The sequence below is a fragment of the Helianthus annuus genome, chromosome 8, assembly GCF_002127325.2.
Source record: "Helianthus annuus cultivar XRQ/B chromosome 8, HanXRQr2.0-SUNRISE, whole genome shotgun sequence".
Lineage (NCBI taxonomy): Eukaryota > Viridiplantae > Streptophyta > Magnoliopsida > Asterales > Asteraceae > Helianthus > Helianthus annuus.
In genome coordinates, this window is record NC_035440.2 from 2,298,277 (window position 1) to 2,369,555 (window position 71,279).

The 71,279-nt window shown below is 36.7% G+C and overlaps 6 protein-coding genes, 1 long non-coding RNA gene and 1 pseudogene across 7 annotated transcripts; 3 read left to right on the plus strand and 5 right to left on the minus strand.

Annotated features, from left to right (window-relative positions):
- The first annotated feature begins 14,191 nt into the window (after positions 1-14,191).
- Positions 14,192-15,495, plus strand: LOC110871595 (annotated as a pseudogene).
- Positions 15,496-17,427: 1,932 nt separating this feature from the next.
- On the plus strand, positions 17,428-18,011 carry LOC110871596 (putative calcium-binding protein CML23). The gene has a single exon (XM_022120298.2). The coding sequence runs from the start codon at positions 17,537-17,539 to the stop codon at positions 17,954-17,956; it is 420 nt and encodes a 139-aa protein (XP_021975990.1). The 5' UTR covers positions 17,428-17,536; the 3' UTR covers positions 17,957-18,011.
- A 5,957-nt stretch (positions 18,012-23,968) lies between these two features.
- On the minus strand, positions 23,969-24,828 carry LOC110870712. The gene is made up of 2 exons (XM_022119885.2): positions 24,588-24,828; positions 23,969-24,484 (listed from the first exon to the last, which is right to left on the minus strand). Exons 1-2 carry the CDS (start codon positions 24,754-24,756, stop codon positions 24,264-24,266), a joined length of 390 nt encoding a protein of 129 aa, XP_021975577.1. The 5' UTR covers positions 24,757-24,828; the 3' UTR covers positions 23,969-24,263.
- Positions 24,829-30,580: 5,752 nt separating this feature from the next.
- On the minus strand, positions 30,581-36,171 carry LOC110871597 (wall-associated receptor kinase-like 22). Its single transcript, XM_035976772.1, has 4 exons — positions 36,080-36,171; positions 33,386-33,441; positions 32,097-32,679; positions 30,581-31,271 (listed from the first exon to the last, which is right to left on the minus strand). Exons 1-4 carry the CDS (start codon positions 36,169-36,171, stop codon positions 30,725-30,727), a joined length of 1,278 nt encoding a protein of 425 aa, XP_035832665.1. The 3' UTR covers positions 30,581-30,724.
- Positions 36,172-37,689: 1,518 nt separating this feature from the next.
- Positions 37,690-44,655, minus strand: LOC110871598 (nuclear pore complex protein NUP54-like). The gene is made up of 9 exons (XM_022120300.2): positions 44,062-44,655; positions 43,780-43,833; positions 43,524-43,583; positions 43,291-43,401; positions 41,595-41,660; positions 41,415-41,501; positions 39,479-39,580; positions 39,254-39,400; positions 37,690-37,978 (listed from the first exon to the last, which is right to left on the minus strand). Exons 1-9 carry the CDS (start codon positions 44,473-44,475, stop codon positions 37,868-37,870), a joined length of 1,152 nt encoding a protein of 383 aa, XP_021975992.1. The 5' UTR covers positions 44,476-44,655; the 3' UTR covers positions 37,690-37,867.
- A 2,578-nt stretch (positions 44,656-47,233) lies between these two features.
- On the minus strand, positions 47,234-51,005 carry LOC110871599 (nuclear pore complex protein NUP54-like). The gene is made up of 5 exons (XM_022120301.2): positions 50,481-51,005; positions 50,197-50,250; positions 49,941-50,000; positions 49,707-49,817; positions 47,234-47,785 (listed from the first exon to the last, which is right to left on the minus strand). Exons 1-5 carry the CDS (start codon positions 50,892-50,894, stop codon positions 47,777-47,779), a joined length of 648 nt encoding a protein of 215 aa, XP_021975993.1. The 5' UTR covers positions 50,895-51,005; the 3' UTR covers positions 47,234-47,776.
- A 5,551-nt stretch (positions 51,006-56,556) lies between these two features.
- On the plus strand, positions 56,557-57,741 carry LOC110871600. The gene is made up of 2 exons (XR_002553839.2): positions 56,557-56,697; positions 56,961-57,741. It is a non-coding gene; the product is annotated as an uncharacterized LOC110871600 (long non-coding RNA).
- A 4,387-nt stretch (positions 57,742-62,128) lies between these two features.
- Positions 62,129-69,535, minus strand: LOC110871601 (F-box/kelch-repeat protein At1g67480). The gene is made up of 5 exons (XM_022120302.2): positions 69,253-69,535; positions 66,606-66,676; positions 64,977-65,807; positions 63,193-63,450; positions 62,129-62,666 (listed from the first exon to the last, which is right to left on the minus strand). Exons 3-5 carry the CDS (start codon positions 65,495-65,497, stop codon positions 62,294-62,296), a joined length of 1,152 nt encoding a protein of 383 aa, XP_021975994.1. The 5' UTR covers positions 65,498-65,807; positions 66,606-66,676; positions 69,253-69,535; the 3' UTR covers positions 62,129-62,293.
- Between the last annotated feature and the right edge of the window lie 1,744 nt (positions 69,536-71,279).

Here is a 71,279-nt window from a genome sequence, read left to right on the forward strand (position 1 = left end):
AAAGTTTAACGGGAGGTTGATATGTCTCCTCCTAACAATACCCCAAAGACTAACGGGGAGGTGCATTACTCCTATAGCGCTACTATTGTTAAGGCGGAACTACACACAAGAATTAAACGTTCACATTGCACAAAAAGTCTCAAGATTCACAAGTTTCATGTTTCATGTTTAAATGGATAGAGTAAGTTTCAAATAAGTTTCAAGTGTCGTGTGCGTTTAATATAGAATACATGTTGCACCCAAAGTGTTAAAAGTAGAAATGGGTTCGAGTATACTCACGGTTTACAAGTGGTGACTTGAAGTTCCGAGAGCAAGTTTGTAGATGAGTTAGTTTGGAGCACCTTGTCCTTCTACACAAGGAAACGTAGGTGTGTGAGTTTGGCGTATACGGAAGATTATAGATTCGGAGTTTTTAAAATATAAAGAAAGTAACATAGGTGAAAATAATCATCTTGTACACATAACTCTTGTTCTTGACACTATTGAAACTCAAAAGAGTTGGTATGATTTCATGGATTCTAAGATCCATTAGAGTCGTAACAAGGGCATGGTCATAGATGATGTAACGTCCACTTAACAAATAACTATTAAGTCATCATCAAGTCTTAGTTACTTAGATGTATACGTATAGAATAACTTAGATATTATATAGTTGTACAAGTCTTAAGATTCAAGCATGAGGTAGGAGATTAATGTCTCCATTTAGGTACCTCTTTGTGTCATAGAATACATACATGAGGTAGGAAGAACAAGCTTCCATTTAGGCACCTCTATTGTTCACCACTACACTTGTTGTTATAAACAACAAGGAGGGTCATGAACATACAAGTATTAAGGTATTAACAACAACTAATCTATAGTAAAACATCAAGTAATGAGTGGATTCTTATGAAGGATAGCCCAAGCTAATCCAACCATCACACATTCAACAAGTTTCACACTTGAACAATACTTGTGGGTAAAACCCTAATTAAAACAGAAGGTTTATGAGGTTTTAACCTCTGATTTAGATGTCTCAACCACGTTTTTAAGCTTAACCAACCATAAGAGGGGTTGTAAGCATTAGGACATTGGTTTGAGATGTGTTTCACACAAGTTAGATGAAGTTTGCATAAGTTTGAAACAAAACAAAAAGTTTTAGTCCATTTTAGGGCAAATCCAAGCCTGATTCTTCCAAGGAAAAACCAAGGATTCAAACCCAAGGAAATAACAAAGCAATAGGAAGAAGAACCAAGTGATTTGGTTGAGAAATGAGCAAGTTACACTCACTTTAGTAAAGCTTCACGAATCTGTCCAAAACTCAGATTCTCAGCTGATTAGAGAGCAATTTAGTGAAGATTTAGGAGTTGTGAAAGTGTAAAGAGGGTTGGAGAAGGTGGGTATTTATAATGAATGAGTTAGAAGGTGATTGGAGGTGATTAGAGGTGGACTAAAGGTGATTGGGTGAGGTTGGAGAGTTGGATTTCGTGCAAAATTTGAAAGAAAACACAATTTGCCGAAAACAGGGGCTCGCGTAGCGCGAGCATCAAGCCCCATACCCGTCGCGCTACGCGACGGGGTCAAATTTTCTGGATTAAGTTTGAAAAATGACAATTTGGCCCCTGTAGTTCATAGTTTAGGGTTTTTAAGAGTTTTAGGGGATGTTCTTGTCATATAAGCATTGTTTAAGGGCAAGACAAGTATGATTATCATAAACCAAGTATAATTGAGTGCATAAATGTCGAAATTAAGTATCGTTCTCGTTCAAAACACGTTCAATGCATAAGTTTAGTTTAATTACAAGTTTCGCACATAGTTTCCAAGAATCACGATTAAACATAGACTGATTCACCAAGTCGAACATACGAGTATACATAGAATGCGTTTAACATAGATGTAACAAAATATAAGCTTCATTAATGATCCCAGTCTCGATTTGATAAAGATTACAAGGAAAGAAACGATTACAAGAATACAAAGTTTCCAAAAATAGAATTACGAATCAAACTTTCTATAAATGGAAAGTACGAAATAGCCGGGCGTTACAGTCTCCCCTCCTTTAGGAAATTTCGTCCCGAAATTTAGGAAGACGTAGGGAAAAGATGAGGATACTTCGACTTCATATCCTTTTTGAGTTCCCAAGTAAATTCAGCGCCACGTTTTCCTTCCCATCTAACTTTGACGATAGGAATCTTGCTGCGCCTTAATAGCTTGACTTCTTGCTCAACGATTTCCACTGGTTTTTCCACAAAATGCATAGTATCGTTGATTTGAAGATCTTCGAGAGGAACTTGAAGTCCTTTATCAGCGAGACATTTCTTTAGGTTCGAGACGTGGAACGTTGGATGAACGTTGCTGAGCTCTTGGGGTAAGTCGAGTCGATAAGCCACCTTACCAATCCTTTCGAGTATCTTGAAAGGACCGACATAACGAGGGGAAAGTTTTCCCTTTTTACCAAAACGAACCACTCCTTTCCAAGGAGATACTTTGAGTAGGACATGGTCTCCAACGTTGAACTCCATTGGTTTTCATCCCTTGTCAGCATAGCTCTTTTGACGATTTCGAGCCTTGAGTAGATTGTCACGGATTTGGAGAATCTTATCCGTTGCCTCTTGTATGATCTCAGGGCCAGAAAAATGCTTATCACCAATCTCGTGCCAGCTTAAAGGAGATCGGCATTTGCGACCATACAATGCCTCGAAAGGAGCCATTTGAATACTAGAGTGGTAGCTATTGTTGTACGAGAACTCGATCAAAGGTAAATGCACATCCCAACTACCACCAAAGTCGATGACACAAGAACGGAGCATGTCCTCTAGGGTTTGGATAGTACGTTCAGTCTGTCCATCCGTTTGAGGATGAAAGGCCGTATTGAGATTTAAATGAGTACCCATAGCGGACTGAAAAGTTTGCCAGAGACGCGAAGTGAATCGACCATCACGATCAGAAATGATGTCGAGAGGAACACCATGATGGCGTATGACTTCATTGGTATAGATACGAGCAAGTTGTTCAACCTTGAAATCCTCACGAATGGGAATGAATTGTGCGGACTTGGTCAAACGATCAATGACCACCCAAATACTATCGTAACCAGCAGGTGTACGAGGAAGTTTAGTTATGAAGTCCATCGCAATGCTATCCCATTTCCAAACAGGGATCTCAGGTTGTTCGAGTAGACCAGAAGGTCGTTGATGCTCGGCTTTGACTTTCGAACAGGTAAGACACTTGGAAACGTACACAACAATGTCTCTCTTCATACCAGGCCACCAATAGGATGTACGTAGATTATGGTACATCTTGTCGGCGCCAGGATGAATTGAGTACCTAGATTTGTGTGCTTCGTTCATGATAAGGTCACGAAGATTATCGCGATCTGGGATCCAGACGCGATCACAACAATAGAGAAGACCATCAGGTTTCGAAACGAGTTGACTTTCAGAAGCTCCACGTATTTCTACAGCCATGGAACCTTCATTGATAGAGGAGTACTGCGCTTCACGAATGCGATTGTGAAGATCGCTCGAGATATGAAAACAACGAATGACATCTACATGAGCCTTACGACTAAGTGCATCGGCCACGACATTCGCCTTACCAGGGTGGTAGCGAATCTCGCAATCGTAGTCGTTAAGTAATTCCACCCAACGTCGCTGTCGCATATTGAGTTCTTTTTGGTCAAAGATGTGTTGCAGGCTCTTATGGTCAGTGAAAACCACACATTTAGTACCATATAGGTAGTGTCGCCAAATCTTTAACGCAAAAACAACTGCGCCAAGTTCGAGGTCGTGGGTAGTATAATTTTTCTCATGTATTTTGAGTTGGCGAGAGGCGTAAGCGATGACCTTGTCTCGTTGCATGAGGACGCAACCAAGACCACGATTCGAGGCATCACAATACACCACGAAATCATCATTCCCATCAGGGAGAGCGAGAATAGGAGCGTTGCAAAGCAAGTCCTTGAGAGTTTGAAAAGATTCCTCTTGCTCAGGACCCCAAACAAAAGGTTTCTCTTTTTGAGTCAACGAGGTGAGAGGAACGGCGATCTTTGAAAAATTCGAGATGAATCGACGGTAATAACCCGCCAATCCTAAGAAAGAACGGATTTCAGAAGGAGATTTAGGCGCGGTCCAATTCTTCACAGCTTCGATTTTTGCAGGGTCGACATGGATTCCTTTTTCACTAACAATGTGCCCAAGGAATTGAACTTCTTTGATCCAAAACTCGCATTTAGAAAATTTAGCGTATAAACGTTCAGCACGCAAAAGTTCAAGTATAAGACGAAGATGACGCTCATGATCGGCTCGAGATTTAGAATAAATGAGAATATCATCAATGAAGACGATCACAAAGCGATCCAGGTATGGCTTACAAATACGATTCATGAGGTCCATGAACACAGCGGGTGCGTTGGTTAAGCCAAAAGGCATAACTACGAACTCGTAATGTCCATAGCGAGTACGAAAAGCGGTTTTGGGAACGTCCTCTTCGAGGACTCGAAGTTAATGATAACCAGAACGAAGATCGATTTTGGAGAAACAGGTAGCGCCTTGAAGTTGATCAAAGAGGTCGTCGATACGCGGAAGAGGGTAACGATTCTTGACGGTGAGTTTGTTGAGCTCACGATAATCGATACACATGCGAAAGGAACCATCTTTCTTTTTAACGAAGAGCACGGGAGCACCCCAAGGAGAGGTACTTGGACGAATAAAACCCTTCTCGAGGAGTTCTTGGAGTTGCGAGGATAATTCTTGCATCTCAGAAGGTGCAAGACGATAAGGAGCCTTAGCAACAGGAGTTGCACCAGGTACGAGATCAATACGAAAATAACGGATCGAGGAGGAGGAGGACCGGGCAAATCTTCAGGGAAGACGTCAGGGAAATCGCGCACCACTGAAACATCACTTAGGCTTTTTCCCTTGCCTTTTTCTTCCACAACGTGGGCTAAAAAGGCAAAGTACTGTTTGCGTAAGTACTTGTTTGCTTGTGTGCAGGACATCAACTTCAGTCCCCTTGAAGGTCGGTCTCCATAAACGTGTAAAACATCACCAGATGGAAGAGGTAAGCGAACGAATTTCTCGTGACAAGCGATTTCAGCATGATTCTTTTGTAACCAATCCATGCCTATGATGACGTCGAAACTACCTAGTTGCATGGGTATGATATCGATAGAGAAAGCGTGCTCGTTAAGAATAAGACGACAATCGAGGAGAATGGAATCGACTAGGATAGACTTGTGTAACACCTCGAATTTTTGTGTCCAATAATGTGTTAACACGTGTCATTTGTTTACACGTGGCATTGATATTAAATAAAGGACCAATTTTGACAAACCTCGAAAGTATATAAATTCGAGGGTTATAAATGTCAACAAGGGTAAATATACTGTATAGTAACCCTAAATAAATGCTTGTACCTTCAAACGAATAAATCATAAATCATACGGAAGCGAAACGCGGAAGAAAGTGAGAGATTACGAGCTACAGGGGTTAACTGTGTCAACATGTTTAATTATACCTCTGAGTGACCCTTTAACGTTCCCAAGGCTTCGTAACAGTATTATACGCTCACTAGAACATACTGTATAAATTCCGCGAAGTTCCGTCTTAAAACGAAAGAGTTATACTCAAATTCGTATGAGAAGGGTTAAAAGCGTCAATAATGAAAGTTAAGGCTTTCTGAATAATTAATAAATAAACCGGGGACTTAACAACGCGGGTAAATAACACGAGGCCCCTATCGGTAAATAACCGAGGGCCAAACCGCAAAGTTACCCCTTCAAAACCGAAAGGTCAGGTAAATCATTACGAAAGATTTCGTTATTAATTACCGGATTCTGATAATCATTACAAAAGATTTTAAAAATCTGAAAAACAGACCTCTCGCGACCCGCGTGAAGGTTAGGCTTAAGTGTAGGCGGGCCGCGAGCCTCCTAAATTACACGCCTGATATTTGAACTTTAGGCGACCCGCGTTAAAGGAGCATGGAACTTCCATGCGGGTCGCGTAAAGTGCCCAGATGCAGAAACTTTGTAGTTTCTTGCCTTTTGAGCATAGTGAACGATCAAACCTCAATAAATGAGGCATGGGCACCCTATACTCGACCCATAGCTCTCAGGGACACCTACCCATCATCTCTGGACTATTGTGAGTGTTTGCAATGATCATAGTTGCTTGGCATTGGCTATAAATAGTCACCTTATGCACATAACATTCACAACATCAAAAACACACACCTCTGATCATTGCAAGAGCTCTCAAGTCCTTTCCTCTGCTCTACAAGCAAGAACACAACTTCTGTAAGTGATCTAACCCTTTGTGGTTTCACATTTCCTTAGTAAATGGCTAAGAACCAAACCGTCGTAAATACGGTTTGACTTTAAAATAACTCAGTGATGGTTCAGTCTTATGACGAATCAAAAGTGGTTATGAGTTGGTATTTATGTGGGTAATAAACCTCTAAAAAGGTTCCCCCTGATCACCACTCTAACTATGTCAAATATCGAGTCAAACGTGCGGTTAAAAAGTCAACAGAAAGCTATTTTAGCGATTTATGCATAATCTGTAATGTATATGTTATGGAACCTGTTTTGACAATCATAAAACATGATAATAAGTATATAAACTTGTTTGCGCTCGTTTGAATCGACCATTTGCTATATTGAACCGGTTCGGAGCCGAATGTCGCAAAAGTTTGACTTTTGCTTGACTTCAGTTCTGACCCGTTTTAGTGAGGTATAAATATACCTTAGGACTCTCTTAGGACCAGGTCACATGTTGGTATAAACCTCTGTGGTCGGTTCATAAGTTATCCGAGTCTTTTGCGCATTTCCGTCATTCGCCTAAAAGTTGACCGTAACGGCCTTTTGAAATTAAAACGAGTATTTCGGACACGTGAACGGACCAAAACCTTGCTTATTAAATTATAAGCATGTCCTTAAAGTTTCACATCAATCCGAGGTCTAGAATGAGAGTTATGCTAATTAGCGCAATTTAAATAAACTTTTGTAATAAACGGCGCAATTAGCATAACACCTATCTAAACCAAGATTCCGTCACCAAAACTTTTACCCACTGTATTAAAATAATATTTTGGGAATTTTAAAGATTTTTAATAATTTTTACCTCGCTCATAACCTGCGGTTATGGCTACGGTTCGGTAAATACCGAATATGCCCTTTTCGGCCAAAACATGAGTTCTACAAAGTCTTTTGACCCGATTCCAGTTGCTACTGATTTTAAATAATAAATAAAGTATTTTAAGCTTTATAAGCTGTTCGGGAAACTCAGATTTCCTGTAGAACTCGAAAAGCCCTTTTAAAGTCTTTAAAATGACCGAAAAGCCCCTACGGGGCATAATATTAACTTAAACTCGTTACGGGCGTCACGGAAGGTATCCTACTGATACCACAACCCAATTAAGGCATATTGACTTAGGAAATAAGCGTACGACTCTCATAGTTAACCGTTTCGCCTATTGCGCGCACGGTTCGGCTTATGAAACTAGTTTTCATAAATTAGCCGATACGGGTCAAATTATATTATTTGAACCCCAAAATCCAAAGTGTGAACCATTAACCCATATAAAACAAGTCTCTGAACTTGTTGGGTCAGAATCACACTCCATTCTCGGTTTTCGCCTTTTCGCGCGATTAAACCATATCTATATATATCGGAACCAACCGGTCTAGGCTACGGCCATTATAACGACCCGTTAGGATTCTAAGAGGTTAATTAAAACCTTCGTTCCAGATTAGGAGCCCCAGTAAAAGCTATCGGTGATTTAATCCAAATTAAGGAAATATACTTGCAAAGGTAAATACTTTAACTTATTTCCCAAGTTATAAAAGAGTTTGTGCCTTGTGCATTCAAATCAATTTTAATAAACATTTTCAAATGTGTCAGTTGAATGTATTTACCAGTGTAAACTGACGTATTTTCCCCAAAAAGATTAAGTGCAGGTACCTAAACGTAAATTGGCTGGTATTAGCTCCCTAGCGTCGTGATAAGTCTCGCAAGCTTGATTGCAGTATCTGACGAAACAATACTTTATGATTATTTACGATCCGCTGTGGATTTATTCAACTTCTGTAATACATTTGATATTACAACCAGAGGTTGAGTTTATATATTTATCTTATGCTTCCGCTGTGCATTATATAATTGTGTGGTTTGACTATATTGTTGCCAACATCGTCACGGTAATCCCCCACCGGGCCCACCGGTGAGACACGTGGAAATCGGGGTGTGACAACTTGCCATTGGCGACTTCAACGGAAAACGACTTAGGTAGCTTAGAGTGTGCACATTTCAACAATGATTCGAATTCTAAGGACACAAAGCTTTTGTCCGCCTTTGATACTGGTGCGGAACGAGACGGGCTTGCGTGCTTCAACCTTAGAGTCGACGGAAGAGTGAGGAGTTTCAGAGGCACGAATCTCGGAAATGACCTTTGGGACGACGCGAGCGAATTGATCGGCCATGAAAGCCATCATCTTCTTGGTGGAGCGAGACTTTGACTTCTTAGGCGCGTTGGAGAGACGAGAAGACATCTAAGATTTAAAGAACGAAATGAGTGAGACTTGGTCATAATGTTTGTTTATGAAAACGAAATTGATCACATAGCATAAAGAGTCACATAGCATAATGGTTCAAGTTGATTTTCATAGCATAAAAGTTTAAACGTTCATATAGCATAGTCATGAATTCCACATAGCATAACATGAATAAACGAAAGCATTGTAAATTTAGTTTGTTCACGAGGGATTATTATTGTTTGTGATTGCGATAACGTGCGAAATGTTTAAAACGACATTTTGAAATGAACGAACGTTCAAGTATAAAAATCATATATAAATTGAGATACATAAAAGAGAGGCTCAATAAAACATTGGAGTGTTTCGGGTAGAGAAACGTCGACTATTCCAAAGTGGGTCGAAAGTTCTTTCGAATTAGAGATATTGTGCTTTGGCCTATAAGTAAGATACTCTCGTCGAGAAGCGATTAACGGTATCTTACCCTTCCGGTTACTACACATCTCTAAATGATTGAAACATTCGGGACTTTGGCGAGAATAAAAATCAAGGAATGGGACTTAATCGACAAGATGCGGGTTTCACCCCTAACTTGACGATTTCGTACCCTAAATGTGGTTGGTACTCGCCGGCCAAAATAAATTTTGACACTATGACGAGGGTCCACTAGAGTTGAAATGGAAATTACCATTAAGTTGTGGATGTCACTCCTAGCTTAATGGTGAAATTTCGTGCAAAAATAGATTAAAGGTAGAATGAGAGTCGTTTACCAAATTGTGGGTTTCACGCCTATTTTGTTAAATTCTTCTCGTTGGTGTTACAAGAGTATAAAAATAGCATATGTGTATTCGTGTTAGCCTTAGGAAAGGCACATAAATTTAATCAAAAGTATAGCTAGGAAGCATGCATGGTAGAGTACAAAGTTTTAAACAACAAATAAGAGGCAAAATTCCTAGAACTATAGATTAGGGCAAAAGCATGGCAATTTTCCTAATTCCCTATAGTTATGGCTCTGATACCAATCTGTCACACCCCAACCGATGGCGGAAACATCGGGATGAGACGAAGTGTGTAGATTGCTCAAAACGTCATAACACTATGTGACAATAATTAATTTAAATTCAAATTTCATTTCAAAACTAAATGTCATACATAATTCAAAAGGAAATAACAACTTTGTTTCATAACATAACATAACAAACAAAATGATAAATTAATCTAGGTGTGTATCTAGTCCACCCTAAACTTGTTTCATGAATCATCCATACTTCAATAATCAACCTGCAACATGTATTAAAATAGAGTTTCAATGCAAAAGCAAAGAGCGAGTATACAAGTTTGTTTACATAGCATAATAGAATAAAAACTCATATCCAACATGAACATAACAAAATAGTTTCAACGTGCTAGTTTACGTAGTCCAAGTGATAGCCCAAGTTTCCCAATGCGTTTAAAGTACCTAACCCAAAGTTTAACGGGAGGTTGATATGTCTCCTCCTAACAATACCCCAAAGACTAACGGGGAGGTGCATTACTCCTATAGCGCTACTATTGTTAAGGCGGAACTACACACAAGAATTAAACGTTCACATTGCACAAAAAGTCTCAAGATTCACAAGTTTCATGTTTCATGTTTAAATGGATAGAGTAAGTTTCAAATAAGTTTCAAGTGTCGTGTGCGTTTAATATAGAATACATGTTGCACCCAAAGTGTTAAAAGTAGAAATGGGTTCGAGTATACTCACGGTTTACAAGTGGTGACTTGAAGTTCCGAGAGCAAGTTTGTAGATGAGTTAGTTTGGAGCACCTTGTCCTTCTACACAAGGAAACGTAGGTGTGTGAGTTTGGCGTATACGGAAGATTATAGATTCGGAGTTTTTAAAATATAAAGAAAGTAACATAGGTGAAAATAATCATCTTGTACACATAACTCTTGTTCTTGACACTATTGAAACTCAAAAGAGTTGGTATGATTTCATGGATTCTAAGATCCATTAGAGTCGTAACAAGGGCATGGTCATAGATGATGTAACGTCCACTTAACAAATAACTATTAAGTCATCATCAAGTCTTAGTTACTTAGATGTATACGTATAGAATAACTTAGATATTATATAGTTGTACAAGTCTTAAGATTCAAGCATGAGGTAGGAGATTAATGTCTCCATTTAGGTACCTCTTTGTGTCATAGAATACATACATGAGGTAGGAAGAACAAGCTTCCATTTAGGCACCTCTATTGTTCACCACTACACTTGTTGTTATAAACAACAAGGAGGGTCATGAACATACAAGTATTAAGGTATTAACAACAACTAATCTATAGTAAAACATCAAGTAATGAGTGGATTCTTATGAAGGATAGCCCAAGCTAATCCAACCATCACACATTCAACAAGTTTCACACTTGAACATTACTTGTGGGTAAAACCCTAATTAAAACAGAAGGTTTATGAGGTTTTAACCTCTGATTTAGATGTCTCAACCATGTTTTTAAGCTTAACCAACCATAAGAGGGGTTGTAAGCATTAGGACATTGGTTTGAGATGTGTTTCACACAAGTTAGATGAAGTTTGCATAAGTTTGAAACAAAACAGAAAGTTTTAGTCCATTTTAGGGCAAATCCAAGCCTGATTCTTCCAAGGAAAAACCAAGGATTCAAACCCAAGGAAATAACAAAGCAATAGGAAGAAGAACCAAGTGATTTGGTTGAGAAATGAGCAAGTTACACTCACTTTAGTAAAGCTTCACGAATCTGTCCAAAACTCAGATTCTCAGCTGATTAGAGAGCAATTTAGTGAAGATTTAGGAGTTGTGAAAGTGTAAAGAGGGTTGGAGAAGGTGGGTATTTATAATGAATGAGTTAGAAGGTGATTGGAGGTGATTAGAGGTGGATTAAAGGTGATTGGGTGAGGTTGGAGAGTTGGATTTCGTGCAAAATTTGAAAGAAAACACAATCTGCCGAAAACAGGGGCTCGCGTAGCGCGAGCATCAAGCCCCATACCCGTCGCGCTACGCGACGGGGTCAAATTTTCTGGATTAAGTTTGAAAAATGACAATTTGGCCCCTGTAGTTCATAGTTTAGGGTTTTTAAGAGTTTTAGGGGATGTTCTTGTCATATAAGCATTGTTTAAGGGCAAGAAAAGTATGATTATCATAAACCAAGTATAATTGAGTGCATAAATGTCGAAATTAAGTATCGTTCTCGTTCAAAACACGTTCAATGCATAAGTTTAGTTTAATTACAAGTTTCGCACATAGTTTCCAAGAATCACGATTAAACATAGACTGATTCACCAAGTCGAACATACGAGTATACATAGAATGCGTTTAACATAGATGTAACAAAATATAAGCTTCATTAATGATCCCAGTCTCGATTTGATAAAGATTACAAGGAAAGAAACGATTACAAGAATACAAAGTTTCCAAAAATAGAATTACGAATCAAACTTTCTATAAATGGAAAGTACGAAATAGCCGGGCGTTACACCAAAAACGTTACCCGTTACTGTCGATGACAAGGGAAATTTAACATTTGATGCTATTGTGAATAGGGGTGCTAAACGGGTCGTGTTCGCGGGTTGGCTGGTTCAACCCGACCCGAACCCGAAAATTTTATACGAACCCGAACCCGAAAATTGTATCATACCAATGAACCCGAACCCGACCCGAATATTCATGGGTTGACCCGAACACGACCCGTTCATCCCGAAAACTTTTATTTTTTAATTTTTTTTACACAAATTAGTATATTAAATTTAAAGTTTACTTAAAAAACACAAATGTATATAATACAATTACATTTAAATTATTAAATTTTTATGTGAATTTCCTTTTCTAAGTTACAATTATAGCATAAAATACATACTCAATTTAATTTATAACATAAAACATATTGTAAAAAAAATAGGCAAATTGGATTTAAAAAATCCCAACTCACTGTTATTGGCCAACAATAATCCCAACTCATTTAATCACCAATAATAATCCGAACTATTCACTTTTGTTTGTAAAATACTCCCAGTTAAAAAAACACTAACTAGGTTAAAAAAATTGCTAACTAGGTTAAAAAAATTGCTGATGTGGCTTGCCATGTCACATGCCACATCAGCTGCCACGTCATCACAATATGCCACGTGGACTGCCACATCAGTTGCCACGTCATCAAAATATGCCACATAGACTGCCACATCATCAAAATATGCCATGTAGACTGCCACATCAGCTGCCACGTCATCAAAATATGCCACATAGACTGCTACATCAGCTGCCACGTCATCAAAATATGCCACGTGGCAAGCCACATCAGCAATTTTTTAACCTAGTTAGTGTTTTTTTAACTGGGAGTATTTTACAAACAAAAGTGAATAGTTCGGATTATTATTGGTGATTAAATGAGTTAGGATTATTATTGGCCAATAACAGTGAGTTGGGATTATTTAAATCCAATTTGCCAAAAAAATATTATATAATATAAAGGGGTTAAACGGGTCAACCCGCCAACCCGACCAGGTGGACCCGAACCCGACTCGTTTAGCTAAACGGGTTCGCGGGTTCAACCTGAAACTGACCCGAACCCGTTTAGACTAAACCTAAACCCACGAATCTCGTGTTAGGTTCGTGTCGTGTTTTCGGGTCGTGTCAGAAATTCACACCCCTAATTATGAAGCAGAATGAAAATTCTAGAAAGATTGTTTATTCACAACACAGAGATATTATTCCCAAGATTCTGAAAGACGATGAAGAAGAAGAAGAAGACGACGACGATGAGAAACAACAAGAGATTGAAAAAACCACACTGCAAACAAAAGAAGCTCTTGAAAAGATTGTAAACGTGAGGTTGAGTGCTGCACAACCGAAAAACGTTCAAACGCAATCGCAACTCACAAGATTCGAAATTTATCAAGTACAAACCGTCACAGCATTCGGCTGCGTTTAATTCGGGTGCCAAGGAAAGAATTATCCGGATGGTGGAAATGCAAGTGGACCCGTTAGAGCCACCCAAGTTTAAACACAAGCGGGTCCCAAAAGCTAACGGGTCGCCCCCGGTTCCCGTTAGGCCTGTAAACGAACCGAACGAACACGAACATAGGCATGTTCGTGTTCGTTCATTTAACCTTAACCGAACACGAACACGAACATATAATCGAACACATTTTTTTGTTCGTGTTCGTTCATTAAGAAATCAGGCATGTTCGTGTTCGTTTATGTTCGTTCGTTTAAAGTCTAAACGAACAGTTCACGAATATAAACGAACATAAAAAAAATTAACTGAACATATTTGAATAAACATAAATTAACATGATTGAAGAAACACGTCTAATATATTACATTTCATCCGAAAACACATGTAAATAAAGGTTCATAGATATACTAATTAGTTATATGTATATAAGTAGTTAGAAAACCTAATATTTATATAAATATAACTATTTATGTATTTATTAACATTTAAACGAATGTAAATAAATAAACATTCACGAACATAAATGAACGAATATAAAAGAATGTTCACGAACATAAATGGACGAACACAAGGTGTGTTCATGTTCGTTCATTTAATTAAATAAACATTTTTTTTTGTTCGTGTTCGTTCGTTTATTAAATAAACGAACATAAACGAACTTCCCGCCGAACAAGTTCATGAACGGTTCATGAACGTTCAGTTCGTTTACAGGCCTAGTTCCCGTCATGCACTCTCCGCCCCGACCCGTGACGGTTAAGGACCAGCAAGATTGGAAAATTCCTCCGTGTATTTCGAACTGGAAAAACCCTAAAGGGTACACTATCCCTCTCGATAAACGTTTAGTAGCCGATGGTAGAGGGCTTCAAGAGGTTCAAATTAACGATAATTTTGCAAAGCTTTCAGAAGCTTTGTATGTAGCGGAACAACAGGCCCGTGAAGCCGTTTCCATGAGGTCCAAAGTTCAAAAGGAAATGATGATGAAAGAAAAAGAAAGAAAAGAGCAGGAATTGCGTGCGTTGGCTCAAAAAGCCCGATCTGAAAGAACCGGTACCGGGCCCGGGCCCGCTATTGGTTCGGGTCCAGGCTCGTTTGTACCTGACATGAGTATGATGGATACTGATGAGCCGATGCGACCCGAACATGAGCATGAACGTAAACATAAACGTGGGTCTGATCGGGACAGGGATTGAGACCAGCCGAGAGAGACAAAAGAGGAGAGAGAAGAACGGATTCAGAGAGAGAAAATCCGAGAAGAAAGACGTAGAGAACGTGAGAGAGAAAGACGATTGGAAGCTAAAGACGCAGCCATGGGAAAAAAGAGCAAGATCACACGCGATCGGGACCGTGACATCAGCGAAAAGGTGGCTCTCGGTATGGCGTCGGCTGGGTCGGACCGTGGCGGTGAGGTCATGTATGACCAACGGTTATTCAACCAAGAAAAGGGAATGGAGTCCGGTTTCGCAACCGATGATCAATACAACATATATGATAAAGGTTTGTTCACTGCGCAACCGACATTTTCGACATTATACAGGTCGAAGAAGGATGCTGACGATGAGATGTATGGTGGGGCTGATGAGCAGCTAGAGAAGATTAGGAAGACGGACCGGTTCAAACCGGATAAGGGGTTCACGGGTGCGGGTGAGAAGAGTGGGCCGAGAGGCGGACCGGTTGAGTTTGAGAGGGATGTGGTTGAAGATGCGGATCTGTTTGGTCTGGACCAGTTTTTGACGGAGGTTAAGGGAGGAAAGAAACCGTTGGATAAGATTGGGAGCGGTGGGACCATGAGAGCAAGTGGTGGTGGGTCGCGAGATGGATATGAAGGGTCGGGTAGGACTCGTATTGGGTTTGAAAAGGGGCGGTGATGTGGGGCCCAAGTGGTTGTTGGGCCCGTTGGCTCGGTGAGAGTTGTGCTTGCTTTGAATAGTGAGTATTTTGATTTGTACAGTATTAATTAAACTTGGATGTTTGTCTTATTACTCTTAAACTATGGATGCTAGTTTGTGTTGTTACGTTTTAAAAATCTTATTGGACTAACAAATAGGGGTGAGCAAGTTTAGGTCCGGACCGAAAATAACCGAGAACCAAACCGAAAATATACCCAACCCGACCCGAACCCAAGTACCTAGGTCTTTAGATCGGTTCTAATTTTTCACATAATAGGGTCGGGTCGGTTCTCGGTTCTTTTCATGGTGAAACCCGACTTGGACCTATGGACCGGAACCGACCCTATATTTAGGGTAGTGAATCGGTTCTGTATTTTATGTTTGATCGGTTCTCGGGTCGGGTAATGATCGGGTTTTTCCTTTTGCTCACCCCTACAAACAAAATGAAGATCAAGGGTGATTGGCCAAAATCAATGAAGCAAGGCGTGGAAAAAACACGCTAAAAGCATTTTTTTTTTTTTGAAAAAAAACACCCCCGGGGGTGGAAGATGGGCGTTGTGAGGCGTTTTTTAGGGGAAAAACGCCCAAAAAAAACCCCGCTACGGGTGGTCTAAATAAAATCATAAGTTTCCAAGGACATTCTTCTTACCGGCCAACAAAACTTGGTTGCATTCAATATACTTGAAAATTGAAAGCAAACAAAGTTGGCACTTGTCAATGTCAAAAACGTGTTTATGTATAGGTTAAAGATTAATGCATTGCCCTCAAATCAGTTAGTTCAATACAGACATGATTATTATTCAAATTAGTTTTTGGTTAATTTACCACTTAATTATTTAAACAACATATATAGCTGATTATATTGCATTAAAGAGAAGAAGCACAACCAAACCAAACGCTATCTCCTACAACCTATTTACTACTGGCAGCTGCTTCAGTATCACAGTCATTAAAGTCATAGGCATTACAATTCACAATCAAAAAGGGGATATGTGGCACGTGATGGTGGGTAGTGGTTGTTGATAGTGGTGGTGGGTGATGCTGGTGGTGGTGGTGGCGGCTGAAGGTGGTGGTTGTTGATGGTGGAGGTGGTGGCGGCTAATGGTGGTGGTGAAAGTTAGGATTATTAAAATCAAATACCTAGGTTTGTGTCTCATACGCATACACATAAGCAACCACTTCATCCAATAACTAGGTTGGTGTCACATAAGCTTCTACGTCAGCAAAAAAAAACTAATTGTGTTATAACCTAGTTAGAAAAGGATTGACGAGGCCAAATTCTTACAAGTTAGGACTGTCAGAGGGTATTTTTTAAATTGAAATTAATGTCGGCGAATAAGTGAAAGTTAGAATTATTAAACTCAATTAACCTTTATTTTATAATATAAAGAACCCACTCACAATATACACGATATATGGTGAAAGGGATGTGAATACTATGAGGGTGTTTGGGATTGAGTTTTAAAGGAGATTTTAGATTATTGAGTTTTGAAATCGTAAATAATTAGTTTTGAGTGTTTGGATAAAAAAAATTAAAAAATTGATTATTTGCGTTTAGAAAGTTACAAAACGTAGTTTTCCTAAAGCAGCTCCCCCCTTGCTGCTACAAAACGCAGTTTTCCAAAAATGGATTGTTTGCGTTTAGAAAAGGATTTTCACTTGTTTATTTTTTTAAATATATATTTGTCAAACACTCAAATAGTTGATTATCTGATTATTGTGATATCAAGCAACATAATCAAATCCAAACATTATCTTTCAACATCACGTTTTGTTACAGTTAATTATTTGATTCTGATTATTCATAACGCATAATCTATTTTCAAAACTCAACCCCAAACACCCTCTATATGCATTGCTCTTTGGAACAAAGTTATGTTGTCATAAAAAAACAACAAAAGTAAAAATTAACAAAACGCCAAAGTCATTAGAGAGCCATAAATGTCAAAATCAAAATTCGGTTATGAAACTTACATGAGCAACTTCCTTACACCTTCATCACCCGCCATAATAAATCCCATTAAGAAACTGCTTCAAAATTTCACACGTAACTTCAAATTTCGTTACAATTCAACTCAAACTAACGGCAAACACGCGCAAACTAATAACTATATAACTCACTCTTCAACCCTCCAACACCATCATCATCATTCACCCATTTGTTTAACCATGACCAACAAATCAAGCGATTACAAACGCGTATTCAACCACTTCGACGAAGACAACAACGGCATGATCTCTTCGTTAGAGTTGCACCGTCGTCTTGGAATGATTTGCGGCGAAGAAATATTAATCGAAGACGTAGAGTTTGTTGTTGAATCGGTACAAAGTGATGGAGAGTTAAGGTTTGATGATTTTTATAGTTTGGTTGAAAGTGAGGAGGATGAGAAGATTGAGGATTTGAGGAAAGCTTTTAGAATGTATGAAACGGATGGAAGTGATTGCATTACTCCAATGAGTTTGAATCGGATGCTGAGTCGACTCGGTGAGTCGAGAAGTGTTGATGAGTGTGTTGGGATGATTAGACAATTTGATCTTAATGGTGATGGTGTGTTGAACTTTGATGAGTTTAAAGCTATGATGCTTTGAAGTTTTAAGTTTATATGTTATTGTTTTAGTATAAATATATTTGGTTAATTATTGATTTTATGTTGGGTATTTTGGTTTAGTTTGGGTAATGATTCTACATCTTTCTAGTTAAAACGAGTTTGAGTCTAGTTAAAAATAATCTCACACTAGTCGGAAATACGAAATTCATATAAGAAACGCAATTAGTAAAGAAAAAAGAAAACAATCACGAGAACATGTAAATAAATCCGAAACTAAACGGAAATACAAAATTCGTAGATTTGGGTTTAGTTCAAACGAGTTTGAGTCAGTTTCTTGTCAAACTTGCGGACACTTTTAGCTAAATTGTTTGCGTGTTGACCATTTTAGATTTATTCATGTGAAAATATTTGAAAGATAAACGATAAGGTATATTAAATTTACTAGTATTAAGCCCATGCGTTACAACGGTTGTCGTAAAACTGTGTCAACTAATATCAATGCTATACCACTATCAGCGATCACCAATACCGGAAAAGCTCGTAAAAACAAAATAAATAAAAATGTAAAAAATAAAGTCGAGCGAAAAGCAGGCGTAAAATCTTTGAATCACGCACGCTCGTTGCAGAGAAATTAAACCAAAACATATAACATAGAAAAAATAACTAAGTCAATCCAGGACCCGCGCGTTGCGACGAACTTGTCAAACGGAGAAAAATAGATGTGTTGTGACATGCCAAACGGGAAAAAATACATGAAAAAGGTTGAACCCCACACGCACGTTGCGGTGCATTAACTCACAAAATTTAGAACGAAACGAAAAACTTGGGAATGAAGAAAAATATGGTAGGCCAAAATTGAAAATTAAAAAGAGTTGGGGTTAAATTGCAAAAGATAAAAAGCTTTAGGTTAAAAGTTAAAAAAAAAACAAAGAGTCTAAATTGGAAAAGAATAAAAAGTTTTGGTTTAGAAATGGAAAAAATCCCTGTAAATGAGATACAACACCAATAAATTAAAATAAAAGTTAAAAGTTTTATTTTTGAAAACTTGAATAAGCTATTATGTTAATTGAGTAAACTCTAGTTAATGGTTAAATACTTATTTATTATCTGCATAATACCCAATATGGTTTCAAATAATTTATTACTAGGTTAGAACCCTGTGTATTACACGGGATGAATAAATGTAATTTTATATATTAAATAATAAAAAGTTATATCTTTATGAACCTATATATCGAATAATAAAAAGTTATATCTTTAAAAATCATGTGTATTACACAGATTAAATAAATGTAATTTTATATACTAAATACTAAAAACGCCGTATCTTTAAAAAAAACCTGTGTATAATCGGGTTGAATAAATCTACAAAATAATAAAAAATTACATCCTTAAAAACCTCATATATTACACGTGTTGAGCAGATCTAAAAAAGTGTTATATCTTTAAAAACCATATGTATTACACAGATTAAATAAATGTAATTTTGTATATTAAATAGTAAAAACGTCGTATCTTTAAAAAACCCGTGTATAGTTAGGTTGAAAAATCAACCAAATAATAAAAAAATATATCCTAAACAAATGTAATTTTGTATATTAAATACTAAAAACGTCGTATCTTAAAAACTCGTGTACAGTCGGGTTGAAAAATCTACCAAATAATAAAAAAAAAATTATATCCTTAAAACCTCGCGTTTTACACGAGTTGAATAAACATAATTTTGTATACCTAATAATAAAAAAAGTTATACTTTTAATAAATTAGGATAACATTCAATATTAATTTATTATTTATATATTTAATATAAGATAAGTATAAGAGAGGTATTTGTTTTAAAAATATATTAAATTAACAATTTAGATTTGAGGATAATATTTTATTAAAGTATGATAAGATTTAATATTAATTTATTATTTATTTATTTAGATAAATATAAATTTGATGATACCTTCAATAAATGACACGTGTACAAAAGTTAGTTTCTTTTAAAGTAGTAAGATTAGATACATAAAGATAAAAATATGCTTATTCGATTAATAACCATATAATATACTAATTTGTTCGTTAATAGACCCTTTTTCTTGACATTAATTTTTTTTTTAATTTAATTTGTAAATCTTTTATAATTTTTAGAAAAAAATATTTTGTTATCTTTTATTGTATTAGATTAGATTTTAGATTTGTTTAAATATTATTAATAATAAAAATTTATATTAATTTAGAATAAATATTATTATTATTATTATTATTAGTATTATTAATAATTTTAATCAATTAAATGAGAGAATGACAAGTGTCCTAAAACAGGTTTCTTTTATTATATAGTATAGATTCTTTGATTAGTTTAATATTTGTGAATTTGTGACTGATTTTTTTAGTATTAATTCAAAAGATATTAATAATTTATTAGATATTAGATTTATATATTTATAATATTATTAATTGAATTTATTAATATTAAAATAAAGATAAGGATAAAGATAAAGATAAGTGATATCAATATATTGGTTATTAATATTAAATAAATATAAATAAAATTTATAAGATTGAAAGAGACAATGACATGTGGCATTATTTGTAATCTTTTATTAATATTTTGATTGATTTTGATTTGATAGTTTAAGCGTAACCAAATCAAAATACGACAAATTAAAACAAGTTATTGCATAACATGTTGTATCCCATGCTTTGGGTAGTTTTCAAAAAAAAAAAAAAAAAAAAATTAACATTACACTTTTAACCCATAACTCCTTGATTTTTTTACTTTCAACCAAAAGTTTTCAACCTTTTCAATTACAACCTTTTTACTTGCAACTTTGGTCCCCTATACTTTATATACTCCTCAAAACTTCCGTTTTACATTTCATTCTAAATTTTACAAGTTAACAAGGCGCAACGTACGTGTGTGGTTCAACGTTTTTTTACGTTTTGTTTTCCGCTACGCTCTAAATTTTGCGAGTTAACATGGTGCAACGGTGCATCTGTGGTTCAAAGTTTTTACATCGTCTATTTTTTTGTTTGAGTGCGGGTCCTGGATCAACTTAGTTATAATTTTCTGTGTTTTGCGTTTCGGTCTAATTTCTCCGCATTAACATGCCGCAACTTTAGTGTTGGTGGTCGCTGGTGGTGGTGTGACATTAAAATGCTATTTGTCACGGTTTTACGCCCCGCCGCAACGCGGGGGGACTTAATACTAGATGTTATGAATTTGTAATACGTTTTAGTTGTTGGGCATTTTTTATAATCCGATTTAGGTTTAATTGTTTGAAACTTTGAATTAGTTGGACTTTATATTATTTGGGATTAGATATACAAAAAAACCTTTTAAAAACCGGCCATCGCCCACCTGACCCTTCCCAAAGCCAGCTATGCTTCCATCGCATACACTTGATGAATCCTCTCCGATTATGAAAGTAGGCAAAAGATCAAATACAAATAATCTTAACATACTAAACATACAAATTGAAGGAAAACCCAAAAAGACAAGGTGGCATTTTTGTAATTACCAACTATCAAAGTTTCAACCAAAAATACCTAAAAAAACACAAATTTTTTTTAACATTTTTTATTAAAAAATCGCTACATTTCGTTAGCAAAAAAAAAAAAAAAAAAAAATTTTTTTTGGCTGCTACTAAAAGTAGCGATTTTTTAATAAAAAATGTTAAAAAAATAAAATAAAATAATTTGTGTGTTTTTTTTTTATTTTTTTAGATTTTTTTAGGTTTTTTTAGGGGGTTTAGTTTTTAGCATTTTAGCTTGGGTGGGGGTGGGGGGGGGGGGGGGGGGGTTAGGTTTTTTTAGGTTTTTAGGGGTGGGGGTGGGGGGGGGGGTTAGGTTTTTTTTAGGTTTTTGGGGGGTGGGGGGGGGGTTAGGTTTTTTTAGGTTTTTTTTTTGGGGGGGGGGGTGGGGGGTTTAGGTTTTTTTTGGGGGGTGGGGGGAGTGGTTAGGTTTTTTTAGGTATATTTGTAGAGTAACTTTGATAGTTATTGATAATTACAAAAATGTCACCTTGTCTTTTTGAGTTTTCCTTCAATTTGTATGTTTAGTATGTTAAGATTATTTGTACAAGAACTTTACCCTATGAAAGTAATATACTAATATTTCTCGCACATAAAGGTACGTTTAGTATATGAGTACGAGGGGTACGTTTAGGCGATATATTCCATGTGAAATAACTTAGATCTTTTACTTATGTAAAATATCTTTTTGTTTTATCGCATGTGACTTTAGTATAAAATACGGCAGTTCATAATAGGAACATAATTGGATTTTAGCCGATGTTGTGGAATCTATCAAAGACTAGTACACTACATTGGCACATATAAAGCACAAGGGCATATTCGTCATATCGTACTTATCAACGAAAATCCTTGTTTTGTACTACTTTGACAAGATTTATCGGCAACGTAGTCAAATAATTAATTACAACTTTTGAGTGAAATAAGTTACCAACAAGAATCTATCAAACACTGAAAAATCATTTTAATTGATAAAATATAATAACTTTTAACTTTTGGTACTTTTCTAATACACCATTCGGTATGGAGGGGTATGAATATGGGGCGTTATGTGACATGTAACAGGCATTTGAGTACGCGTCAAAAAAGTGGCGTGGTGCAAAAAAGGAAGGAGTAGGACAGGGCGTAAAAGGATAATATTATTCGACACGTGGCACACACATTTTATTATTTTATACTTAAATATTATATAAAATCTATTAAATTTATATAAAAAACATTAATATTAATTGAACCCAATCACACGTGGTCACGTCGTCTCCCACTATGCCCTCCATTTCGGTGGATTCTTGTCGCCCCTTCAACAACGCCACCCTCCACGCCGTATCCGGGATGATGTGCCCAGCGTGGAATGACTTCCACACCCACACCTTATAGTCTAACCGGTTATTTCATCTTCTATCTATATAATATAATATTATATAGAGTTATATTGTATAGCATAATATTTTACACTATATTTTATGGTTAAAGTTTTCAATATGATTATGATAGACGTGGGACATAAATATAGAATAGTAAGTCCGACCTCAATTTTCGTCGTGTTAAAGCATACATTGAAGGTTTTGTCAAACGAATATTCTAGGCAAAAAACTTTTGTTGCAAATAGTTTGAATGATATTTAGTTAACGTTGATTAATTGGTTGAATATTTTACAATTGTGTATTATAGAATAGTTAATTGTCGTTGATTAATTGGTTGAATTAAAAAGAATGTGATCTTATCATATTTGATAATTGTGTATTGTAGAGTATTAGAACAAGAGTATTTGGTGATAGTATAGGGTAGAGATTGAAATATTGTAGTCTATATAAACCATTTCTCATGTAACTCTAGTTACACCATTACAATCAAATACGCTCTCAACCTTTGACCTAATTTGGTATCAAGAGCTAGGTCACAAACCGCTCCAAATCAGGCCCTGAGTCAAGAATTCATGGGCTTCATTTTGGGCAATTTGGGCTTAGGCCAAGAATACGGATCCGGTTTAGTTTAATATATATTTTACCGCGCTTAGCTTGCAGGAGAGTATTAGACCAAGAGTATCTAGTGACAGTTTAGGGTAGGACATGGGAGTATTAGACCAAGAGTATCTAGTGATAATATAGGGTAGAAATTGATCTAATTTGGAGTTAATTGCCGAGAATGCAATCATATGTTAGCACGGATACTTGAACTCTATTATACAACACGAGTCTGATACGAGAACGACATCTGGTTGAATCTCAAACAAAAGTAACAAAATGGGCCGGCCTTAGCCCTTAGGTCAAGTGATCATATATTATTGAGTATTTTATATTATATCTAAAAAGTTAAAAAAGAGATACACATGTTTTTTAAGGTGTTTTTAAGGTGAGCTTGTAGTTTAGAGTAGTACTAATATCTAAGGGAATACAAATTCTTAACATGTTTGGTCAACACACAAATACTCGAGTCTAGCTCCTTGTATACAACACGATTTTTGTTCATGTCAGTTAGAAACACAATCCCTTTATCCCAAAAAACATGATATGTTCAACACCCCAACAGTATAGTAATAAAGATTTCTTGATATTGATATACTCGTAACTTTTCTTAGTGTGCACTGTTTATTGGATCGGGTTGTATACATACATACATATCTACAAAACCAAACACTCGTGTAATTCATATACACATGATTGATGGATGGATGGATGGATGGATGCGCATGCATCCATCCATTTATAAACCTGTTTTAAGAAAACAGATTTCATATACACATGATGGATGGATGGACGTGTATGCATCCATCTATTGATAAATTTGTTTTAAGAAAACAGTTTTAGATGAAAGAGGGGTTGAAAATCAACGTGTCGAAATTAAGGCTTTGGGAGGTTTGAAAACAATAGGAAAACAAGCAACAACATAAAAAGAAACCTTATGTTTAAACCTTTTCAAAACCACAACCCTTCCATCTCCCCATTCAACTATTGTCACCATGATCTTCTTTATTGCTTCTTTCTTCATCTTTATCTTCATCTTCTTCTTCTCTTTCTTTTCATCACCATGACCAAATTCACATGCATCTACAAAGTTCAAACAATAGCCAAGCCAGAAAACCATTAACGGGACGTATAAAATCAACAACAAGTGTCTAGAAATAATAGAACTTGAAGGAGACAAACGCACCTCTTAGCCCGTTACCAACGTTGTCATGATCATAGCCAGCGGTTGCAGTTGTTTGTTGATGATCTTCATCGTTATCGAAATAAAGAGGATAACTTCTCAAGAACACCCTTCTGTTGGTGTAATCTTCATTCCTAAAGCTTCTTGTTCTTAGACCATCTCCTTCTTCCATTGGTTATAGTGAAAGTCTTTGGTTTTGTGGTGTGTGAAGGCGTATTTTGCTTTCTAAGTGTGGGGTTACCCTTTTAATACTTGTGTCTCACTTGTCTTTATATAGAAGATTGAACCTTATGTCTTTTTGTACTAAGAAAACTATTACAATTATATTTTGTCTTTTACATGTCTTGTGTAGAAATAGAACTATATATTATTTAAGTTACATGATCAATTCTTCTTTTAACGGTAGATACTTTTATTTTTGAGACTTAATACAACCTTTTAAATAGTGTGACAAATGTGCACGTCTTGCTATTACACTCAGGGGCGGATCTAGACCATTTTTTCGGTTTAGAAAAAATAGGAAAAGTTAGTGAGAATCTCGTATGATTTGGAAAAAAATAGTGAGAATCTACCAAAAGGAACACAGTGAAAAAAGTTCTTAGATCCGCCACTGATTACATTAGTAGTTAGGGTTGTTTAACGAACGAGTTAAGCCAAGGCAACGTCAATAACTCGAACTCTAGTTCATATTCATAACAATATTATTATAAGTCACGCTGCCAACTCATGATCTCAAATCCGCACTAAAAACTTAACTCGCATTCAAATCATATTAAGCTCGAGCCCCCTTGTGGCTCGAAGTGTTACTTTTTGTTATGCTTGTATATGGTTTTCTGTACAAGTCTTAATTAAATAAGTTAACAACAATATTAATTAACTTATTAAGTATATACAAGTGTCAAATCTCAGTATACAATAAAAGCAAGGACGAAAGTTTATATACGCGAGCTACCTTCAACTCAAACTCAGTTAGAAAATTCATACAAGCTAATTACTGTTGTAAATCATACGTTTTTCTACATAATCAAACAATGGATTTAACAAGAAAAACTATTTGATTAAAGTTAAAGGTATATAAACCCTAAACATATAATCTCTATTTATACTGAACAACCCAACGAGTAACATACTCCTATAAGCAATCCAATTATAAAATAAAACTAGTATAAATCCTAAACCTTCCTACTAAAATAAAATACAAATAAAAAACTATTAAATCCTTCAACTTACTAAAATAAAATAAAAATAAAAAAACCAGTAAATCCTTCAACTTTTGAGTATTGAAAAGATTCGTTCCAACAAATACGAGCGTAAACCTTGTTAGCAATTTAAATTTCTTTGAAGCTAAGTAATTTTTTATGAGAGTATTAGGTCCTAAACTATGAAATAAAATATTAAAATATGAATTAATATGTTAATCAAAGGGTTATGTGAGGTTATTGGGTGGGCAGGAGGAAGAGAGTGTCGTGTTGGGCATTCACCTTGAAAAAGATGTTTTCTTTTTGACGTGGGCATGCGTCAAAAAGCTTCCTTCTTTCGTAACGCTACCGATTCTACTATTTCTTCTTCATAAAATACTATTTCTAACCTTTTCACTTGTCAACATGTATAAAAAGTATTTAAATGACCAGTTTTAACCATCTAAATAACTTATTGTTTATTTCAAAAAAAAAAAAAAACAAAAAAACAAAAAAACAAACAAACGAACTTTGTAAAAATCACTTGTATATGGGTCAATATTATTAGGTAAAATGGTTTTAAATATCATTGGTGAATTCACTTCAACCAAATAGTGAGGGTTCAAACCTCATTTAGGATATTTAGATAGACTTTAAGTGATAAAGTTGCAATTTCATCTACGTGGTGGTGTTGACATAATTACCAATGCAATATTGTTCACCTTCTTATCAATTGAAATACTTGGAGCATCTCTTGGTCAATGTTCATACTATAGACTGTATAGTAAGGGCGGACCCACCCACAATAGTGGGTGGGCGGACGCACACTTTGAAAAAAAGTTTTTAGTGCTAAGTTTCGTCGAAAATCCCAATCGCACCCTTTGAAAATTTTCAACCGCCCCCCTTAGAAAAATATATTACAAATTTATATAAAAAATAAACATGATTATTATGAATATATATATATAAAGTATATATAACACAATTTATATAACTATTTTTAACCACTTATTTGTTTTACTTAACCCAATCTACAATCTAATTTATTAACCTAACTACCTAAGCCCAAACCCAAGCCCAAAAATTTTGAACTAAATAAAATAACCCAAACCAACCCACCAATGACCCATTCGAATTCCAAATCCCGCTCTAAAACACGCCCAACAACTACAGTCTATATCGACTCACGACCGGACGAGCTTTTTGGCCGGAAAATGATTACTAATAAACATTTAAAACTAGGAAAATTGGTTTTTAATAAACCAACATTTGTCTCGTTGGTAAATAATAATCTTACCTACGTAATTGTTATACAATAATCCTACCTATCAACATGTTGGTACTCAATGAACTTTCGTTAATTTTTTTAACTGAAGTTAGTTTTTAAGTTTTATTTATTACACAAACAGTCCCTGTAGTTGTAAACCTAGCTATTTAAATGGCACAAACCCTAATTCTCTTCATTTTTGAATCAGACAAACAAAACACTTGCCTCTCTCATCTTTTCTACTCCCTTGATCCTCTATCTGACAAGCATATCAGCCGGTTGCTAGCTGTAATACCGGCGGCGGAGTTGTCGGCTCACCCCACACACATACCCACCTGCAAATCACCCCACCCCCTTCCTTTTCGATCTGTATGACGGCCGACCACCACCACCATCTGGTGGTGGCACGATGACACAACAAGAGAGAGAGAGAGAGAGAGAGAGAGACGAGGCGGGGGTGGTCCGGAGAGGACTTTTGACGGCGACAGCGCCGTGAGCGATGGCCGGCGGCAACGCCGTGGCGGCGGTGGCTTTGTTCTTTTGTCCGAAATTCCAATTTTGGTGGTCATTTACTTGATCCGTCGGAGAACTCCCATGGCGGTGGCGATGGTAGTTGTTTACATCAGAAATCAAAATCGAGGAAAAGGAGGATTTTCGAGTGGTGTTTGTGATAAATCTGGAACTAGTACACATATGCATATATAAAATTTAATTACATGTCCCTTGACGTTTTTTTTGTTTTACAAAATAGTTAAAACTAGTAAATTATAACTACAGGGTTGTTTGTGTAATAAATAAAAACTTAAAAACTAACTTCAGTTAAAAATAATTAACGGAAGTTCATTAAGAACCAACATGTTGATAGGTAGGATTATTGTATACCAATTACGTAGGTAGGATTATTATTTACCAATGGGGCAAAGGTTGGTTTATTAAAAACCAATTTTCCTTAAAACTATGACTTAAATGTTTGAAAAATATGGACTATGGTATTGGTTGAACATGATTGTTTATTTTGTTTAAGTATTTAGTGTTGTTTTATGAACTTATGGAGCGATTTATATGTGATAAGAACCATGAGTAGGGAAGTTATAACGCGATTTCTCAAGAGGAAAAGGGTTGAACCACTTTTTTCTTCGGATTCTTCTAATTAAAGACCAAACTATATTTTAGATAAGTTTTTTTTGTTGTAGTTAGACCCAATTAGGAGTGCAAACGAGCCGAGCCGAGCCCGAGCTCGACCAGGCTCGAGCTCGTTTAACATATGAAAGCTCGAGCTCGGCTCGATTCGAGCTTTATTTCTGAAGCTCGAGCTCGGCTCGAAGGTAATTTTTCAAGCTCGAGCTCGGCTCGGGCTCGACTGGTTTAGTATTTTTTAATTAATTTATATTAATTATAATTATTATTATTATACATATAATTTAGTTATTTTTTATATTTATATAAATGGTAATTATTATTATAAAAATATATGTTTAATATATTAATAAAAAATATATAAATATAAAGCTCGATTAGGCTCGCGAGCCAGCTCGAGCTCGATAAGCGAGGCTCGGGCTCGTTTACTAAACGAGCTTGTTTTTAGGCTCGGGCTCGAGCTCGTTTAAGCTCGGCTCGTTCGAGCTTTTTTTCGAGCTGAGCTCGAGTAGCTCGCGAGTAGCTCGCGAGTAGCTCGGCTCGTTTGCACCCCTAGACCCGGTGTACGGTTTGTTTAATTGTTCTTACAAATGGATCATATATTTTTTGTTCTTGTTGATGGATTTGAATTGGAATTGAAGCTGTTTGTTTTGTGTTTATAACTAAATAACTAAATTCTTAGTAAGGGTAATTTAGTCTTTTTACATCAATTTAACTGAAAAAACTAACGTCCATTCACTCGAGGAACTATCTTAGTAACAAATTGTCAAACCACAGAGACCACCGGTCCTTTATGTTTACACCATTTTGCAGGAGGTGTCCTATAGCACAAAAGTTTGCAAGTTTTGTGCTTTATGCTTCAAAATCTTGCAAGTTTTAACCTTTGGAGCAAACCCAGTTACATTTTTTAGTTAATTATGGTCATGTGTTTTGCACATGAGGGTATTCTTATCGTTTTACCTCCCTAAAGACTATTGAGTAAATAACTTAATATTCGAGGGAGTACTTGTATAAGAAATAAAAATAAAATATAAATATTAAAAAAAAACCTGAAATATCTCTCTCCCTCTCCCTCTTCCTCTTCTCTCTCTTCGCCCACTACCACCACCTCCGCTAAAATGGAAAGAGCTTGATTTTAACCGATCCCAATCGGTCACTCGATCGGACGCTGCTCGTCATTGATCGTTTGGAGAATATATTCTCTTTGTTTTTAAATGCATTTGCAGATCCTAACCCATGTGTTCAACGTGCTGCTTTTGATTCAGTTAGGTCTTTGGCTAATTCTTTAAGCCAATTTTTTAGAATCTGAATATTGGCTGATTCTTTAAGCCCAATTTTTTAGAATCTAAAATGGTTGCCATTATTGTTTGTTATTGTTTATTATATTACTTGGTAATGTTTTATTATGTGAAACGCTTGGATGGTTGCATTGAGAAACGCAAGCACTCCTTGTTATTGAAAGATAATGTTTGAAATTTAGGTACATTGTAGTTTTGAGTTTACATTAGGGTGTGGGGCACCCTCGGGGACTCCCTTCGGGGACTCCCTTCGGGGACCATGTTCACCGTGCGGGAGAAGTGCCGCCATCCAAGAGGGGAGGGAAATCGGGGAGGGGGTTGGGAGAGAAGTCACCGAAGAAGGAAGGAGAGAGAAGGTGGGCCCATAGCTTGTAACAACCAATGAAAACTTTTCTTTTTTTTTTTTGAATAAAAAAACAATTCCCCTAAGAGGGGTGCACCCCGTACGTTTTTGGACAAGAGAGAAGTTATAGAGGGGAAATGACATAACAACGTATGATTGGGTTACAAAAAGTTTCCCCTCACCTCATTAGGGGGGTGCCCCCTTCACCCTTAGGTACATTTCAGTACAGGGAATGTTTGAACTCTAGGGACATTGTAGTAATATAGAATTTTTACATTTTGGCAGTGGTGGTGGGGTTCAGATTTGGGCAATGGAGGCATTGGTGGTGGTCGTGGGAGACCGGGATGTGGTGGCTGAAGGTTGGTGGTGGGAGGTTGTGGTTGCGGCGGAAGGGTAGTGGTGGGAGGTTGCGGCGGTGGGTGTTGGTGGTGGGATGTGGAGGTGGTGGTGGAAGGTGAAGAGAGAGAAGAGGGAGAGAGAGTCAGAGAGATAAATTTTTAGTTTTTTAATATTTATACTTTATTTTTATTTTTTACACAATTAGTCCCTTGAATATTAAGTTATTTACTCAACAGTCTTTAAGGAGGTAAAATGACAAGAATACCCTCATGTGTAGGGCACAACCATAATTAACTAAAAAATCTAACTGTGTTTTGCCTAAAGGTTAAATCTTACAAGATTTTGAAACATAAAACACAAAACTTGCAAACCTTTGCGCTAAAAGACATCGCGGTGTAAACATAAATGACAAAAGTTGTAATGTACTCTATAAATTAAGAGAAAAAAATCTTATTTTTATTTTTTAGTATCCTAAAATAGTAACATTATAATATAATGCATTATAAAACATTATCAGCTTCAGTCATATCAGCAAAGGATGGGAATCTGAGGAAGATGAGATGCTAATCGGACCTGATTCAATGCCAATGATCAATGTGTCCCATACCCCCAACTTCTTCAATGCTATTAGCATATTCAACTTCTTCAGTTGCAGCAGCAACAGGTGCTACGTTTGATGTTCGTATGAGCTCCAACTCTATCCCTACTTGTTTCATTCTCGGTCGTTTTCTCCCATCCAAATTCAAACATCTCTTCGCAAGTTCACCAAATCTTCTAATCTGACCACCTTCCTCACCATCTATCTTCACACGTGGATCAATGATTTCAGACAAACGATTCTCCTCCATCGCCGACAGAAAATACGTTGCCAAACTACGTGTCTCCCCAACCTTAAATGACGCAATAGGTTTTTCTCCTGTTAATAGCTCCACCAGAACCACTCCGAAGCTGTAAACATCACTCTTTTCTGTAAACTGGCTTGATTGAAAGTACTCCGGATCTAAGTATCCAAACGTGCCTTGTACTTTTGTGGTGAGATGAGTTTGATCAACGTCATGTGTTCTTGATGTCCCGAAATCCGCAACTTTTGCTCTAAATTTTTCGTCTAAGAGTATGTTTGTGGATAGGGTGTAAACAAGCCCAGAGGCTCGAGAGCCCTGTTATCGGCTCGGTTAAAAGTTCGAGCGAGCCGAGCTTTAACGTGCTCGAGCCTAAAATAGAGCTCATTTAGTTATCGAGCTTGAGCCTGAAATACAAAGCTCGTTTAGGCTCGCGAGCCTAAACGAGCCCAAACAAAAAATATATATAATATAATAATAATGATGATGATAACGTTGGCGAACCGAGCTCGAGTCGATCTTTAGCTCGTTTAAGCGACATTGAAGCGAGTTGGAGTCTAGTTTTTATCTTGTCTGAGGTTGTTCTTAAAATAGTTCGAGTCGAGCCGAACTCGAGCTTTGGGTTTTACTCGCGAGCCGAGCTCGAGCTCAAATTAATATGCTCGAATCGAGCCGAGCTCGGGCTCGAGCCGATCTTTAGCTCGTTTAAGCGACACTGAAGCGAGCTAGAGTCTAGTTTTTAGCTCGTCTGAGATTTTTCTTAAAATAGCTCGAGTCGAGCCGAACTCGAGCTTTGGGTTTTACTCGCGAGCCGAGCTCGAGCTCAAATTAATATGCTCGAATCGAGCCGAGCTCGGGCTCGAGCCGATCTTTAGCTCGTTTAAGCGACATTGAAGCGAGCTAGAGTCTAGTTTTTAGCTCGTCTGAGATTTTTCTTAAAATAGCTCGAGTCGAGCCGAACTCGAGCTTTGGGTTTTACTCGCGAGTCGAGCTCGAGCTCAAATTAGTATGCTCGAATCGAGCCGAGCTCGAGCTCGAGCTTCACAAAAACAAGACGAGCCGAGCTCGAGCTCGTGCTCGGCCTGGCTCGTTTACACCCCTATTTGTGGACTTGATATCCCAATGATAGATTGGTGTTCCAGCTGAAGAATGAAAACCAATTTCTGTAGCAATTCTTAATCGAACTTCCCATGTTAGAGGGAAATATTCATTTTGATCATGTATGTAATCATATAGAGTTCCGTTAGGGATGAACTCATACACGAGGAGAGGGACTTCTGTCTCCAAGCAAAAACCATGTAATTTAACCACATTTCGATGGTTAATTTGTGATAGAATCACAACTTCATTGATGAATTGTTCTATTTCACTTTCGTCTTTGATTTTTGACATCTTAACTGCTACAATGTTCCCGTCGGTCAGCATTCCCTTGTAGACAGTCCCCTGACCTCCTTGCCCTAAGATTCGGTTGTCATTGAAGTGATCTGTGGCATTCTCGAGCTCTTTTGAGGTGAAGAGTTTAGTTTTCTCGACGTTGCCATCGTCGCCTGATGACATTTGTTGCTGCAATAGTAAACCGCCGTTTCGTTTGAAGAAAATAGCCTTGAGCATGTCTTTCTTCCACCTCTTAATGATTTTATATGCCCGCCATGCAACAAATAGTAACAACAAAACTCCTAAACCACTGACACAACCTGCAATACCAGTAGAGATGATCAGTATGTATTACATATAGCTAGAGGTGTCGAGATGGTAGGGTTGGAAAATGGGTCAAAATGGTTTCGGGTTCAAAATGAAGACTAAAGTTTTACTACTTGTTCAAACTTGAAACAAACAGGGTACAATTTCTTATTCTTTTTTTAAAGGTTTGATTATATGGTAAATGGCTTACAAATAATATACTAGAGTTAAATGCAATTTTACCCCCTGGCTTTAGACCCCGCTGACACTCTTACCCCCTAAAACCAAAATGATGATGTCCTACCCCTGGACGAATCCCAATTGCCTCAATCTTACCCCCTGCTGTTAAATGACTTATCAGTTCTGTTAGTGGTTATGCGAAATGACCATTTTACCCTTTCTTATTACCCTTTGTTCTTTGTAACAAGAAAACATCTTATCCCTTGCACAACTCTTTACCATTCCCGCCTAATCTATTTGACCTTTGATAGTTAAAACCTTAATTTGGTTGACCCAGGCAAAGTCAAACCCTGCAACTGTAATCAAAATCAACCTATAATGGCCAAGGGTGATCAATAACTGTTATGAATTCCTAATCCTAATTCCAAAACTGAAATGCACATCATATAATCAATTCATCATCATCATCATGCTCAGTAAATCCCACCAATAGTAATGCTAAGGTAGGGTCTGAGGAGGGTAAGATGTGAATAGCCTTACCTCTACCCGTTAGGAATAGAGAGGTTGCTTCCAGTGATACCCCCGGCTCGATAGTAGTTTTGCATTAAGCCTTGGACATAAGGCACATAACACTCATCAATTAAGACAAAGGCCGATTAGTGCATGTACTCCCTTGTCTTTCGGCTATCAACGCCACCACATGATGCGTGATTAACCATCCTCCTCTTTTAACGTTATTTTCACGAAATTAGTAAAATAACGTTAAAATTAGTGCACTTTCACTTTTGCCCCCGAGCGCCCACACATTATATGCGCATACCGCCAGTGGGGCGTATATCATATAATCAATTCCTAATCCTAATTCCAAAACTGTAATAGAATGTTGTGATCAAACTCAAATGCACAAATGCACATCATAATCAACATATTCCTAATCAAACTGTAATCAAACTTAAACTGTAATCAAACTGTAATACATCCTTAACTGTAATACTAATCAAACTGTGTACATCGTGAACTGTAATCCTAATCAAACTATGATCATCATTAACTGTAAAAGTGATCAAACTATAATCACATTCTATAATCAAATATTCTAATGAAACTGTAATACTAATCAAATTGTAATCACATTCTGTAATCAAATATTCTAATGAAACTGTTAATCAAATTATAATCAAATTCTACAATTAACTAAAGTTAGCCCACACAAGATATATAACATAAGATCATTTAAATATCATTAAATATCAAAACATCATTAAAATAACAAAAGATGATCATCCATGAGTCTGAAAGTTAGCCCACATAAATATATACCATAATATAATCATCCATCCTTCAGTTATCCTACATAACTATCAAACATATCAACTTCAAAATACTACTAAGATCAGATTACTACTCCTACAGTTATCATCAAAATACTACTAATATCAAAAACTAATCAACCCTCTGATTCCCTGGTGGATAATGGAAGTTCAGGAAAGGGCGCCCAAACATGGAGACCACCACAGATGAGCTGGATAAGTTCATCCGCACGTCAATTACCAAAAAAACAGCAAACAATAGACAATTAACATTCATCATTGGACACTTCAACTCAGATGCACAATCATCCATGGACAGTTCAAGTCAATCTACGCGTCTACTTGACTGTGAACAGTGAACCCTAAGAGGTTTCATACAAGAATCATGGAAGCTAAGCATAATCCTAACCTAATCGTAGCCCCTGTAATCTTTTACCCTATCACATGACAAGTATCAATGATCGGCTGCTAGAATCGAGTATTGCAACTAGGATTATGCCTGAAATCTGTCCGATTATGTTGCGAATAATCGAGTTTGAAGGCATTCTTCTAATCAGAACTTGAAATCGTCAAAATGGAGCTCAGGTGATCGCTGGAGAAGGAAGCAGGGGCGTAGCTTAGTTGATACTCGACCCGGGGGTGCACAAACCCCCCCCCCCCCCCCAAATGTTTCGGTTAGAAGTGTAAAATTTCCGATTTTTCATCGAAAAATTTTAAAATTATAAAGGATCCCCCCAATTATTTTGCCTAAATATTTATATAATATATAAATTGGGTCCCATGACTTTCCGTCCATCGGAAGTTTTGGTCAAGCTCCGCCACTGGAAGGAAGTAAGGTATGCCGATAAGTAACGTTGGGGGGTAAGATAAAATCTGGTTCCATTTAAAGGGGTTTGGAATTGATTGGGTTAAGTAAAAAGATGTGGAAAAGACAAATTTACCCTTTGACTGTTACTTGTAACCGTTGACCGTTAAAGGCATTAAGTGCCAGGGGGTAAGATTGAGCCAATTGGGATTCGTCCGGGGCAAGACAGCAGGATTTTGGATTTAGGGGGTAAGAGTGTCAGCGGGGTCTAAAGCCAGGGGGTAAAATTGCATGTTACTCAATATACTATTACAAGAATAATCATAATCTTTGAATCAAGAATTAGGAAGTTGCTTTCATTCAAAATAGACCGTTGACATGTTCACCTAAATTTACCGATTTGTAATTGCTATCGTGTTGAAACCCAAATCGACCCTTTAATCATATCGTGTTGAAATTGCTATCTCATGTAGCATAAACTTAATTAACCTTGAGCAGGTTAATCCTAACAAATGTTTATGTTAGAAAGATCTGTATTACTCAAAGTAAATAGCTTTAACTTTAATGTAAACTAGTTTTTTTGTCGTCGCACGTTGCGGCGAAACCGAGCAAATAATAACGTAAAACAAACGTGCTTTGAATATATAGCATGTTGTTTAGAAAGTCAAACAATTAGAACGGTTTAGTTTATCATCGTACTGTTTTTTGATACCAAATAAATACTTTATTATAAGTACAATTTCGTTTTTAACAAAAATTATAACGGAATGTCCGAGAAAAAATCAATCATAACTACGTACTTAAGTTTTTAGAAAAAGTTATAAACGTAAATTATTAAAGAACTATCAAATTAATCGATAATATATGTTCTAAAAAAAAAAGAAAAGAGAATTATTAAAAAAACGGTATAGGAAATATATGGTTTAAAAAAATAAAAAATATTTTATTAAAAATAAAAAATAATAAAAAGCTATATATTATTATAAAATTAAAATTACTATTCATCATCTTTCACTAACAATATATATATAATATAATATAATATATAATAGTCATACCTATGAGTATGGTCTTCATTCTATTGTTTGCTTGTATTTTGATACACGAATTTCCATTGACTAGGTATCCATTTGGGCAAGAACATCTGTAACTTCCTGGAGTATTTGTACAGGAAAATTCACAATCATTTGTCGAAGAGCTGGCACATTCATCGATGTCTGAAAAAACCAATCGGAAGGGTAAGTAGTAATATACATGACGCTTGGTGTGCCAATTTAGACCCGTCTATGTTTGATCACTGACGGGTCAAATAACTAAATCGTATCTTTTAAGGAAACACGTTAAAAGTTACCGAGTAAATTACAACCGGTGTCCTTTGAGTTTGCATCAAATTACAATCGGTGTCCTTTAGCTAAAGAAATTACAGGCTCTGTCCTTTATGTTACTGGTTTTTAACACGTTATGTCCTTTAGACCTAACCTAGTTAAGTTTTTTTAGTTAAGTCTTACTATGTGCCTCTCACATGAGGGCAACATGGTCTTTTCATCTCAATTTTATATTAAAAAGTCGAAAAAAATAAATCTCTTTTATCCCCTTTATTTTTTCGGTCGATCGCTCCTTTTTTTAATTAATCCAAACAAAAATATAATGCATGGTGTGGAATTTAAATTATAAAATCAAAGTAAAATATTTAAAATTTTCAATTAATCCAAACAAAAATATAATTCAGGTTGAATTGAGATGAAAAGACCATGTTTCCCTCATGTGAGAGGCACATAGTAAGACTTAACTAAAAAAACTTAACTAGGTTAGGTCTAAAGGACATAACGTGTTAAAAACCGGTAACATAAAGGACAGAGCCTGTAATTTTTTTAGATAAAGGACACCGGTTGTAATTTGATGCAAACGTAAAGGACACCGCATGTAATTTACTCAAAGTTACCAAAGGTGTATTTTCCATGCTTAAAATTTTCTAAAAACAATCAAATTTTGTTAAAAAAAAAAAAAAAAAAAAAAAAAAAAAAAAAAAAAAAAAAAAACCTTAGCTAATTTGACAAGTTGTTACTCGGATAGTCCCTAAATCGACTAATTTTATTAGGAAATCTTCAAGCCTGCCATTGACAATTCTTTCTTCTCATTGCTGGTCATCATTTAATTTTCTTAAATTCATTTCTTTTGGTCGGGTCCAATGGAGTCAATCATGTATCTCCTAGAAGTTGGTTAGCTACTTCTCATTTTGTTCTAGGATTCTTCTTCGTTCGGAGGGCATTTGTGGCACACAGGAAAAGCTCGTGCAGCTGCAGCAGGATTTGCCGGCCCTTCCGTGCACAGATATAGATTCATTCTTCGTACTTGGTCCAGCCTCACAACTCTTCGCGGATTGGTAAGAAGTCAGTTTTGTTTGGTAAGACGGAATTTGACAAAGAAAAGAGAGCGCCGAGGGTCTCACTAGAAACAGTCTCTCTATTCCTACAGGGTAGAGGTAAGGCTATCTACATCTTATCATCCTCAGACCCTACCTTAGCTTTGCTATTGGTCGGATTTACTAAGTATGATGATGATGAAATTCGTTTTTTGTGGGCGTTATTCACCTAGCGGACACTTTCTGATGCAATATTTGTGTTACACAGCTAAGGGGACGATTACTCTATGGATTTAGATGCATATTTGGGATGGGTAGGGTTCATGCGAGAACCACAACTCATTTACTTATAAAAAAAAAGTTCTACTCGAGCACAAGTCTCATGTGATGTATAGTCTTTGAAACTAGAGTTTTAAATGTTACCAACATGTTTGTTTGAATAACACGAAAATCAAAAAGGTTTATTTCACCAACAAAATAAAACTACTACAATAAACCTCACTTTCACTTCTGAAAAAAAAAAATCAAAATACAACATTACGACTCTACACGTCTGCCATTTGAGTGTCCTCGGCCATTATAATCTCCATATCTCTTATGTCGCGTTTCAACACGTTTCCCAGCCTAGCAACAGCTTCCGTTTGCTTTTGTAGAACCTAAAGTAACATTTTATAAATCGTTTCATTTCATTTCAAACTAATATTTAAGCATACCCTTTAATTATGTGTCAACTATCTAATTTGCGTTAATAAATACCAAAAAAATGGATAATGTGGAACATATCCAAGTATTACGACTTTGTTCATTAAGACCACTTGGTTATCAAAACTAGGGGTGTAAACAAGCTCTGAGGCTCGAGAGCTACTCGTGACAGGCTCGGTTAAAAGCTTGAACGGGCCGAGCCTTAACAAGCACAAGCGCTCGAGCCTGGATTAGAACTCGTTTAGTTACCGAGCATGAGCTCGAGCCTGGATGAAAAGGGCTGGTTAGAACCTAAAGTAACATTTTATAAATCGTTTCATTTCATTTCAAACTAATATTTAAACATACCCTTTAATTATGTGTCAACTATCTAATTTGCGTTAATAAATACAAATAAAAAACGGATAATGTGGAACATATCCAAGTATTACGACTTTGTTCATTAAGACCACTTGGTTATCAAAACTAGGGGTGTAAACAAGCTCTGAGGCTCGAGAGCTACTCGTGACAGGCTCGGTTAAAAGCTTGAACGGGCCGAGCCTTAACAAGCACAAGCGCTCGAGCCTGGATTAGAACTCGTTTAGTTACCGAGCATGAGCTCGAGCCTGAAATACAAAGCTCGTTTAGACTCGCCCAAATAAAATTCAAGTTATTTATATATAATATAACAAAAATGATGATCACAGTGGCGAATCGAGCTCGAGCAGAGTTTTGGCTCATTTAAGTGATATGGAAGAGAGCTCGAGCCGAGCTTTTAGCTCGTTTTGAGGTTCTCAAAATCAAAATAGCTCAAGCCGGGTTGAGCCAAGCTCGAGCTCAAATAAGTAGGCTCGAACCGAGCCGAGCTCGAGCTTCATAAAAACATGACGAGCCGAGCTAGAGCCTAGTCGAGCTAGGGCTCAGCCCGGCTCGTTTACACAGACCACCACCCAAATTTAATCTAAATGCTTAAAATGTTGTAAATTATTCTATTCATAAAGATCATATTATCATTTTAATCTTGCAATTTGAAAACATATTCGAAACAGCATTTATGTATAAAAAAGGTGTTTTGACCGGTCAACCCTACCCATCCTGACCCATATTAATGATTAGTCAATTTCAATTTTTTAGCCCAAACATGTTTTGACATTTGACCACTAGTCAACCCCCTATTTTACCCAAAAAAGGCATCTTTTTACGATCGTCATCAAAGTACTGCTTATCTATAATCGAAAAATTACAAGTACCTCGTGCATATCAGCAAGACTCTGTTCATCTATTTTAGTTGATCCCGGTATATACACAGAAGCACCACCATTCACATTTGTTTGAACCCGAGCTACAGTCAGCAGATTCTGAACCCTTCTAGACAGTTCAGCTCCAGATCCTTTTAACTGCAAGGGTATTTTTGTAAATTCAAGCCAAACACCATTAAAAAGCTTGTAGATGAAACTGGAAAGGTGAATACCAACCTGTCTGATTATTGTAATCAACTTCTCAGCAAGTTCAACTTCTCCTTTAGTCAAAGGCAACCGAAAACCTTTGGCCTCTAATGCTTCCAGTATTCTCATCAACTTTTGAAAGTAAAAAAAAAAGAATAATTAAAAAATAATCATACAAGAAAAAACAATTCGAAAACAAGAGTCGAGCCGAGCCCGACTAGGCTCGAGCTCGGCTCGTTATGTCTTCATAAAGCTCGAGCTCGAGCTTGGCTCGGTTCGAGCCTACTTCTCTGAGCTCGAGCTCGGCTCGCGAGTAAAACCCAAAGCTCGAGCTCGGCTCGAGCTATTTCGAGAACAACCTCAAATGAGCTAAAAGCTCGGCTCAAGCTCGTTTCAACAGCGATTAAGTGAGCCAAAGCTCGGCTCACCTATGTTATCATCATCATTATTAAATTATATATATAAAGAACTAAAATCTTGTTTTGGCTCGTTTGGGCTCGCGAGCCTAAGCGAGCTTTGTATTTCAGGCTCGAGCTCGGGCTCGATAACTAAACGAGCTCTATTTCAGGCTCGAGCTCGGGCTCAGGCTCGTTAAGGCTCGACTCGTTCGAGCTTTTAACCGAGCCGATCACGAGTAGCTCTCGAGCCTCCGGGCTTGTTTACACCACTAGGCATTATCGACCTGTTTGTTTATAAATGTGTCAATTTGAGTTATGTTTCATCTCAAACATACCAGCTATGCAGTTAATACGGTAAAATATTGGACATCAGTCAAGGACCAATATTTGAGATATAGGTTATCTCAGTGAGATATCGGTGGGATATCGATAATTTTAATATCATGCAGAATTTACATATATAGCAACTTAACACTAACAATTCAGTATGCTCTCCTGCCATTAACAAATTAACCTTTTGCAACTTGCAAAACACTAATAATTGTAGCAAGTATGAACTGATTAGGACTTAAAACACTAACAATTAACAATTAAGACTTAAAACACTAATGGCAGCAATAAGAAAAAAGACGAATGCTAGAACTAAGAAGATAGGTACTGATATCTTCAAAATCGGTGATGTATCGTTATATCGGTCAAATATTGGTCAATATTGCCGATAATATCGGTGCCGATATTCTGACCGATATTTGACACCTATGTAGCACGGGGACTCCATTTATGTGGCCGTACCCGTCTCGGGTACTTGTCGGGGACGGAAACACCATGGGTGCTCGTCGGGGACGTTTCCTAAACATTTTCAATGTCGGGGACGTATCTGGTAGAAGTATCCAGCCCGTTTCCATTTATTTTTAGGGTTTTTACCCTTTGAAATTCCACAACTGGCCATTAAATAAATAGACCTATCATATTCGACTTCTCTAATCTCTAAACTCTCAAGTCTCATCATCTCTAATTCTCTATCGATTGCCGATCTCTCACTAGATGAACCGGAATTTGAAAATGATTTGATTATTGATAATTAATTACCTTTGGAAGATGTAGTATTTTTGGAATTTGTTTAATGTATTTTTATTTTTTTATATTTTTTATTGCCGTACCCGTATCTTGGAATTTTAAGTTTTGCCGTTTCTCGTTCCCGTATCGTCCCCGTACCCCGATCCCGTACCCGTTCCAATGCTACTTAGTTTGACACCAATATTTGACATGGGGACCGATCACCGATATTAACTGCATAGCATACCAGTTGTTTATGAAGGGGTCAATTTTTAGTTTTTTAAAAAGAAAAAATATGATTAGACGTAGTTTAGAGGGATATATATAAGATTTCAAACTTCTAGAAAGATATATGTGAAATCACCCCTGAAAATTTAGGGTCAAATAACTGTTTCATCGTGCCACTTGTTTCAGTCCGTACTAAAAGATGGTCTGTTTCAACATGTGCCCGTTTTCACCCGTTACTTGACCCGCCCATCTTGTACACCATAAAAAAACATGCAAACATTTACCCTTAAGAGGCGCCTTTGCAAAGCCTTTTCTGATTGTCTCAATCTCTCTATCCTAGGAAAAGTATCAGCTTGAAAATGTCTTTGAAGCTGTAAAAGTGAAGCGTTAATATGTTGCTAAAACGTCGTTTTTGGGCACAGTAAAAAGCCCACATGTTGGAAATGAAGAATAGATGTTTATACCACTTTCACATTAGTTTGAGTCATTTGCAATCTCTCAGCATCTGAAACTATGACTTCATCTTGAAGCTGCATAAAATTTCAATATCTAAATTAGAATTTAATTAAAAGCTTGTAACCACAATTCATAACTGGAAAGAATCAGCTAGTTCAACTAGGGTAAATCGGTAAGAAAGAATAACAGAAGAGCTCAATGTTGCAAATGGTGACCGATTAATCTGATTACCGACAAATATTGAAACCAGTAATAAGTAAAATACCTGCATTCTGTAAGTTTGAATCCATGTTCATACAGTACTAACTGAGTTTTGTTGTTTTCAACTCAACTAAATATTTAAGTGGGTATATTGCAAATTACAAAGCCTAAAAATTAGTATACTTTATATTATATAGAGGCCGGTTATCGTACAAATGCCCTTATCGTACATTACGTACGCTACAATCTCAGCCGTCCGATCATCTTCCCGCATTGAATTCGCATGTTGTTTTTTTGTAACAATTTCGCATGTTGGTTTTTTAACATGCGATTTCATCAAAATTACCACATGCGAAATTGTTACAAAAAAACAACATGCTATTTCATCAAAATTATCACATGCGAAATTGGTACAAAAAACAACATGCGAATTTATCAAAAATTATCACATGCGAAATTGTTATAAAAAAAAAAAAACAAGATGATATTTCATCAAAATTATCACATGCGAAATTGGTACAAAAAAAAAACAAAATGTGAATTCATCAAAAATTATCACATGCGAAATTGTTATAAAAAAAACAACATGCGATTTTAAAATGCGGGAAGATGATCTGACGGCTGAGATTAAAGCGTACGTAATGTACGATAAGCAATATTGTACAATACTCTTTAACATACTAAACTAACACTAGTTACAACTTTCAATTATAAAAAAATGTGTGTCTGTTTGTGTATATTCTTGTTGGTCACAATTACAAAACTCTGGAAGTTATTTAGGTTTGGGAATGATCAAACTTCAGAGATAAAATTTCAATGTTATAGTTTGTAACTTTACAAATTTGTCTAGCATTTATAACTAAGATTTCCTACAATGATTCATGGCCCAATCCACTTGCAAATACTTTTAAGAACCTGACTGTCCGTTCAATTTGACTTAAAATCTTTAAAGCCTATTTTCCAAATCATGATCATATTAACACAAATTACCTCATCCTAAATATAATGCGTTTACCACTTGTATCTGCGTAACTCTTAATTATAATGTAGGTCCATTTCCGTACCATGTGATCTGCTATTATAACGTCGATTCAAAAAAACAGACCAACTACTTTCAACTAATAAAATCAAGGTTTTACTCTGAATGCCAGTTTCAGTGATATTAGTTGTTTGCAGTATTAACACTTTGTAGTTTGTAAATTTTTTAATATGTGTGTGTGCGTGTAAAAATAAACAAAAGCAAACCTAGATTCGCATATTTATAAATGTGTCACATCGTATATTTTCCATCCCTGAAAACTTGGTCACTCAATTCTTCTGTAAAATGGCAATATCTACGGTTCATCCTAGCATCATCAAACCTCCAAGTTACCAGAATAATAGCATATATTAATATGAATATGCTATTAAGCCCCAAACATAATTGTTCTATCATACCTGAATAAGCACATATGTAGTTGATTGCATTCGAAATAATAGCATACTCATAATGATATCAGATACCTTAAGACGTTCAGAAAGATCTTTGAAGCCCTTAACAAGTTGAGGCCAAAGACGTTCACGGTTGGAAGCCTCCATACCTTCTAGCTTACCCATTGCCTCTGCCCACATTATCTGACAAACATAAACTATCCGCCAGTCTTAACAAAACACAAAATTATAGAACAAAAAAACAGAAACATGTTTAAAGATATTCAAAATGTAAAACCAACCAGAAATTATACTAATAAACTTACATCCGATACACCAGCAGGCTTTGCCCTAAATTGTGGCTCAGTCACACTAAACAGCAAGTGCTGCAGAACAAAATATCTTGTAAACTTTCATGTTCAAAACAACCAAAAATAAGCCATCATTCTATGTTATAACTTAATATTTATTCACTTATTCAATGTGATAGTGTCAAACAATTCTCTGAAAACAGAAAATGTACATATAATGTGTACATTTATACATAAACATGATCACACAGTGAGAAAAAAAAAGTCCAACCTTAAAAGCATACTTAGGGTTCGTAACTTCATCCTTGTAAGCATCAAGTATCGCCTGTTAAAAGCCACAACAAACAACTCAAACCATGAGTATACTAATTCACTTATTCACATTTAATTAAACAATTAGGTTTAGGGTTAGGGTTAGGGTTAGGGTTTGGGTTTGGACTTCTAAAAGTCACAAAAAACAAGTAAACTCAAAAGTACACGAATTCAAACACTTAATTGAATAACTCAGACAGTTAATTCAACAATTAGGGTTAGGGTTTAGTTACACACACACCTGAATATCTCGATCGGCAAGAGAGAACGGAAGCGGAGCAACAGGAGCCATCTGAGTAGTCAACTGAGCATTAAACGGCGTCGCAGCAGGCGTCGTCTGTCCAAACAGATTATTATTCGCCTGAGTCGTTGCCGTAAACGGAGTCGAAAATCCAAACGGACTAGAACTCTGCTGCTGAAACGGCGTCGTTTGCGGCTGTTGTTGTTGTGAGAACGGAGAGGAAAACAGTGAGGTACCGAAGCCGGTGGCGAACGACGACGTTGACGGCGTTCCGAACGCCGGCGTTGAGGACGGTGTGCCGAACGCCGGCGTTGATGACGGTGTGCCAAATGCAGGAGTGGAGGACGGTGTGCCGAACGCCGGGGTGGAGGACGGAGTGCCGAATGGGGAGGAGGATGCCGGAGCTCCGAACATTGTGGCGGAGCGTGGCGGAGCACGGCGGAGAGTGTGGATTTAACCTAGAAGTAATGGCGTGTGTGTGTGTTGCCGCCAATTTTTTTTTTTTTGAGAGGGTTATTGTGTGTGGTTAATGGCGTGGGTAGTAAGGGGTAATAAAAGGGTGTGAACTCGGGTTTTTTTGTTTGGTTTTGGTTCGGTTATCGGTTTTAGTAATCTAGCTTATTTTAGAATTATGGAATTGGTTTTCGGTTTTAGTAATCTAAGCTTATTTGGATGACGGAGTTGAATTCGCTTGAATAAATTGAATAATGACTTGTTTAATCGGGGATGACGGAATTGAATTCGCTTGAATAAATTGAATAATAACTTGTTTAATCGGATAATGAAACTGAATAAGTTGGTTGAATTCGGTTCAGTTAGACCATGTATCTAGTTTGAATTGGTTCAGCTTTCGGTTGGGGGAAAAAACTAAAAGCAAACAAACCGATGTACATACTATTAATATTGTTTGGGAAACAAATAATTTATTTGTTAAAACTAGTTATTTCAATTGCTAATAGCAGCTATATGTAATTTGTATTTGTATTTAATATTTTTTTTTGTTTTAAACATCAAATGGATGTATATATAATGTTAACATATTTTGTTGATTCATATCTTACTAGTTGTACAACTTTGTATTTTGTTAGTCGTGTTTGAAGTTGATGAGGTTGAAAAACAAGTTCTGCAAATAGAGTAGTTTGTGATGTTTGACTTTTGATTTGACTAAGGGGTTGTTAAGAATTTCAAATGTTCTTTTTTTTTTTTTTTTTTGATAAAAATCATAACAATATCATTCCACACAAAAAAGGGCAATTACAAAGCACTAGCAGGTAGTCGGGCAACAAGTTGCGCCGCCAAATGGTTCAGATCTCTTACTTGTTCAGCACTTAATGGTTCAGACTGTTTGTTTCGTGAGCAGATGTCTGAATGGTTTAGACATTTGCCTCTGAATGTTTAAGTATTATACAGAGTCTGGATGGTTAAGACCTTTAATCTGAATTGGTCAGACATTTGTCTCTGAAAGGTTAAGCATTATACCAGCTCTTAATGGTTCAGACCTCTAGCTGGTTCAACACTTAACCATTCAGAAGTTGTCAAACAGCCCCTATATGTGTATTAGCGTTATTTGTAATATTTAACTTTTAGTTTGACTCTAATAAAATATTTAGTTACTTTTCTTTGTTACATTTGATTTTGCAATGCAACAAGGCTGCACATATAAATGAAAAATAGCTACATAGTGTCAAAACATGTACGCAATTAAAAAAGAAACATCTTAACATAACATAAACACCCATACAAAGCCATACATCATAAACACAAACATCATAACATTGTCTTAACGACCGAACATCACAACATTGTCTTAACAAAAACATCATAAATCCACTATGCATCTTGACTTGGCATTGACGCCCCTTGTGTTGCAGCAGCTTCCGAACCCTCATTCTCATCTTGACCCTTGCAACTTCTACAATTCCTCCTCGCGATGAAAACACAACTTCAACCTCATTTTCTCCAAATGCCTTCTTCCTCTTCTTTTTAGGCCTTTCAATCTATAAACAAATTTGAGTTTTAGAAGTTAAACATCCGCAATTAATACCATTGCATGATTAAACATTTGCAAATCAAACATGCTTATGATGTTTAGGTGGAATCAGTTTTGTTAAACACTGAGAGGGAGTCCACATATCTGGACCGTTGATCGGTTCTATTACATTCACGTAAACTTTTTTCCATGTATCTAACTAGTACACTTCAGACACCCAATGTTATGGTTTCACGACCTTTAGATAATTCCTAGACATATCCCAATTTTCTGGTTTCACGACCCAGGAATTTTTTGTTGGGACGGAATATTTTTTAAGATTTTAGACCCCTAGCTATATTAAAAAAAAATCAGTTCATATCAGGTCGAAAATCCAAACGGACGTGAACTCTGCTCCTGAAACGACGCCGTTTGCGGCTGTTGTTGTTGTTGAGAGAACGGAGTGGAGGAGATTGACGGTGTGTCGACGGCTGGGATGGATGACGGTGTGGTGGATGGAGTGCTGAAATCGGAGGAAGACGCCGGAGCTCCGGACATTGTGGCGGAGCACGGCGTAGAGTGTGGATGGTGAGCTAGAAGAAACGGTGCATTGGGGTGTGTGTGTGTGTGGCATCTCGACGAATACAACTTCTTAGAATCGTCTTACTCAAAATGCATCTAGACGAATACAGCTTCTTAAAATCTTCTTAGTTAAGTAGAATATTAATTAAATATTAGATATTATAATAATTTAGTTCATGTAATCATGTTATCGTGTTAAATGGTGATCACTCGTCTTGACAGCTAGTTGAAAAATACACCAAACAAACGTAAAATAAAATGCATCTATACGAATACAACTTCTTAAAATCGTCTTAGTTAAGTAGAATATTAATTAAATATTATAATAATCATCTAGACGAATACAACTTCTTAAAATCGTCTTAGTTAAGTAGAATATTAATTACATGTTATAATAATTTAGTTCATGTAATCATGTTATCGTGTTAAATAGTGATCACTCGTTTTGACATGTTAGTAAGCCCGCTAGTTGAAAATAACACCAAATGAACAACGAACGAACGTAAAATAATAATTTGTTTCATGTAATTATGTTATCGTGTTAAATAGTAATCACTCGTTTTGACCCGTTAGTAAACCCGCTAGTTGAAAATAACACCAAACGAACGTAAACAGGACCGAAACAACTCAAAACAAATCCATTTATCACCACATCAACAGCAACTTCTGTTCAAACAAATCTAAGAATAACCACATTAACAACTTCCTTTCAAGTTCTAAAACATAACCAAAATCCCTTATTCTTACAAAACAACACATTCAAATCAATAATTTTATAAACCTTAATGGTCAATCAATCATTACGCCTTAATTGTGACACAACACAAACATAAACCAGACGGTTTAATCTTCGAAACTTGCCATTCGGACCCAGGAGTCGCAGTTGGGTCATACAAAAGTGTGTTGAATCCTCCTTGTTCTTCTTCAAGTGAAAAAAGCAATAGTTTATCTTCAATTATACCAAACCGAAACCCGACACTCGAGCTTCCAATAACCGGGACCCCGACCATCTTCCATGAGTTATCTTCAGGGTTGAAAATGGCGAGTTTTCGTTGGTTTTTCCATTCCATACAAAATAGCTTTTTTCCCACTACGGCGTGAGCAGTCACCATCACGCATCCGTTTTTCATCTCGCACCATGAGTGCTCTTCGGGGTTGTACACGTCAACAAACCTGGTTGTACACATGTTAAAAAAAATCATTAGCCGAGATACACACTACCTAACCCGCTTGTTTTGACATCTCTAAGCTGTAAGGGTTGTTTCTTATGAAATATAAATGTAGGGGTGCAAACGACCCGAGCGGCTTAGGAAAAGCTCGAAATCGGCTCGAGAAAGCCGAGCTTGAGCCTAAAATAAAGCTCGTTGGTCTCTAAACTGTAAGGGTTGTTTCTTATAAAATATAAATGCAGGGGTAAATCGGTAAGAAAGAATAACAGAAGAACACAATGTTGCAAATGGTAACCGATTAATCTGATTACCGACAAATATTGTGATAGGAACCCGGTTCGAGTCTATATTCGTAAGGGTAAACGGGTCAAGTCACATATTCAAGTCCCCGCTTAAATTATTAAATCAAGAGAAATTAATGGAGGGAAAGTAGTGGGGAAGTTTTTAATCAGTTTTAGCTAGTAACTGCCTTAGGATTAGTATTAATTTCTTTGTTTTTTCATTGTAATTTCAGTTCAGTTATTATTAATCAAAAGCGGTATTTTGTTTATGGAGACTAGCCTATCTCGAATCAGGCCAATTATCTTCTAAATTTGTCAATTTGATTTCTGGGTTTTATCATATTGAAACCAGTAATAAGTAAAATACCTGCATTCTGTAAGTTTGAATCCATGTTCATACAGTACTAACTGAGTTTTGTTGTTTTCAACTCAACTAAATATTTAAGTGGGTATATTGCAAATCACAAAGCCTAAAAATTAGTATACTTTATATTATATATACATACTAAACTAACACTAGTTACAACTTTCAAGTATAAAAAATGTGTGTCTGTTTGTGTATATTCTTGTTGGTCACAATTACAAAACTCTGGAAGTTATTTTAGGTTTGGGAATGATCAAACTTCAGAGATAAAATTCCAATGTTATAGTTTGTAACTTTACAAATTTGTCTAGCATTTAAAACTAAGATTTCCTACAATGATTCATGGCCCAATCTACTTGCAGATACTTTTGACTTTTGAGAACCTGACTGTCAGTTCAATTTGACTTAAAATCTTTAAAGCCTATTATCCAAATCATGATCATATTAACACAAATTACCTCATCCTAAATATAATGCATTCACCACTTGTATCTGTGTAACTCTTAATTATAATGTAGGTCCATTTCCATACCATGTGATCTGCTATTATAACGTCGATTCGAAAAACAGACCAACTACTTTCAACTAATAAAATCAAGGTTTTACTCTGAATGCCAGTTTCAGTGATATTAGTTGTTTGCAGTATTAACACTTTGTAGTTTGTAAAATTACTAATATGTGTGTGCGCGTGTAAAAATAAACTAAAGCAAACCTAGATTCGCATATTTATAAATGTGTAAGTGTAACATCGTATACTTTCCATCCCTGAAAACTTGGTCACTCAATTCTTCTGTAAAATGGCAATATCTACGGTTCATCCTAGCATGGCCGGCCCTGGGGGTGGGCAGGGAGGACCACCGGCCAGGGCCCGATATTTCAAGGGGCACGTTTTTTATGAAAAAAACCCGATATGTATATGTAAAATATTTTTTTTAATCGGTTACATCCATACAAACGCCAGCATAGGCCCCCTTACAAAACTATTCTTATGGTTTATATTAGTTATTAACCCCTTTGGCATTAGGTTTAGACTTTTAGTGAGCCAAATACCCAATTTCGTTAAGGCTTAAGGGCACATTCTTTTCGAGCTCGAACAGGGTACACGAATTCTCAGGGCCGGCAGCATCATCAAACCTCCAAGTTACCAGAATAATAGCATACTCATATCAATATGAATATGCTATTAAGCCCCAATCATAATTGTTCTATCATACCTAAATAAGCACATATGTAGTTGATTGCATTCGAAATAATACCATACTCATATTGATATCAGATACCTTAAGACGTTCAGAAAGATCTTTGAAGCCCTTAACAAGTTGAGGCCAAAGACGTTCACGGTTGGAAGCCTCCATACCTTCTAGCTTACCCATTGCCTCTGCCCACATTATCTGACAAACATAAACTATCCACCAGTCTTAACAAAACACAAAATTATAGAAAAAAAAAAACAGAAACATATTTAAAGATATTCAAAATGTAAAACCAACCAGAAATTATACTAATAAACTTACATCCGATACACCAGCAGGCTTTGCCCTAAATTGTGGCTCAGTCACACTAAACAGCAAGTGCTGCAGAACAAAATATCTTGTAAACTTTCATGTTCAAAAACAACCAAAAATAAGCCTTCATTCTATGTTTTAACTTAATACTTATTCACTTATTCAATGTGATAGTGTCAAACAATTCTCTGAAAACACAAAATGTACATATAATGTGTACATTTATACATAAACTTGATCACACAGTGAGAAAAAAAAGCCCAACCTTAAAAGCATACTTAGGGTTCGTAACTTCATCCTTGTAAGCATCAAGTATTGCCTGTTAAAAGCCACAACAAACAATTCAAATCATAAGTATACAAATTCACTTATTCACAGTTAATTAAACAATTAGGGTTAGGGTTAGGGTTAGGGTTAGGGTTAGGGTTTGGACTTCTAAGAGTCACAAAAAACAAGTATACTCATAAGTACACTAACTCAAACACTTAATTGAATAATTCAGACAGTTAATTTAACAATTAGGGTTAGGGTTTAGTTACACACACACACCTGAATATCTCGATCGGCAAGAGAGAACGGAAGCGGAGCAACAGGAGCCATCTGAGTAGTCAACTGAGCATTAAACGGCGTCGCAGCGGGCGTCGTCTGTCCAAACAGATTATTATTCGCCTGAGTCGTTGCCGTAAACGGAGTCGAAAATCCAAACGGACTAGAACTCTGCTGCTGAAACGGCGTCGTTTGCGGCTGTTGTTGTTGAGAGAACGGAGAGGAAAACAGTGAGGTACCGAAGCCGGTGGCGAACGACGACGTTGACGGCGTTCCGAACGCCGGCGTTGAGGACGGTGTGCCGAACGCCGGCGTTGATGACGGTGTGCCAAATGCAGGGGTGGAGGACGGTGTGCCGAACGCCGGGGTGGAGGACGGAGTGCCGAACGGGGAGGAGGATGCCGGAGCTCCGAACATTGTGGCGGAGCGTGGCGGGGCACGGCGGAGAGTGTGGATGAAACCTAGAAGTAATGGTGTGTGTGTGTGTTGCCGCCAATTTTTTTGAGAGGGTTATTGTGTGTGTTTAATGGCGTGGGTAGTAAGGGGTAATAAAAGGGTGTGAACTCGGGTTTTTTTGTTTGGTTTTGGTTCGGTTATCGGTTTCAGTAATCTAGCTAGAATTATGGAATTGGTTTTCGGTTTTAGTAATCTAGCTTATTTGGATGACGGAATTGAATTCGTTTGAATGAATTGAATAATAACTTGTTTAATTGGGGATGACGGAATTGAATTCGCTTGAATAGATTGAATAATAACTTGTTTAATCGGATAATGAAACTGAATAAATTTGTTGCATTTGGTTCAGTTAGACAAGGTTAGGGGAAAATAACATAAAGCAAGCAAACCGATGTACATACTATACTATTAATATTGTTTGGGAAACAAATAATTTATTTATTAAAACTAGTTATTTCAATTGCTAATAGTTATATGTAATTTGTATTTATATTTTTTTAAACATTAAATGGATGTATTTATAATATTAACATATTATGTTATTCATAACGTCTCGCTTGCGGTATGCGCATATAATGTATATATGTGTGGGTCATCGGGGGCAAAGTGAAAGTGCAATAATTTTAACGTTATTTTACTAATTTCGTAATAATAATGTTAAAAACTGAGGACGGTTAATCATGCATCATGTGGTGGCGTTGATAGCTGAAAGACAAAGGGTACATGCACTAATCGGTCTTTTGTCCCGATTGCTGAGTGTTATGTGTGTTATGTCCAAGGCTTGATGCAAAACTACTATCGAGCCGAGGGTCTTACTGGAAGCAGCCTCTCTATTCCTACGGGGTAGAGGTAAGGCTGTTTACATCTTACCCTCCTCAGAAGTCAGACCATGCCTTTGCTTTGCTATTGGTGGAATTTATTGAGTATGATGATGATGATGATTCATATCTTACTAGTTAAACAACTTTGTATTTTGTTAGTCGTGTTTGAAGTTGATGAGGTTGAAAAAGAAGTTGTGCAAATAGAGTAGTTTGTGATGTTTTACGTTTGATTTGACTAAGTGTGTATTAGAGTTATTTGTAACAAGACCACCACGGTCGTGGTTCAGTGGGGGTGGTGGTGCTGAGGTGATGGTTTAGATGAGGAAGAAAGAGAGAAGAGGGTGAGGTATGTAACACCCCAGTGTTTCGAAAGTCAAAGTCAATATTGAAGTCAAAGGAAGAAAAGATCGCTAATTGCAATCTGTTACTCCTTGCTCAATTCCTGTTTTGATTTCTTTGACTGTAGATAGTCTATTTTATGTTTTACGTTAGTTGTATTATGTGGAGTAATTAATTACAATCGAAGTAATCGAATGTTTATCGCAACGAATCGCTTTACGACTGTGAATAATAGGAAGTAACAATGCGATAAAGATAATTAAACGCAAATCAATCTAATCTAATCATCATCGAACTCGAAACTCGAATACGCATTTTGGTTTACTGTTATACGTGTGTGTGTGCCTTATGTGTTACTTGTGCATGTGTAATTTACGTTAAGTGTGTGGTAATCATCGAATCGAAATCGAATCCAAACTCAATCGAATCGAAATCGCAAGGCAAATACGAAATAAGGATGATTGTATGTTGATATAGTAAGAATAATTAGTGAAGAAAAGACAGTGCTCGATATGAGTAGTTGAGATTAAAAAGTAATTTGGATAGGAAACTCTATCGCATTCGCATCGTTCGTAATCGAAATCGAAATGTCAAAAATCGTCGCACCGAACACTCGAATCAGACAACTGATCGATCAGGCTACCAGCCGATCGGACTGCTGTCCGATCAAGCTGCCTAGTCGATCGGCCAGCCATTTCCTCTTTTGGAACTCTATAAATACCCCTGTCATTGTCATTCTTTCCAATTTTAGAAACTCTCTGACCGACCAGCTCGTGCTCTCCACCTTTTCTCAGATTTCTCTCGATTCCGGTAAGATCTCGCCCTAAATACTGTACTTCTTGATCTACACGCACTCCTACACCATTCTATCTTTTAAATCTTAACTTTTAACCGTGAAATCATCAAGATTCTAGTGTTCTAGGATGATGTCATCATGTGTTCTTGAAGAACTTCATGTTTTGGCCTCAATCCACCAAGAACAACTTGGATCTAACCGATTTCCACATAAACAGACAAAGATTTTTACAGATCTAAACATATTCACGGTGAAAGGGATTGAAAGATGGTTTTTCCAACTTTCTTTCAACTCTTTTACACTCAATGCCTTCAAAACCGATAGAAACGGACCTTGTGCCAACTCACAAATCATTCCAGTGGTTGTGTGGCCTAAGATTCGGATTCTATCCACGAAGTTCACCGATTTCGGGTTAAACGTTAAGCACCGTCCCGAACAGTTCACCGACCGGGTTTGGGTGATTCCTGTCCGATCAGGAGAACCAAGTAATGACGAGGTTTCTGTTTCTTAACTCGTTATCAAAATACCTCGATAAAAGGACAAACAAACAAAAACTACCAAGTGTTAGACGAACAGGCCGACCAGGACAAGGTGTTGTCCGAACGGACAGCCAGCCGAACGGACAGCCAGCCGAACGGACAGTCAGCCGAACGACTGGCCAGCCGATCGGCTAGCACATGGGTCCTACACTTAATTAATTCATTTGAAGTCTGAGTATTGAACGGACTGCTAACCGATCGGACTGCCATCCGATCGGATTACTCTTCGGATCATGAGATACTTGACTTCAACACTTAATCGATTTTCAACATGTGCAATGCACTAGGATTGCCACCCGATCGAACTGTTGTCCGATCGAGTGACCTTTCGCTAAGGACATGTTCCTCTTTGAAGTACTAGCCGATCAGGTTGCCGGCTGATCGAACGACCGCCCGATCGACCGACCTGAAAGGTAAAGATACTTCAATGTTTTCAAATGCTACAACGAAAACTTCAAAAGTCAAACCATCATATACAAACACATTATACTCAAAGGAAGAAACAATCCACTCGAACAGTTGTCCGACCGGACAACTGTCTGAACGGACTGTTAACTGCACGGTCAGCCGTCCGATCGACCAGCTGTCCGATCCTTCAACACTTGCTCCCGTTTTACACGTTGCTTATCATTATGCTATCCAACTATTCAAGCTAACCCTACTCTCAAGCGCTCCCTTCAATCCATCAATCGTTGTGAGTATACTCAATCACATTTTGCTTTATGCACTTTTGGGTGTTACATACGTTACTTATACAAAATCACAGTCGAACACACTACTCAATACTTTAAACGTTAACCGTTACTGCATGTATTATGTGACTTAATGAATGCGTGTTGTTATGTTTACACATGGAATGTTGTCTACCTGCCTTAACGATGATAGTACTATAGTTTGGACTCAGCACCCGTTCACACGAGGGTTGTTAAGGACAATTACTTGCATGGATTACGGTGGTAATCATGTACTGCGAACTGCCTTGGGCAGTCAACCCACAGTCATTGGTATCGATAGATCCGTATCGATAATTAACATGCTTCGTTTTCCTCTGTCTACGTGCTGGTTATGCGTAAACTATTTTGAACTCTATATGCTATTATCAAACTTGTATGCTCACCTTTACACTATGTGTATTGACTTTATTTTAACGTATGTGACAGGTGTTTAGGATGCTTATCTGTTAGGAAAGCAAGGCTAGAACAAAGCTCTAGAGTCCAACAAATAGTTGTTTGTAGTAATTGAATCAAGGGTCTCTAGAAGCAGATAAACAATTGCTATCTTTAAATCTGAGTTGTCGGAATAGAATTAATTGCCTAGATTTGGTCCGCAATAATTTGTTTACTATTTGATACATGGTATGGGACGTGTTAATTTAAATTGAATAGTAATGATAATTTTTATGGAAACTTCTGGACAATCTGTTTCGCTCAGTGCCATGCCCTGATTTTTCCGCCATCGGTTGGGGTGTGACAAGGTAGGTTTGTGTATGTGTAATAAAAGTAAAATCGATATAATTATTTTTTAAATACCTTAAAGTGCAGGTGACTGAAATACGCTTAGAGCATGATCAGTAAGGCGTTTTAAGGTCCATTTTTTCTTGTTTTTTCACGTCATTCATTTTTCCCTACTTTAGAACTTGTTTTGGCCTTTGTTTTTTTATGTAGTTTTTAGCTAAGAACTAGAAAAAATGGATTAAGGTTGGGCTCCTTGTACTTTTAAATTATAAAATATATATAGAAAGAGAGATGATTGGTTAAACATAAAAAGTGGTGATGATGTGGCAATAGTTTTTGGGTGTTTTTAGGTTTTCTTATTGGGTGAGTTTTGAGTGTTTTTAAAGAATGAGTTCTTTCTGATGTGGCATGTGACTTGGCATGTTTTTAGGCGTTTTTTAGTTTTGTTATTGTGGATGGTCTTATACTTAACTGATTTATTGGATGGAGTTAGTCAATTGGATTCAAATTGTTGCAACTAAAAAAAATCAAGTAGTAAGATAGTTAAAAATTCAAAAATCAAACTCAAGTAATTAAAACTAGTTGATTTGTCCGCGCGTTGCGGCGGTACATTACCGTGAACATTGGATTGGTATCGGTTTGGTTCGTTACCGGTATGATACATGTACTTCGCATAGAAATCAATCGACTGAAACGACAAAAATGAACACGGGTACCGAGACCAATGTTCAAACGATATTGATTGATTCAGATCGTCACAGTATTGATATCATTATTCATATATCGTTGCAGACAAGGTTGTATAAACCGGTACCAATGTTCATTTGGTTTGTTATGGTATAATAACGATTTAGTGCCACTTTATCAACAGTAAAAACAATAAAAAGTTAATAGCGGTATCGATACAGATGTTGTTCAATGGATTCGATACGTTTTGGTACGTTTGCGGCACATTATCTATTTAGAAAAAAATTATCACAATATTAGGAAAAATAAACACAGATTATTAAAAAAATTAAAATAAATAATAAATAATAATATTCCTTTAAAAAAAATAAATACTTCAAAATAATAATTACTATTCATTTTCGCTTTCGGTTAGGTTTGGTACACCTCCAACACAATATCCATTTTCAATAAAGTTATACTGCAATGTTAGAAAAACATTGTTGTGTTTTTTTCTAAACTAACAAACGCAAGTTATTAAGAGGCTGTTTAGTAGCCTCTTAATGGAACCATTAAGAGGTTACATCTGAATCGATCAGACTTAAGAGTGTTTGGTTCACCGAAACAAAACATCAGAATGGCTGAATGAGCCTCTGAATCGTTCAGTTTTAGAACATCGCTGAATGAAAAAGAAGACACCTCTACCCTTACACTGTGTTCCCGAGTTTACTAACAGAAGGAAAGGAAAGGAAACAAAGAGAAAGTAAAAATATTTTGTGTTCCAGAGTTTCATTTAAGGAAGGAAAAGAAAGGAAAATAAAACATGTCATGTTCCCGAGTTTCATTTAAGGAAGGAAAAGAAAGGAAGTGACAGGAAAACTATGCTAAATTCTTTAATTTTTCTTTCCTTCCGATTTGAGAGGAAACGGTGGGAAAGACATCTTTTTTTTTTCTTTCTCGTCCTTTCCTTTCTCACTTTTGCTTTCTTTTCATATCCCTCATTAAGTTAACTCGGGAACAGAGCGTTATTCGCGTCTCCCTTTCTCTACATACCTTTACCCTCACCGTTCAACCCCATCCACAGCACAACCTCGTCGTTCTCTCTGGCGATATTCAGACTAATATTCACTCACGTCTGCCAGTTGTCAAGTATGTAGTCTTCTCCTATCTTGTGTTGTAATCATTTTTTATAACAGTTTTGCCCTAATTTCTTCGATCTGTACAACACTTTTCCCCAATTTCTATGTGTTTTTGTGTTGTGGTATCAATCTATGCAACACTTTTGCCCTAATTTCAATTTATTTACTGATGAATTGATGTGATAAAATAACCATAAAAGATATTTTTGATAGCTTTGTAGAAGATACTTTTCTTCAACAGGTAACCATCTGTTTTGGTTGGGTCTTCAACAGGTAATATGTGTTTTTTCCGGCTTATGGTTGCGTGGGAAGATAAGGTTTGATAAGAGAAAGCCAAAGCTAAGATCTTTGTTATTCCAAAGATGAAGGGTTTCTAGTATGTGGTGTTGTTTTTGTTGTTACACAGCCAAAAAAGATAACGGTTTCTTGGTGTTTGAAGCTTACATTCAAGGACTAAAATAAAAGGATGGGGAAATGTTGATCACATTTTAGTGGATTGCCCTTCGTGCGGTTCAGGGGACGAAGATGTTGATCACATTTTAATGGATTCTTCTCGGGCTAGAGACGTGTGGGGCATTATTTTTTATTTGGTCGATTGCCCACGTCTGCTATCGGGAACAAAGTTAACGACCTCATCCAACTCGCGAAAAATTGGTCTTCAGATCTGAAGATGAACAAGGTTCTACGGTTCTTTATGCGACAGTTTGGAGGTTATGGCGATCTCAGAATGGGAATATGTTTAATGGGAAGAACACCCTGATGAGGAAGTAAAGACGGAGTTTTCTTATACTTATCCAATCGTTCAAAGGTGTCTGCTGAATGGAGCAAATGGTGCAGCTTCCCTGTGGCTAATTGTAATCTGTTTTGGCTTTGAAGTTCTTGTTTGTATGTTTTGGTTTTTTGTACTTGCTGGACACCTCCTCTTCTTGCTGAGTGGAGTGTGCTCTTTGGTTCTTGATTCTTGATCTGTGTTTCTTTATCCCAGAATATGTTTCACACTTTCATGTTGTTACAATTTGTTGTATGTTAATGCATTACTTGATTAACAATTAAATATTGTATCATGTATATACTTTAATAACTGCTCTAATAATTGAGAAGTAATAACTTTTAACCTAGATATTAATAAATTATTGTATATTTTTAACAAATATCTAGTAATAAACTTCATAACAATTTTATTATATTGATGTACATGTATAAACTTTAATAATAGTTTCATTATTTTGTAATTTTCTTTTAAAATTATTCATATAATTCAACGAAGGGTAAAATAGTCATTCTGCATAGTTATTCAGAGGTCCAACCAAACAGCACTTGGTGGCTCAGCACTTAGTGGTTCAGAGCCTCTTAACCAGTCAGATCTCTTACTGGTTCAGCACTTACTGGTTCAGAGGTTGCCAAACAGCCCCCTAAAAGAAAATCAAACTAAATGATTGAAGGAAAATTGGTATTTAATAAACCAACCTTTAACCAGTTGGTAAATAATAATCCAACCTTCAAAATTGGTAAATAATAATCCCACCTATTAACATGTAGTTGTAATTTACTAGTTTTAACTATTTTATGAAACAAAAAAAACACTCGAAAATCCTCCTTTTCCTCGATTTGAGGTTTATAAAATAGTTAAAACTAGTAAATTACAACTACAAGGACTGTTTGTGTAATAAATAAAACTTAAAAACTAACTTCAGTTAAAAAAAATTAACGGAAGTTCATTGAGTACCAACATATTGATAGGTAGGATTATTATATACCAATTATGTAGGTTGGATTATTATTTACCAACCGGTTAAAGGTTGATTTATTAAATACCAATTTTTCATGATTGAATAAAATAGTATTTAAAAATAAATAAATACTTGAAAATAAAATTAAAATTAAAAATAAAATATTGTTACACTGTTCATGATCACTTTCATTTGATATATATAAAAAAATATTTTACTTTTAGTTTGACTCTAATAAAATATAGAGTTACTTTTCTTTGTTACATTTGATTCTACAATGCAATATGGCTGCAAATATAAATGCAAAATAGCTACATAGTGTCAAAACATGCATACAAATCAAAAAGAAACATCTTAACATAACATAAACACCCATACAAAGTCATACATCATATACACAAACATCATAACATTGTCTTAACGACCTAACATCACAACACTGACTTAACAGAAACATCATAAATCCACTATGCATCTTGACTTGGCATTGACGCACCTTGTGTTGCAGCAGCTTCCGAACCCTCATTCCCACCTTGACCCTTGCAACTTCTACAATCGTTGCCTCTGTTTCCACATTTGTTACACTTTGTTGTGTTGCCTTTTCTTATCATTTTACCTCGCGATGAAAACACAACTTCAACCTCATTTTCTCCAAATACCTTCTTCCTCTTCTTTTTAGACCTTTTAATCTATAAACAAATTTGAGTTTTATAAGTTAAACATCCGCAATTAGTACCACTGCATGATTAAACATTTGCAAATCAAACCTGCTTATGATGTTTAGGTGGAATCAGTTTTGTTGAACACTAAGAGCGAGTCCACATACCTGGCCCATTGATTGGTTCTATTACATTCACGTAAACTTTTTTCCATGTATCTAACCAGTACAATCCAGACTAGGGGTGTTCAAAAAACTCGTGGCTCGCAGCTCGCTCGAAAAAAACTCGGCTCAAAATTGGATCGGTTGTAAACGAGCCAGCTCGGTTCGGCTCGGTTTGTAGACGAGCCGAGCTCGAGCTTGGCCTAGCTCGGCTCGTTAGCTGGCTCGATAAGGTTTACATCCTTCATTCTTTTTATCTCACATCGCTTAGAAAACAAAAACTATACTCCCATAAGTAAAGACAATGTACAAAGTGAATTAATCATTTATACTTGCATATTTAGCCATATAGTTAAATTAAATGGCAACTACGAAGAAATTCATTTTTAAGAGCTTTTTAAGTAGTCAATTTTGCGGTTATTTGTTAGTTCGAGCTAGATCGAGCCGAGCCGAGCTAGCTCGAATTCTAATCGAGTCGAGCTCGAGCCGAGCCAACTCGATTTGAAATTCGAGCTCGAGCCGAGCTCGAGCTGGGTCTAGCTCGGCTCGGCTCGGCTCGGCTCGACTCGACTCGGCTCGTTTACAGCCCTACTACAGACACCCGATTTTCTGGTTTCACGACCTTTAGATAATTCCTAAACATATCCCAAATAGCTGCTACTGCATGTTTACATGGCATGCCAGTTAAATCCCACTTTCTCTAGCAACATGTTCTCAAATCTACATTCACCACACACTCGGATCCTGAATCACTCACCTAAACAGGGAAAACCTAAGCATCAAACATTAGAACAATTAACAAACAATGAATGGTGGTGTTTAAAAAAAAGGTTACCTAGTATTTAAAAGCATCCGCCATTAGAACATTCAATTGCGATGATGCTTCTTTTATGGCACTGAAGGTCTCTGTAGCATGTGGTGTTAATGGACCGACAACTTTTGCTTAGATCTTCTTCACGTTTACAATCCTTTTTGTCATGTACACCCTGATGTACTCTAAACATGTGATCACAGGCTTGTCTCTTGCTCCTATTAATTGTTTGTTAAACACCTCACATATGTTGTTCAATAGTATCATTGGCGCAGCTTCTATAGGGCGGGAGGGGCGACCGATCCCCCAAACTTTTCGCTCAGTAGTGGAGAGAGTATGTAGTTTTCGTAGAGAAATTTTTGGGTACATGCGTTTCGACCCCCCAGTCTTATAGAAATTTTTGGGTATATAAGTTTTCGACCCCCCGATCGGAAATCTCAAGCTTCGCCACTGAATAGTAATCACACTTTGCCTGTCCTGTAAAATGAGCTCTTGACCAACTGGTGGGTGGGATCAATTTTAAACATTCATACAAAGCTGGTTCTGCTTTCTTTATTTCTTCCATTGTTAAAGCAAGGAGTTAAATGCCATTTTAGTCCCTGTGGTTTGGCCCATTTTGCCAGTTTAGTCCAAAGGTTTCATTTTTAACCTGTGGGTCCAAAAAGGTTTCACATTTGCCATTTTAGTCCACTGGGTTAACTTCATCTATTTTTTCTGTTAACGAGAAGGCCAATTTGGTCATTTTATATGTAATTTTGTAATCTAAAAGGGCAATTCAGCCATATAAAATGACCGAATTGGCCTTCTCGTTAACAGAAAAAATGGATAAAGTTAACCCAGTGGACTAAAATGGCAACTGTGAAACCTTTTTGGACCCACAGGTTAAAAATGAAACCTTTGGACTAAACTGGCAAAATGGCCCAAACCACAGGGACTAAAATGGCATTTAACTCTAAAGCAAGGCATGCATGTTTTAGAAGCTGCTTCCCATAGCATGTTTTTATAGACATCTACATGCCATTGTTTCTTCATGTTTTTATGTATATCTCTTGGACAATGTTTTTAGTAGTAGTAGTAGTAGTCGTCGTCTTCGTCGTAAACGGATTCGAAAATCCAAACGGACGTGAACTTTGCTGCTGAAACGACGTCGTTTGCAGCTGTTGTCGTTGTTGAGAGAACGTAGTGGAGGTTGACGGTGTACCGAAGGCTGTGGTGGATGACAGTGTGTCGAATGCCGGTGTGGTGGATGGAGTGCTGAAAGCGGAGGAAGACGCCGGAGCTCCGGACATTGTGGCGGAGCACGGCGTAGAGTGTGGATGGAGAGCTAGAAGAAATGGTGCATTGGTGTGTGTATGTGTGTTGCATCTAGACGAATACAACTTCTTAGAATCGTCTTACTCAAAATGCATCTAGACGAATACAACTTCTTAAAATCGTCTTAGTTAAGTAGAATATTATTTAAATATTATAATAACTTAGTTCATGTAATCATGTTATCGTGTTAAACAGTGATCACTCGTTTTGACACGTTAGTAAACCCGCCGCTAGTTGAAAACACCAAACGAACGTAAATAGTAGGGGTGCAAACGAGCTGAGCCGAGCCCGAGCTCGAGTAATTTATGAGAGCTCGGGCTCGAGCTCGGCTCGTTTGTATTTTATCAAACTCGAGCTCGGCTCGGGCTCGGCTCGTTTATTATCTATTAATTAGTATATCAAATAAATATAATATAAATAATAGACTTTTTAGGCTGGCGAGCTCAGAGCTCGGGCTCGGGCTCGTTTACTAAATAAGCTTATTTTTAGGTTCGAGGTCGGCTTGTAAACAAAGTTTAAATAAGCTCGGCTCGACTCGACTCGTTTACACTAAGGCTCGATAAGGCTCGACGAGCCTAACGAGCTTCACATGTGAGGCTCGAGCTCGGGCTTGATAAACAAACGAGCTTTGTTTTGAGGCTCAAGCTTGGCTCGGGCTCGATAAGGCTCGACTCGTTTCGAGCTTTTTCTCGAGCAGATCTCGAGTAGCTCGCGAGCCGCTCAGCTCGTTTGCACCCCCAGGACCGAAACAACTCAAACAAATCTATTGATCACCACATTAACACCAACTTCCATTCAAAAAAAATCTAAGAATAACCACATTAACAACTTCCTTTCAAGTTCTAAAACATAACCAAAATCCCTTATTCTTACAAAACAAAACAACACATTCAAATCAATAATTTTATAAACCCTAATGGTCAATCAATCATTACGCCTTAATTGTGACACAACACAAGCATAAACCAGACGGTTTAATCTTCGAAACTTGCCATTCGGATCCAGGAGTCGCAGTTGGGTCATACAAAAGTGTGTTGAATCCTCCTTGTTCTTCTTCAAGTGAAAACAGCAATAGTTTATCTTCAATTATACCAAACCGAAACCCGACACTCGAGCTTCCAATAACCGGGACCCCAACCATCTTCCATGAGTTATCTTCCGGGTTGAAAATGGCGAGCTTTCGTTGGTTTTTCCATTCCATACAAAATAGCTTTTTTCCCACTACGGCGTGAGCAGTCACCATCACGCATCCGTTTTTCATCTCGCACCATGAGTGCTCTTCGGGGTTGTACACGTCAACAAACCTAGTTGTACACATGTTAAAACAATTATTAGCCGATATACACATTACCTAACCCGCCTGTTTTGACATCTCTAAATTGATTTATCCAGCCCGAGCTCGAGCTTGGCATGTGAAGCTCGTCAGGCTCGTCGAGCCTTAGTGTAATATGAATTTTTATTAATATTTAATAACATTTACCCCTTATTTAAAGTTCTCTAGCAAACGAGCCGAGCCGAGCTTATTTAAACTTGTTTACGAGCCAAGCCCGAACCTAACAATAGGCTTGTTTAGTAAACGAGCCCGAGCTTCACTTATCGAGCTTGCGAGCCTAAACGAGTATATTATTTTTATTTAATATATTAATTAATAGATAATAAACGAGTTGAGCCCGAGTTGAGCTCGAGGTTAAGAAACTACCAAGGAGCCGAGCTCGAGCTCACGTAAGTTAATCGAGCTCGAACCACTTTGAGCTCGAGCCAGGTTGAGCTCGGGCTCGGTTCGGCTCGTTTGCACCCCTTATTATTAAATGTGTCGTGAGATGAACAAACCTTGAGTTTCCAATAGTGAAGCTTGACCGTCCGCCCATAACATAGAGTTTACCCTCAAACCCGCAGGCGAAACAACCCCACCGTGGGCGGCGAAGGGACTCGATAAGTGTCCACTTTTCGGTTTCCGGGTTATACATCTCGGCACATGAGAGAGAATCCCCATCCGCCCCATAACCTCCAACTGCGTAAATAACACCGTTTACTTCCGCGCATGCAAAATCATACCTCGGCACGTTCATGTTTGCAATCTTGCTCCAACTGCAATCACAGAATTATAATTTACAATAAGTGTTTTATGGGGTGTTTTTTTTTTTTTTTTTTTTTTTTTTTTTTTTTTTTGAAAGAGAATTAACCTTATTACTTATTATATAATAATTTACATCGAGATAGTTGGTAAATTATTTCTGGTAGCTGTAATAATAACTTGTTTAATCTTTGGATTTAAACAGATTTGCTTCTGATAAAACTTAATGTCAGGTTGAAACTACTAACTGGATTTTTGCGGTTTAGTACTAGACGGGTAGGCTGACCCGCAAACATTTTTTTGCCAATATTTTTTTAAAAACTTAATGTGATAAATATAGGTACTAAAACAATATAATTACAATAATAACCTAAGTCTTTGAATAGAACTAGGGTTGCAAACGAACCGAACGTTCAGCGAGAGGTCGTTTGTGTCCGTTCGTTTAATAATTGAACGAACACGAACAAGAAATTTTGTTCGTTTAGTTAAATGAACTAACATGAACAGAGGTCGCGTTTGCTCATTTATGTTCGTGAACGTTCGGTAACATGTTCGTTTATGTTTGTTTGTGTTTGGTAGCTCATTAGTGTTTTTAGTTTTTATATTTGATTTAAATACTTCAAAACAACGACAAATAAAATATTTAATATGTATCAACGTATTACATATTCTGTTCAAGAACACTTGTTTGTGTTCGTTTGTTTCTATTTGCGTTCATGAACAATTCGTTTGTGTTTATGAACGTTCGGTTGCGTTGGTTGCCTAAAATTAACAAACGAACACGAACACGTTCATTTCCTTAATAAACGAACACGGACATAAAATCTCATTCGGTAAGTGTTCATGAACAGTTCGTGAACACATATATATCGTGTTCGTGTTTGTTTGCAGCCCTAAATAGAACGATACAGAGGTCATATGCATTAAAAACAGAGTTTTAGTGACTTTTGCCTATTTTTTTTTATTTGACCCGTTTGAGATAAAAACACAACCTACATCTAGGGGTGTAAACAAGCCCAGAGGGCTAGAGAGCTACTCGTGATCGGCTCGGTTAAAAGCTCGAACGAGTCGAGCCTTAACGAGCCCGAGCCCAAGCTCGAGCCTGAAATAGAGCTCGTTTAGTTATCGAGCCCGAGCTCGAGCCTGAAATACAAAGCTCGTTTAGGCTCGCGAGCCCAAACGAGCCTAAACAAAATTTTAGTTTTTTATATATATAATATAATAATGATGATAATAACATTGGTGAGCCGAGCTCGAGCCGAGCTTTGGCTCACTTAATCGCTGTTGAAACGAGCTCGAGCCGAGCTTTTAGCTCATTTGAGGTTGTTCTCGAAATAGCTCGAGCCGAGTCGAGTCGAGCCGAGCTCGAGCTTTGGGTTTTACTCGCGAGCCGAGCTTTGGGTTGTTCTCGGCTCGGTTCGAGCCTAGTCGGGCTCGGGTTCGGCTCGGCTCGGCTCGTTTACACCCCTACCTACATCGACCCATTCATAAGTAAAAAAAACGGGTCAAAATTGTGAACAAGGTAAACGACGGAACAAACCTGTTAAGGCAAGAATCATATTGATACACATCAGAAGAAACCGATCCGACGCCATCACTCATCGAATACCCCGCCATAACAATAAGCTTCCCATTAAGAACCACAACCCCGAACCCCGCTTTCATGGGTCCCGGCATCTGAGGTAAAACCGACAGTTTATTCCCAAGGCAATCCAAGACCTCCCAGTGGGTCCCATCTCCTTCAGCATCCGTAGTCAAAACATAAAGCCATTCTTCAACTAAACCAGCAAGCTTTCTAACAACAATAAACTCCTTACTCTTAATAAACGACCTCCATCTCCTCGACACACCTCCCATTTTCGGGAAATATGATCTCGGGACAAGGGCAAGACAGTACTTTGCTATATCGTCGGGCAGCCCGGGCAAGACCGGGCAGCAGTCAAGGTCCTCGTTGACCTCAGAATGTAAACACGAGTTACATGAGTTGGTCTTCCGGACCGATTTGGAGATGCTCATACTCGGATTCACGTCGCAAATATCTCCACAAACAGATTCAGGCATATTGAAGTGCAAAAGGCTAAAGTTTTCGAATTTGATGAATTTATTCTTCTTGATTAGAAGAAAAGAACACGAAAGAAATCGAAATCGTGAGATCTTGATCACAGAAACTCATGATACCCTTCGCTTATAGGTATCTTACGGGCCCACGAAGTTGCGGTACTAATCACTTGAGTTTTAAAAGCAGACGATTTTTTGTGACTTGTCCAATCCGGTTCAAATTCCATAGAGTAATTTTCGGTCTTTCTTTCACCTTGAATAAACCGAAATCCTAAAATTCGAGACTTGCTTCTAACGACAGATAGTGAGTAATCTACACACGGTAAATAGCAAACACGAATCAAATTTAAAAAAACGTTGTAAGAAAGATATGCATATTCAATAGCAACCATTGTTTAAAGAGTTAACTTCCGTTTTGCTCCCTGTGGTTCGGTCATTTTAATGGTTTTGCTCCAATAGTTTAAAAATAGCCATTTTCCTCCCTGATCTTTCGAGTTTGTTGTCAGTTTACTCCCTGGCTCTAACTCAGTTAAAACGTTCAATTAAAAGTAGGGGTATTTTGGTAGTTTACTCCTTGGCTCTAACTCAATTAAAACGTTTGGTTAAAAATCGCGGTAGTCGTGGTCGGCAGGTGGTAGTTACAGGTGATGGTGGATGGTTGTGGATGGTGGTGGCCGGTAGAAAGAGTGGTTGGAAAGATGGGGGATCAGAAAAGAATTACTTATATACATGTAAATAAACAAGTATAATTTTATTTAAGTGAAAGACTCGCATGCCCTTGCTTTTATCTATAAAATTACCAAAATACCCTTCTAGTTAATGGATTTTTTGCATGGAGTTAGAGGTAGGGAGCAAAATGACGATAAGTTAGAAAAATCAGGGAGGAAAATGGCTATTTTTAAACTATTGGGGCAAAACCGTTAAAATGACCAAATCACAGGGAGCAAAACGAAAGTTAACTCTTGTTTAAATTTGTCAACAGGGTTATCAACATTTTCTTGAAAAACTGTATATAGGATTCGAAAACGAGACTTATTGTCTTTGACAGTTTGACTCCAAAAGTCAACGTGTGCTTTAAATATGAAATGAAACAGTTAGAAGTAGATCATACCAGCCAAGGCCATAGAAATTGGCTTAACCGCCTATATATTCCATTTTATCTATATTCTCACAATCAATCACCTGCAATGAAAGAAAATTACGGCAAATTAAATATAATCAAATCAGCAACTGTAACGCATAGTTATTAAAGGCGCTAGGCGCACTCAAGGCGCATAGGCCTCGCCTGGGGCCTACACGCAAAGCACAAAAAAAGCAAGGGCCCGAGAAAAATAAAGCGCATAATGAAAAAAAATTAAAAACATATTACGTATTAGAAAAAGAATACTATTCTTTAAATAAAATAAACAAAATCTATTATATAACACTTTATATCATTTATTTAGTACCAAAAGTTCTAAAATATTAGTGTATTAGTGTAGAAAAGTAATTTTCCTTGGACAAAAGTAGGGATCTGGCTAGAATCTTGCCGGAATTTAGAAAATTTGGCCGGAAACTCTCCGGAATCTAGGAATCTCGCCGGAATGTGCACCTGAACCATCACCCGGAGAATTAAAGCGCAAGTTCCTCGACTTAAGGCGCAACTACCTCGCCTCGCCTGAAAAAATAGGCCTAGGCGCAAGAGGCGATGGCTTTTAACAACTATGCTGTAACGTATTTTTGACATTCAAAGCATATGACATATTTAGCAACAATCAAGTGCTGTTTGTCGGTTGATATCAATATATCATGGACACTCAATATTGTTTCGGTTAGGTGCTTGATCTTAAATATGTGGCATGTTTAATCTACGATATTAGTAACTAGACAAAGTCAACTGATTAACACTAAACAAAGAATGTAAATCTACACATGATTCTTATTCTTTACGCGTTATATAACAAATTAACAACACCTACCACCACAGCCACCTACCACACCAAACACCAATAATGAATTCATTCAAAAAGGAAAACAAAAGGTGAGGAGGAAAAGTGGAGCTATGAGAGTCATGTATCCATTAAAACTTGCATTACAACTTATTACCCAAACTGCACAAATCATTAGTTTTATTATTTATGTCACACCTTCAAGATCTGTGTTTCATTAAAAAGAGATAAATCTACAAGCTATACTTTATTAGTAAATTACGTTTTTGGCCCCTGTGGTTATATCACTTTTACTATATTAGCCTAAAATAAGAATTTTTAACATATATGCCCCCATGGTCTCTATAACTAACCATTTTGGCCCCTAAGTTTAACCATTTTAGCCCTCATGGCAGTGGCGGATCCAGGATTTTATTTCAATGGGGTCCATTTTCGGGTCGGTCCTTGTTCGGGTCGAGTTAAAGTGAGGTTTGAACTAAATTTTTAAAAAAAATAAGAAAAATAGGCTTATCAAGGATTGAACCCATGACCTCTTGGTGGACAAGAGGGAGATTTACCACTACACCAGCTTTCTTTTTATTTCTATGGTGTCCACCTAATTGTATTTATGGGGTCCATATACAATTTAATATACCGAATCTATTATTTTTTTTAAAAAGATTGGGGTCCGGGGACCCCGGTGGCACCAATGTGGGTCCGCCCCTGCCTCATGGTCTCTATAACTAACCATTTTGGCCCCCATGATCTCTAGACTTAGGGGCCAAAATGGTTAGTTATAGAAACCATAGGGGCAAATATGTTAAAAATTCTTATTTTGGGCTAATATAGTAAAAGTGATATAACCACAGGGGCCAAAAACGTAATTTACTCCCAAAAGTATTTATCAGCATTAAATGAAAAGAAAATGAGTTTAGCCATTATTTCGGTGATTATCAACGATTTATTCTTCGGAAAAAGACATATTTGACCAAAGAGTAAATTACGATTTTGGCCCCTGTGGTTATATCACTTTTACCCTTTTAGCCCAAAAATGAACCTTTTAACATCTGAGCCCCAGCGTCTTTTTTTCTAACCTTTTTGGCCCCTAACACTAACCTCATCCATTTACTTTTAGGGGCCAAAAGGGTTAGAAAAAAAGACGTTGGGGGCCAAAAGGGTTAGAAAAAAAGACGTTGGGGACTCAGATGTTAGAAAATTCCTTTTTGGGCTAAAAGTGTAAAAATGATATAACCACAGGGGCCAAAATCGTAATTTACTCTTGACCAAAAAATGTCAATTTATTTCTACCTTCAGAAAAAATTACTGTCTGGTGTTTGCTGCATACAGAAGCCCAAAACCAGAGCTTAATCCACACAATTAGGGTTCTTATTACATAAAAAAAAAAAAAAAAAAAAAAACTATATCAGATTAGTGTTCAAACTTCAAATGTTTCTTCACAGGTAGAAATTTAATCAACACTTCAACAGCATTAAGAAACAAAATTGATTAAAAAAAGCATTTATCTACAGATCTAAAACATCAAACATTAAAAAAAACTAATAAAACTGCAGATCTAGTAACAAATTATAATAAAACAGCAAAAATATAAATAAATAAATAAATAAAACATTCTCACAGTCCAGATCTTACGCTATAATCTCCAAACAAAACACACACACACACACACACAAATCGAGTTACTTAATTACATTCCGACAATAATAAAATCAGTATAAACAGTAATATATGAATTATATATCAATATACATATATATAACGAATTGAAATATCAAGTTACATATAACATGAAAGTACGATGAACAGAAACAGGAATTGAATACAATTGAATACCTGAATAGAAGAGAATACGAGTGGATTTGAATAATTGATGCTTTGTGTTGTTGTTGTGAGAGTGAATGAATGAAGAATAATGAAATGAAATGGATGATGTATGGATATAATGGGTTGATATAAAGACCCGAAAATCAAGGTGTAAAGGGATAAAATTTTGACAGAATCAGACCCGAATCAGTTGATATCGGGATAAAAAATTAAAAATGGTATGGGATGAGATTAGGACCTGATCGGTAATGACAGTGACCAGAATTTTTGTGCTTTGTGTTTTTTAGTCTCACACCAATTAAATTGGGAGATTTGTGGTGCTAATTTGTTATCATTTTCAATGGACACGTTTTTTTCTTTGAAGTTTTTAAAATTTTTAAAGTTGAAATTATAAATGAATTAAATGATTTGGATTTTTGTTTTGAGAACCGGATCGGGTCGGGTAGTTGAATTGGGGGTTTAGCTGGTCGGTTTGGTTTTGGAAATCGATAGACGGTAGATGAAGCGATTAGATATGGATAATTTTCGCTATGGGTGGTTTGTTTTAACTCTGAATGGGCTCCTAATGGTTCGGATTTGTTACTGATTCAGCACTTAATGAATCAGACTGTTTGTTTCATGAGCAGATGTCTGAATGGTTCAGATATTTGCCTCTGAATGGTTAAGTATTATATTGGGTCTGAATTGTTAAAACATCTAATCTGAATTGGTCAGACATTTGTCTCTGAATAGTTAAGCATTATATTGGCTTTTAGTGGTTCAGATCTCTTACTGGTTCAGCATGGTTAAGTATTATATTGGTTTTAATGGTTCAGATCTTTTACTGGTTCAGCACTTATCAATTCAGAAGTTGTCAAACAGCCCCTATTTTCACAGTTTGGTTTTAGGTGCCAATAGACGGTATATGAAGACAGGTACCGATATTTCCACCTGTTTTTTTTTTTACAGTTTTAATGGGTTTGCTTATAATTAACTAAACTATTGTATTTGCTTTGGTCAACTGGTTTATTAAAGTGTTATTTTATTGTTAAAGTTTGTTTCTTTCCGCTTAAAACTAGTTTTATGTTTAACTGGTTCGTTTCCAGCTAGTTTTCCGCCCAGTTGTTTGGTTCGTTTTAACTAATTTTGTATGTCTTTTGAATTTTACATGATATCGTATATATTTAGGGCTTTTATTTCTCGTTCCTCTCTCCTTTTCACTATAGATAACAAAAATTTGTATACGTCTTGATTTTAAAAAAAAATCAAGACGGAGATCATAGGACGACTTTTTTATTAGAGAATAGAATTAAATGGTATAAATAAAAGTCTTGATTTTAGAAAGATGGAGATAATACAACCACTTCTTTATTATGGAATATAATTAAATGGTATAAACAAAATAGATTTAAAAACAAACATATCAAATTTTGCAATTTTTAAAGTATTTCATAATATAATTCAAGCTTTTAAAGTATATATAATTATCCTTGTTGATTCAACCCCATTTTGTCATCAATGACTTTTTCAACTTCATTTTATAGCCATTTTTAAACAAAAATATCATCGTGATCTAATAATTATATATCTTAAATCTTGATGGTATTGAATTTCGTTTTTAATTTATTTGTAAAAATAATATCAAACCATATAAATTATAACATTCTATTCGGCACCTTATACTAAATAATCTTATTCGTCTTACTCATAATGAGTTTGTAAATTTGTTTTTAGTTGCTGACTCAGGAAATTACTCCGTGGATTGTCGTCAATTTTATTGTAAAATTCTCCTTATATGTACAACTAATACGCTCAAAACGCATATTTTTTAGACGAGACACTTTATATGAACTGAACATTGCTTAGGTCCACGGCTTATGTGACAGTTGCCTAGGGTGTTAATATTAATTCAGACCTCGGATATGCAATATTAGTTTGTATGTTTTATATTTATCTCAAATATACATCATAGATTCATAGGATTATATTGTGTTAGATATTGTGTACTATTGTGGAAGATTCTCGGATAAACATAAATCGGCGGATAGTATAGTGCA

Excerpts from the sequence above, each read along its gene's own strand:
- LOC110871596 (XM_022120298.2), top strand. The coding sequence starts at position 17,537 with ATGACCAACAAATCAAGCGATTACAAACGCGTATTCAACCACTTCGAC.
- LOC110870712 (XM_022119885.2), bottom strand. The coding sequence starts at position 24,756 with ATGGAAGAAGGAGATGGTCTAAGAACAAGAAGCTTTAGGAATGAAGAT. Across the intron at positions 24,485-24,587 it reads CGTTGGTAACGGGCTAAGAG|ATGCATGTGAATTTGGTCAT; the intron begins GTGCGTTTGTCT and ends TGAACTTTGTAG.
- LOC110871597 (XM_035976772.1), bottom strand. The coding sequence starts at position 36,171 with ATGAATGTGCCAGCTCTTCGACAAATGATTGTGAATTTTCCTGTACAA. Across the intron at positions 33,442-36,079 it reads CTTGCCCAAATGGATACCTA|TACTATCGAGCCGGGGGTAT; the intron begins GTCAATGGAAAT and ends TTAATGCAAAAC. Across the intron at positions 32,680-33,385 it reads TCTATTCCTAACGGGTAGAG|GTTGTGTCAGTGGTTTAGGA; the intron begins GTAAGGCTATTC and ends CTGGTATTGCAG.
- LOC110871598 (XM_022120300.2), bottom strand. The coding sequence starts at position 44,475 with ATGTTCGGAGCTCCGGCATCCTCCTCCCCATTCGGCACTCCGTCCTCC. Across the intron at positions 43,834-44,061 it reads TTGCCGATCGAGATATTCAG|GCGATACTTGATGCTTACAA; the intron begins GTGTGTGTGTAA and ends GGCTTTTAACAG. Across the intron at positions 41,502-41,594 it reads CTCAAACTAATGTGAAAGTG|CTTCAAAGACATTTTCAAGC; the intron begins GTATAAACATCT and ends TCACTTTTACAG.
- LOC110871599 (XM_022120301.2), bottom strand. The coding sequence starts at position 50,894 with ATGTTCGGAGCTCCGGCATCCTCCTCCCCGTTCGGCACTCCGTCCTCC. Across the intron at positions 50,251-50,480 it reads TTGCCGATCGAGATATTCAG|GCAATACTTGATGCTTACAA; the intron begins GTGTGTGTGTGT and ends GGCTTTTAACAG. Across the intron at positions 50,001-50,196 it reads ACCCTAAGTATGCTTTTAAG|CACTTGCTGTTTAGTGTGAC; the intron begins GTTGGGCTTTTT and ends TTTGTTCTGCAG.
- LOC110871601 (XM_022120302.2), bottom strand. The coding sequence starts at position 65,497 with ATGCCTGAATCTGTTTGTGGAGATATTTGCGACGTGAATCCGAGTATG. Across the intron at positions 63,451-64,976 it reads TATGATTCTTGCCTTAACAG|TTGGAGCAAGATTGCAAACA; the intron begins GTTTGTTCCGTC and ends CTGTGATTGCAG. Across the intron at positions 62,667-63,192 it reads TTCACTATTGGAAACTCAAG|GTTTGTTGACGTGTACAACC; the intron begins GTTTGTTCATCT and ends GTGTACAACTAG.